The 72,089-nt window shown below is 40.4% G+C and overlaps 3 protein-coding genes and 1 non-coding gene across 4 annotated transcripts in view; all 4 read right to left on the reverse strand.

Annotated features, from left to right (window-relative positions):
• LOC149282019 (bifunctional coenzyme A synthase-like) overlaps positions 1–1,785 on the reverse strand; it is a 9,185-nt gene extending 7,400 nt beyond the window's left edge. The window contains exons 1-2 of the mRNA XM_089498729.1: positions 1,128–1,785; positions 18–232 (exon numbers count right to left, since the gene is read on the reverse strand). Of these exons, the coding sequence (XP_089354855.1) occupies positions 18–232; positions 1,128–1,785 (873 nt within the window). The remainder of the gene's footprint in view (positions 1–17; positions 233–1,127) is intronic.
• A 19,156-nt stretch (positions 1,786–20,941) lies between these two features.
• TRNAC-GCA (transfer RNA cysteine (anticodon GCA)) lies at positions 20,942–21,013 on the reverse strand. The gene has a single exon. It is a non-coding gene; the product is annotated as a tRNA-Cys (tRNA).
• Positions 21,014–34,832: 13,819 nt separating this feature from the next.
• HSD17B1 (hydroxysteroid 17-beta dehydrogenase 1) lies at positions 34,833–41,228 on the reverse strand. Its single transcript, XM_089498688.1, has 6 exons — positions 41,132–41,228; positions 39,374–39,535; positions 38,145–38,324; positions 37,121–37,214; positions 36,154–36,337; positions 34,833–35,000 (listed from the first exon to the last, which is right to left on the reverse strand). The coding sequence occupies exons 1-6, from the start codon at positions 41,226–41,228 to the stop codon at positions 34,833–34,835; spliced, it is 885 nt and encodes a 294-aa protein (XP_089354814.1).
• A 3,675-nt stretch (positions 41,229–44,903) lies between these two features.
• Positions 44,904–59,359, reverse strand: LOC149282022 (alpha-N-acetylglucosaminidase-like). Its single transcript, XM_089498689.1, has 6 exons — positions 58,950–59,359; positions 52,256–52,403; positions 48,351–48,497; positions 47,577–47,662; positions 47,108–47,364; positions 44,904–46,138 (listed from the first exon to the last, which is right to left on the reverse strand). The coding sequence occupies exons 1-6, from the start codon at positions 59,357–59,359 to the stop codon at positions 44,904–44,906; spliced, it is 2,283 nt and encodes a 760-aa protein (XP_089354815.1).
• Positions 59,360–72,089: the final 12,730 nt, after the last annotated feature.

Consider the following 72,089-nt stretch of genomic DNA (forward strand, 5'->3'; position numbering starts at 1 on the left):
GAATGCATGATAATTACATTTTCCAGGCGCCTGTTGTTTACAGACACTGCTCCACGTCGTGTTTCTTCACTGACCACAATGCATTTCAGCTCTGGGTCTGTGACTGAAGGCCCAAAAGGGTCAGATATAGGCACAATGTCATACTGCAGAGATGGTTTCACATCTACTAGGAATTGAGACATAATCTCCACTCGCTGCTTATAAGGCTGAATCAGCTCCTTTAGAACTTTGCCTAAAAGAAAATGATATGGATCAAATTCAAATATATATACAAAAAAAAATTGATTAAAACTTAACAATAATATGATGTCAGTCTTTAAAGTGGTGAGCCATTTTAAGTCTTTCCTTACCACGGCTTTTTAGTACCCTACACACCTAAATGCTTTTCTCCGCATTTTTACCATATGTTGGTTTACACAAGATTCCCCTTTTAGGTGTTTGATGTACAAATTATACATCCTTGAATCCCTGTGAGTGCTAGTATATAAAAAACATACACGTGGTGCTAGGGCAATGGGATGTAAGCATTTATTTTTATATCTACCTTTGCGTAAAAAAAGAAAGTACACTCTCTTTAAATTCTATGGTTTTACATATCAGGACATAACAATCATCTGTTCCTAAGCAGGTCTAAAATTAGGTAACTATAAACTCAACAACAACACATGAAAAATGACACAGTGTTGTGATTTATTCAATAAAAATAAAGCCAAAATGGAGAACCCATGTGTAAAAAAACTAAGCACACCGTATGATTCAATAGCTTGCAAAACCACCTTTAGCAGCAATAACGTGAAGTAATCCACAACATTGTGAGAGACTTTATATGTGTATTATAGTTTATTATTTAGGATAATCTGATATGACCTAGTCATGGTAGATCAGTGTTGTTTCTGCACTGATCTGACCTGCAGCGTACCATTTTCATCCTTTTATTGTTTTTCTATACTACAATATTTGTGTGCAATTTATATTTAAAATATGTTTCACACAAAACTATAGGTCAAACATAAATATAATAACTGAAAGAAAAACAGATAACATAATATATTATAATCATTGTTTAACAAGCAAAATATCCAATTTGACTATATTAATGATATTCTGCTAGCATACATCTCACTTACCATCTAAAAGCTCTTTGTCGGCAACACCAATGAGAAGTCTCCTTTCAGCCAATAAACTACATACACTAAGCAAGATCTTGTGAGCATTGTGTAGTCGATCAAAAGTTCCACCAACTACTACATCACTATAAGTTTCTAGAATTTTACTATTGTCAATCATCTCCTCTGCAACAATTTCTTCATCTGATTGCACATAGTCAGGATAAAGCAGCACGGATATTAAATTAGGTTGGCAACTGTAGCAGTTTGTTGCGTAACGCTCTAGTTGCTGCTTAGCTGGGTTATACTGACCACCGTCGCTGGTCTGAAAGTCTGTGAGAACCACTTCTGGGGGATGGGAAAGGTTCTGCACAGAGGACAGTATTTGCTGACTGTTACTTTGGTTTTTAATATTAGTTAAGAGAACACGCACATCAAGGTTCCTGTGGGCATCCGCATTTGAGTAGAGTTTTGTAATGAGGTTGCAGACTTCTGGTGTGGCTGGAATGTACGTAGAATTAGGTTGAGATGAACCTGTTAACAGAAGCCCAGGCTGCAGATGTACATACAGGGTGTCTTGCACAACTTTGGCTGCAGAGGCTAGGATAGGTGCCAACCTTACGGACAAGGCAGAGAGAGGTGATGTCAAGACCAGAACACCGGATCGGAAAACTGACATTGTGGGCTTCACCTTGAAGGGGAATAACAGAAACATGATTATTTTAACCCAAAAACTGAGATTTTGATTTGGTTTTAAAGACACAGCACATCTGCTTATCACTATATTTGTGTGTATGAGGGTTTGGTTGTCATAAGTTACGTAAGGTTACTTACCATTTACCTTTTATCACATAAATATGAAGTATTAGTGATGGGAAGTTCGGATCATTAAAGTGAATCGGATCATTTCGATTCGTTCACTGAAATGATCCGATTCATGATCCGGATCTTCGGATCACTCAGTGTGTCTGCACGGAGTTACTGTTTTCCAGTAACTCCGTGCAGGCACACTAACGATTGGCCCCGCCCCTTTCATTATGAATCCTCCCCCCTGCCTCCAGTGATGTCAATGAAGGCAGAGAGTCGTTCAAAGATTCGGATCTTACAGGGATCCGAATCTTACAGTGATCCGGATCACTGTAAGATCCGGATCATTGTAAGATCCGGATCATTGTAAGATCCGGATCATTGTAAGATCCGGATCTTTGAACGACTCTCTGCCTTCACTGGCATTGTAATCATTCAGAGAATGTCACCATACTGTTATAAATAATACATTCATAATCACTGCCCCCAGGATTTACATTCCCCTTTACCTGCAACTGCACCTTAAGCTAACTTTATTAAATTAATTAAATTAACCCTCACCATTAAATTAACCCTAAACACCCCATCAACCATGACTGCCCTAAAATTAACCCTTAACACCCCATCAACCATGACTGCCCCTAAAATTAACCCTTAACACCCTATTAACCATAACTGCCCCCAAATTAACCCTAAACACCCCATTAAGCATAACTGCCCCCAAATTAACACTAAAGACCCCTTTAAGCATAACTGCCCCCAAATTAACACTAAAGACCCCATTAAGCATAACTGCCCCCAAATTAACCCTAAACACCCCATTAAGCATAACTGCCCCCAAATTAACCCTAAACACCTCATTAAGCATAAATGCCCCTAAATTAACACTAAAAACCCCATTAAGCATAACTGCCCCCAAATTAACCCTAAACACCTCATTAAGCATAACTGCCCCTAAATTAACACTAAAGACCCATTAAGCATAACTGCCCCCAAATTAACCCTAAACACCTCATTAAGCATAACTGCCCCTAAATTAACACTAAAGACCCCATTAAGCATAACTGCCCCTAAATTATCCTTAAACACCCCATTAAGCATAACTGCCCCTAAATTAACACTAAAGACCCCATTAAGCATAACTGCCCCTAAATTATCCTTAAACACCCCATTAAGCATAACTGCCCCCAAATTAACACTAAAGACCCCATCAACCATACCAATTTATTAGGTAATTTATCTGGAGTACATGCAATTAATTTAGGGGCAGTTATGGTTAATGGAGTATTTAGGGTTAATTTCAGGGGCCGTTGTGGTTAACGGGGTCTTTAGGGTTAATTTCAGGGGCCGTTATGGTTAATGGGATCTTTACGGTTAATTTCAGGGGCAGTTATGGTTGATGGGGTATAAGGGTTAATTTTATGCTGATGATTGAGGGTTAATTTAATTAATTTAATAAAGTTAACTGTAGGTGCAGTTATAGGTAAAGGGGGGCAAACTCAGGGGAATCTAAATCCTGGGGGCAGTGTGAACATTATTAATGTATTAAGTATGGTATCAGTGATTTTCTCTGAATGATTCGAATCTCTGTAAGATTCGGATCCTTGTAAGATCCGGATCCCTGTAAGATTCGAATCATTCGACTCTTCGGTTCATTCGACTCTTCGGTTCATTCGACTCTTCGGTTCATTCGACTCTTCGGTTCATTCGACTCTTCGGTTCATTCGACTCTTCGGTTCATTCGACTCTTCGGTTCATTCGACTCTTCGGTTCATTCGACTCTTCGGTTCATTCGACTCTTCGGATCATTCGACTCTTTGAATGAATCTCTGACTCTATGAGTCATCGTTCCTGTGAGAATTAATGAGCTGTAACCTGACCCCAGAGTGCTCTGCAGATGACTCACAGCTCTAGGATCAGGTTACAGCTGCATGATGATTCACAGACTGAACCGCTACAAACGAATCGTTCAGTCTAGTGAACCGACTCATCCGGATCACTAAAAAGAACCGGATCAAATGAACGATTCGTTCATGATCCGGACATCACTATGAAGTATAGCTTGGAGGAAGGAAGAGAGAGGGGAGGTGTGATATAAACGTTTAAATGCTTAAAGGGATTTAACAAAGTGCAAGAGGTAAGGTTTTTCAAAGAAGACATTTAAGATTGATAGGTTATAGTCTAAAACCAGAGGGTCAGAGGTTTTCATGTAATGTATGGACATTTTATTTTACTGAGAGGGTGGCAGATCAATGGAACAGACTCCCATCAGAAGTGGTAGTCTAATTCAGTGAGGGCATTTAAACTTGTATGGAAAAAGGATAAAGCTATGCTGAATCTAAGACAAAACCAAGGAGTTATTAAGGTCTGAGTGTTTACATCAGTAAAAATTGGCAGGTTCTTTCTTGCTGACAACGTCTATGTTTTTATGGCTCCAGCAAAAAGTAAAAAATCATTAATATTCAACTAAGCAAACCATAATCTGCTAATCAATTTACATACTCATATATGAAATACAGTTTTGCTGATTGTGATATAAGGTTGGGCAGACTAGATGGAACGAATGTTTTTATAACACCAAATATGAACTATAGAAAATACAGCTGCAGCAACGAAAAGCCAGCATCATTTAATACAAAATTATCCCCAATTCGTGTGACTGCACTTGTGAAGATGCCACTCAGTCTGACACAATGCCACGAACAATGGCCGCTATCACAGAAAATATTCGGTACAATTTACATTACGAATTTACATTCCTTAAAATTCTCATTATATCATGTGGGTAATGATTGATGTGATAGAAATACTGCAGACTATTATGCACTTACAGTACACGTACATAATATTACTGCAGCCTATAAACACTGGGCGCATCAATGCCAACAAATGCCACTCTGAAATTTCGTTCTGCAAACTGCCCCTTTCGTTTTGCAAACTGCCCCACTCGTTCTTTGCCTACCCCTTCATTTTCACCCTCTTCCCTCTACTCACCTCTCCCCGGATTCTTGTCCAAGCTCCACCTTCTCCCCTCTGACAGTTCTCTTTGCTCGTTTTTTGCTTTCAATAAACTTTATGTGTAACAAGCAAAAAGCACAACCACAGCTATGTTACGTTTTAAAATTGTTCGAATTAGAGATTATTTATCTGCACATATTCTCAAAAGATATCTCTTAACCCCTTTCAGTCCCAGAGGTTTTTGGTACCTCAAAGCCCAGACCAATTTTTGCGGTATGTCGGTTCAGCGATTATTCTCCTTTCCCGTTAATAATGTTAACTATATATTGGTTTTTTTAAAAACAAATTTTTTATTTAAAGGGGGGCGGACATTCCAACAGCAACAGCCTTCGTGATTTTTAAATGAGGTAAGAAAATTGAACTTGCGCGCTGCTATTTATTTAAAATTAAAACGCCTCAGCTGCGCAACTTTTCCCGCCGAAAAATCGCTCACTCAAACGCTTGCGCTAAAGCACGGATGATCACCCATGACACCTGCCTTAACATTCTGACAACATTAAAACTGGTTTTAGCTGCAAAAGCCCGCTAAAACCAAAGTGTCCTGACCTCTGATTGACCCGTTTAACCCACTAATGTCCAGCAATGGACAATTATGGTGCCATTTAGTCATCCTGCGCGTTGCAAGGAGAGATGGAGCTTTCTTTTGATACCATAGTTAGATAATTAGCTGAAAATTTAGGATGAGAAATTTTGTAAAAACTAGCGAACATTAAAAAAATATATATATTTTATATATTTTCCCTCTGAATTCTCACAAAAAAAGATTTTCCATACTTTCCCAGCACTTATAGGGAACATACTATAAGGTGTAAATTTTTTGTAGAATTTTTATGCTTATTGCTTAAAGGGTTTGGGGGTTGTGAACGGGGGCTGGAGGGTTATAATTTTTAGATGTTTTGTCAGGGCAATGGGATGTAAGGGTTTTTTCTTTTTTTCATTTGACCAGGCTGTCAAGTCCCGCTACGTCCACAGGGGATTCTTGAGATGCGTTTTTTGACGTACCGGTACATCCATGGGGGACTGAAGGGGTTAAACAGGGTCAGTCGTTTACTTGGGACATCTAGAGCCACGCCTTTACTTTGAGTCTAAGGTTGGTGGGAACTGGGGAATATGTAGACATTACTGAGCTGTAATGTACACCAATGGTTTTTTAAAATGCTGTATATATATATATATATATATATATATATATATATATATACTTTATATACACTATATGGCCAAAAGTATTGGGGCAACCCTTCTAATTATTAAACTTAGGTCTAATTATGAAATTTAGGTTTCAGCCACACATGTTGCTAACAAGTGTATAATACCAAGCACATAGACAGCCATCTCCATAGACATACCATAGTCTTATAATCAGACCTCAAACAGAGGTCTGACTATAAGATCCAGATCCCCCCCCACCAGCGCTGCAGGAGACCTGGATACTCATCTCTGGCAGCCAGTGAACGTCTGTGGAATCTCCCTTATGACGGAGCGCTGGCGTGACATGACCTTCCGGTGCTCTGCCATAGAAGCCCCAGTGGAAGTGCCGGCCAGCAGCAGCGAAGGTTGTGTGAGCGCATCGCACAGACGTTCACTGGCTCCCAGAGAGGGAGATGCACGCGATGTGCGTAGACAACGTCCGCTGCTACTGAACACTTCTGCCGGAGCAGAGCCGGCCTTAGGTGTTCTGGCGCCCTGTGCGGACTACTCCTCTGGCGCCCCCCCCATCCCCAAAAAAGCATTTACCTGGCCAAAACCAAATATGACCCCCCCACACCATAAAAAAATCTAACACTTTTATTTAAAGTAAGTAACACACCAAAATAGGACAAAACAATTAAATAACAATATTATATATATATATATATATATATGATTAACAGCAATCACATTCCTATCATGCCCAGGCATACCCAGATTCCAGGATGTACTCGCAGACTTGGCATGATAGGAGTATGATTGCCCTATCTACCCCTTCTCACTCTCTTCTGCCCTATCTACCCCTTCTCACTCCCTTCTCCCTATCTACCCCCTTTCCCCTGTCTCACTCCCTTCTCCCTATCTACCCCCTTCCTAACTATCTACCCTTTCCCTCTTTGAAGTTCACTTACCTTTCAGGAGTCCTGCGGTGGGGGTGCAAGGCCTCTGCCTCCCAGCTCTGCCACTGTATGGAACAGTATAGAGTGATGGGAGTTATGATGTACTTTTAGAGCATAATTAGATCATGAAAAAGACATTGGAAATGGTACAGCATAACACCCATCACTCTCACACACTTACCAATCCACACATATACTAATCCACACATATACCAATCCACACGCATACCAATCCACACGCATACCAATCCACACGCATACCAATCCACACGCATACACTAATCCACACATATATACCAATCCACACGTATACCAATCCACACGTATACCAACCCACACACATACCAATCCACACATACACCAATCCACACATACACTAATCCACACATACACCAATCCACACATATACCAATCCAATCTCACTGAATGCTTTCCTACCTTTCCTCTTTTCTCCTTACAGCTCCTTTTCCTCCTCTTCGTTCTTCTTCAGTCTTCTTCCGGGTCGGTGGGCGCGGCTTCAGTGTTGTGCGCCGGGATCTGACAACAAACCCCGGTGCACAGCAGCTGTTGCCGCGCGGATCACAAGGGAGCAGTATCGGAGGTCTTTAACCGGCTTAAAATCACTCAAGACCTCCGATACCGCTCCCTTACGAGCCTGCTCTTCCAGCGGCGGACATTACTGTCCGTCTCTGGAGGGGTGCCGGGTGCCCCCCTGATCAGCGGCACCCGGTGCGGAACGCCCCCCCCCCCCGCTAGGTACGCTGCTGGCGGCAGCGGTACGCTACGGTGGCGTCGGACCCGGCGGCGTCGGCGGACCCCGCGGCGGCGCCCCCTGGAGTGTGGCACCCTGTGCGGTCGCACAGGTCGCACACCCCAAAGTGCCGGCGTGACATGACTTTGGTGCTGAGTCATAGAAGCCCCAGTGGAAGTGTCAGGTAGTCCACTGGCTGCCCCCACTAGACACCAGGGAGTTTGAAGCACAGAGTCTGAGCCACTGAAGCTCAAATTGTTGAAAAAGTTAATGCTGGTTCTGATAGAAAGGTGTCAGAACACACAGTGCATCGCAGTTTGTTACGTATGGGGCTGCGTAGCCTCAGATCAGTCAGGATGCCCATGCTGACCCCTGTCCACTGCCGAAAGCACCTACAATGGGCACGTGAGCATAAGAACTGGACCATGGAGCAATGGAAAAAGGTAGCCTGGTCTAAAGAATCACGTTTTCTATTACATCATGTGGATGGTTGTGAGTGTGTTGCTTACCTGGAAAACACATGGCACCAATTTACTTAGGTGGAAGCCCCACCTCGCAACTTACAGGACTTAAAGCAAGCATGGGGAATGTCCGTCCAACCACAGTCGCAGGGGTCACAACCACTCTAGGGGGCCTGGGAAACCGCAGGGGCCCGCTGCTTACCTGTGACTTCTCTCCTTTCTTAGCTCTCCCACTTTTCTTTGATCCACCTTCTCATTATCTCTCCTTTCTATTGTTCTCATTATCTCTCCTTTCGATCTCTCCTTTCTATCTTTCTTTGTTCTCTATATCTCCTCACCCTTTCCCTTTATTTCTATTCTTCTTTCTCTCTCCAGTTTCTCCCTTTCTCTTTACCTCTCTACCTCACACTTTTTTCCGTCTCCTCCTCTTTCTTTTTTTCTTTTATTTCCCCCATTCTTTTACTCCCTCCCTTCCTCTTGTTCTGTATCCCATCTCTCCCATTTCACATTATCTATCCTCCTATTTAATTTTAACTTTTCCTTCTCTCTCTACCACTCCCCTTTTTTATCTCAACTCTCGAGTGGGGATGACCCTTTGATCTCCCCTAGCTGGCTTAGGAACCTGTTAAATTAACTGAGTTTTGTGCTGTTGCAGTTGTGTCAAAATTGGGCAACAGTAAGACGTGTCAGAGCCATCAGTCAGAAGTGTCACAGCCGAATCAGGAGGCAGGGACAAGGTCTCAGGAAATGCCATGTCAAAACTCGAGCCATGAGTACAGCCAGGATGATGCCCACCAGCATGCTGCAGCTTTCGACGCCCCGTGTCCCATTGTGGAAGCATTAGTGGTGCCTAGGTGAAGTTTTTCTTCAGCACCCACCAAATAATATAGCCACTCACCTATGGAGGCACCAAATATAATCCTGCACCCAGATCCTGTTAAACCTGGGCTCTGGTTAGGACCCGTGGAGTGCATGCAGCCCAACATTAGTATTTTTTGAAAATTGTTATTCTCAGAGTGGCGATGAGGGCGACAGCCTGGTCTACTCTCTGTTGGTAGAAGCCAGCATATTCAGATTCAGTGCGGTAGCAGTGTATGAATGTCAAATGTGAGTTTGAGTATTCCTTTCCTGCAGCATTAATAATCTGTTAGTGGTTAGTGTTGAGGTATGTGTGACAGCCCCATCTATTTGCCCCACATATTATTCTGGCCCTGTTCCTGTTTGTATGTATTGTACCCCATTCCTATGTCTTACCCGCCTCAGTCAAAGTACCGTATTTGCCCGATTATAAGACGACCCTGATTATAAGACGACCCCCCAAAATCTGAATATTAACTTAGGAAAAAAAGAAAAAGCCTGAATATAAGACGACCCTAAAGGAAAAACGTTTTACCAGTAAATGTTAATTCATGTAAACTATTTTTTTTAAATAAAAGCTATGATTGAGAAAAATATTTTTTTTGTTTTTATTTCCTTGTATTTTCCAACCTGTCCCCCAGTTACGCACATCTGCCCCCAGGCTTGCCACACCAATATGGCACTGTGGCCCATGATATGCCTTTTAACCCTCTATATGCCACTGTGCCCCATGGTATGCCTTTTGACCCCCTATATGCCACTCTGCCTCCAGAAATGCCTTATACCCCTATATCCCATTCTGGCATTTAGGGGGTTAAAATGCATATTATGGGGCAGAGTGGCATATAGGGAGGTATAAGGCATTCCAGGAGGCAGAGTGGCATTAAGGGAGTTAAAAGGCATTGCCTCCCTATATGCCACTCTGCCCCATAATATGCCTTTTAACCCCCTAAGTGCCAGAGTGGCATATAGGGGTATAAGGCATTCCAGAAATGCCCTATGCCCCCATTTAACACACACACACACACACACACACTTACCGGTGCTTTCAATTTGGCAGCGGGGGTTTGTCTGCGTCCGTCGCGGATACCTTCCCTGGCTGTCAGAGATCAGAGTTCCCCGCACCGGGGAACTCTGATCTCTGACAGTCGGGGAAGGTATCCGCGACGGACGCAGACAACCCCCGCTGCTAGCCACACCTCCTTCTGGCTGCAGCGGACGTTGTCTACGCGCATCGCGTAGACGTCAACTCGCTGCCCCGGCAATACAGCAGGAAGCACTGGTAAGTGTGTGTGTGTGTGTGGGGGGGAGACAGGAGGATCCAGGTCCCCTGCAGCGGTGCGGGGGATCTGGATCTTAGTCTCATAATCAGACCTCTATTTGAGGTCTGATTAGAAGACGACCCCGATTAGAAGACGAGGGGTATTTTTCAGAGCATTTGCTCTGAAAAAAACCTTGTCTTATAATCGAGCAAATACGGTAATTCACCGATTTACCAAGGATTATGAGCCCATAGACCCTGTGTTCCCCTTGTGCTTGTCGGATTTTCTTTCCTACCTGCCTGGCGCCTGACCTAGGAATTGTGGCGATGCCCGCTGACATTTGGAACTGAGTTGCTATAGTCCCACCACGTCGCTCTTTTGGGGTTTTGTGGTGGGTCCATCCTTAGAACTGAGGTTTACCCAGTGGTGGTCCCAATAAACCTAGACTTTTTCTCACTTTTATTTGAAACATCTTTTAGAGAGAATTCTGTGAACTCATTGATGTGTCAGTTGGCGCCGCCATCTTGTGAGTGGCAGCAATGCCATTCACTGATGGCACTTGTGGTTGATCTTCGTGTTGCTGAATGCCTCGAGATGGAGGCATGTCAACAACACCAATTACACTTAGGAAGCGATTGCTGATCGCTTCCTAAACTCTGTTTCCTCCCATGATCCATGGCTAGCCTTACTTGTGATGCGGCGATGCAAGTATTTGACAGCAACCCTGACATGTATGGTCTTTGTCGCAAATGCATTGCATCGTGAGCCCGTACATGCATGAGCTTTGTCGTGAAGGGGATATAATGACCATCTAGGAGCCAATCACATTGGTAAAGGAACCACTAACAAAAAAGCCTCAATGGAAAGAAAAGCCAAAGCCTGACGCATGATTCATCAGTTGCTATGGCTTTGGCAGCGGTAAAACGCACATTGTGCTTTCTTTTCTTCCCAGATAGGCTAAATGTGTCTTTTTCACAAGCTGCTGCTCTTAATAGCTGATTACTAATGTTTCATAATTTATTAATTTCAATTTAATTTCTCAGAGTTTGCAGACTGTTTTAGGGTTATATATATTGTATACTTTGTTTCGCCACACTCATTTTCATTTCCTGGTCGTTCATCTTGTAATCCGGGGGCATTTTTTGATTCAGAAACAACATTTGAGGAATGTTTCCAAAAGGGGAGGTCAGAGTGTGAACAGAGGCATAGGAATTGCTGGGAAAATTAGATAAAACTTATAATAGATCCTATCACTCTCAGTTTTAATTGGTTTGTCCCATGTCATTTTCTTTCCTGTGCCAGTGTATACGTCTTGGATGCACAAGTTTGTTTTATGTGTTGCCTATCTGCAAGTGTTCAAATGAAGGGAGTGAAGTCAGTAAAAAAAAACAAACAAACTGGGAAGGTGTTAACCACAAGAATTAAGACAACAAGTTATATGTGAAACTTTATTAAATGTACTTTATAGGACATTGACATCAGATTAAAATAATTTCAATATAAAAACCACATTGATTCATGATGGTGTCCTCTGCTGTTGTGTCTTTTGATCCCTAATCAGAATGTGTTTTCCTGCAATAAACAAGAAGTATTATACTATAGTCTGCTTGTAAATATTTAATGACTTGCTGTTATCCGTTTTAAAACCTAAGTAGAAATTGCATTTAAAAAAAGGAAACCTGCAGCCATAAATAGGCACTTTAATGTATATAATAGATGCATGATCCCTTTAACCCCTTCAGGACTGGGGGGTTTACCATGTTTGCACTAAATGACCAGAGCAGTTTTTGTGCTATGACTTTATTCAACACTGATTGCCCACTAACTCATTTCGTTCACTCACACACATTATATATTTTTTTTTAGCACAAGTAGCGCTTTGTTTTGAAATAATAATTTTATATATATATATAAACCATCATTTAGTTGAAAAATATCTAAAATGTGGGGAAAATTTGTTTCACCTATAAAATATATATATATATAACCAGAGCTAATGGGAAAAAAAAATCCAAAAGTGTATTTAGGTATTTGTCCTGTTTTTGGAAATACATACGTCCGGTATTTTCATTCATCTTGGCACTTACAAGGTTACATATGAATGACGTGCCTCGCTGTTTCTAAATAAAACATTTTAAAGATGTGGCATGCTGGGAGTTGCACCCCGATAGCGGCAAGAAAAAACTGCTAAACAAAAGTATATATTTTTTGAAAGTTGACACTCCAAAGTATTTTACTAGGGGCATTATAATACTTTAGATTTTTAACCATTTTAGTGCCAGTCTGTCCTAAACATTGCAGTAAAACCCATTCTATCCAAACGTAGTATTTCAGTACATTTCTTTCCCTGGGTACATGAAATTACTGAAACTCTCTTCGTGTTTGTTTTCATGTTTGTCCGAATACGAATGCACAAGTCTAGTATTTAGCTGGGGGTCGGGAAAGGAGCATTCATGTTAATACCTACACATACACACTCATGCTAACACACTCACTCTCTCCAGATGCAGGCTAGACTGTTTGGAGCTGAAGGAACAGGGCTGGTTAAAGAGATCATGGATCTCCCTCTAACTGGCCAAAAATGAAGGGAGCGTGGGGTCTGTTCCTACAAACCTCTGCTTCAGCTCTTCTTCGTGATGCTACGATTGATTGATCCTGAATGAGAGCATATGACATCATATTCCAGCACTCAGCACTGAAGCAGCAAATACTGCAAACACTGTAAAGGAGGTCTGTAGGAACAGACCTTGCGATCACTGTACAAGGTTACAATGGAGAAAAATGAGAAAGAGGAAGATGAGAGGTAGCAAGAAAGGGGAGAAATGTTGTGAGAAAAAGGAGCCATGGTGAGGAGGAGAAATAATGAGGAATGAGAAAGATAAAGAGAAATGGGGGCGAAAATGTGAAGGAAAGAAATGGTGAGAAAGAGAGGAGAAAGGGGAGATATAATGAAAAATGGATAGGTATTAGAAAGGGGAGAGAGAGCTAGACAAATGTGTCTAACGGCACATATGAGTGTGGCTGCAAGGACAATTGTAAGCCAGAATGTTTGTGAGTAAGGGCAAACATGAATGTGTGTATAGGTAGGCATTTAAAGACAGTGTATAAGTGTGTATATTGACAGTCTATCCATTACAATTACCGTTTTGGGCCTTAAGGGTATAGAATAATTTACTTTGACACATTTTTATCTAGGAGGACTATTCAATATTTTGTCTAATTGAAAATAAATGATGGTGTCCTTTTCAGAGTTCAGCAATTGTAAAAATGTCCACCATGAACCATGTCTGTGACTATCCATGGTTAAGAGTGTGTGTGTGCATTTGTCAGTGTACATGGAGGTAACAGTGTGTCAGTGTATGAGGTTTGTGTGTGTGATGGGATTGTCATTATACTGGGTTAGAGCATGTGTCAGTGTACAGTGCTACAATGAATGTATGTGTGCTAGTGTGCGATGCTTAACGGTGTAGGGTGCCAGTGATAGAATAAGTATGAATGTGGGGGAGGTGTCAGAGTACAATGGTAAACTGTGTGTGTGTGTCTGTACAGTTTTTGAGTGTGTGTTGTTTTGAGACTCTAATGTATAGTGAGTGAGTAGGTGAGTGAGTGGGTGTGAATGGGGTACCAGTATTAGTGCACAATGTGAGAATGTGTGGTGTGTCAATGTATGGTGTAAAAGTGTATGTGTTACATTATTTGAGTATCAGTGTATGATGAGTGAGTTTGCTTATAGCAAGGAAAGTGGTGTGCAGAGTGACATGCAGGGAGCAGAGCACTCAACAGTGAAGAAGCTGTACAGAATAAGGAGCAGTGCAATTATTTCCTGTGCCTGGTTGTGATGAACCCTATACTCATCTGTCCCTGCTAAATAAATAATTGCTCTGCACCCTACTCTGTACAGCATCTTTACTACTCGATAATGCTAGGCCTATATATAGAAATATATTAATATTCTTGCCTATTTTGCCACTTGGCCTAGGACTGACACTGCTAACACACACGTAAACATACACACTTATGCTAACATACATATTTACTATAGCATATATGCATGCATACATATTCACTCCCACTCTAACCTTCTTACCTCTCTTTTGCTCTGTCCCTTTCTTTCTCACCCTATCACTCCCTCACCCTCTCTCTCCCCCTCCCCTCACCCATGTAGCTTCCCAGAGCATGCCTCTGGCATGGGGAAACATTGCTCTGCCGGGAGAAAAGGAAAATGACCCGGCAAAACAACACTTCACCTGGAAACTCTGGGTGATGATACCTGTTTACACATAGATTCAGATCACATTAATTGAAGCATGCATAACATACTTTGGAAAAGCTTTCTCAAATGTCCTGGTTTGCTGCTGAATTCTGCAGCTACTAATCCAGAATTGTCATACCCCAGACCATGAGAGTCACAACCAGACCAAGATTTAGGTAAGTCCCTGCTTTGAACACAAGTCAATAAATCAGTTTAAACCATTTTGCTTAGATATCTAGAAATTCGGGCCCACGGGGGCTGGAGTTTTATACCCCTGTAACTAAGCCATGCACAATAACCATACCTGGGAACTCTCCGGGTTTGACCCGGAGATTGCCGGGTAAGCGCTGCTCCTCCGGTTCTCTGGGTCAAGACCCGAATCCTTGACACGCCCCACTCCCCGCCCATTTTTCATTAACATGGGGGCATTCCCCCCCGACGTCAGCAGGACCGCCCACTGACATCAGCAAGGGAAGGCTCCGGGTAGCCGAAAAGTTCCCAGGTACACAGAAATAGTGGTTGTTACTATTTCCCATGCCTAAGTTTCAGTATAAAAGATAAATACAACTCACCTATCCAGAATTTTTCTTGTAGCCATGGGCCCTTATTTTTGTCTGTAGAAATTCATCAATGTTTGGGTACGTTTCACGGTTACTTTGAGGTTTTGAAGATAATACAAAAAATGAAGGCGCTGTTCTGTCAATATTGATCCCTCTTCTGCTAAAATATGTCTGTAGGGCACTTAAAAACTGTAGAATATAGAAAAGGAAATAGTTTGTCATAGTTAAATATTATGTATTCAGAACAATATCATCAGTGGACCTGCTGTCAAAGTAATTAGTAATTGCAAGGAAAACAGCTGGGGGCCGGAGAATGGGAAAATGCATATGTTGGGATTCTGCTGTAGTGTCCCTTTCAGAAATTCATATGGAGACATAAAAGTGCAAGGGTTCCTCTTTTTTCTAACTTAATTTCAGGTCAGACACCCTGCGAGTACCACACTAATTATAATGTATCCTGTGTTACTCTCACTCTGATCAGCTGCAGTCAGAATCAAGGAGAAAAGAGGGTGTTCCTCTTCTAGAAGAACTTTAAAAAATGTAAATAAAGGTAAAATATTTTAATTTAATAAATAATCAAACGGACCCTAGTGATGTCACCATGACATCATAAGGGGTACAGTCTGATTCCAACAGAGATTCCTGAGGTCTTAAAAGACCACAAAGTGAACATTAAATAAAATTAAATTCCCACTTAAATATAAACAAAGAAAAATGATGCTCCAACCGAAAAGTTAAAAAAAAGTAATGTTGTATGTACGTGAGCATTCTTTATAGAATAAAAAAAAACAATTCAAGTAGGTAATATTCTACTTTTTTTTTCAACCAGTGGAAATCTGAAAATGGTTGTTTCGTCTTATTATAATTTAGATCAATATTTACCACCAGTTACAATGTTAATGCAATAAAAACATTTCTATAAATCAGTGGGGTAAAGTGGTAGGATTTTTTAAATAATGATCAACGTTGTCACAGACATTCTAAATTGCCATTGATTTTATAATGTAGATCCTTACGATCCATTGATGCTCACCTATCCAGTGCCTAATGAGACTACTCTAAACTAGTTAAAAGTAGACATCACAAGCATTGCTTCCAGAAAGAAGCACTTTACTAATGGGTCCTACTGGATACACCTCAGAGCTTTGATTTAATTTCCTTTAGAAACAAGAAAGACATTCTTCATCCCTTTGTCCCAGTCCATTAGAGACTCTGGCTCAGTTAGCAAGTTTGACCCTTTTGTGTTGGTGATGGGTTATGAAATGCTTTCAATGTCCCTTATGGTTGAGTCACCAAAGATTAAAGTTTCACAGGTGAGCTTCAGCAAGGGCTTGAGACAATCGTTGATGGAAGATGATTAATAATCATGCATTTAAGTTTTTGCTGTAACCTGCACCAGTTTATCATGGTTAACTTAAAAGCATATGTAATATGCATTTCTGTTTTTATTGTTGAGGACCTCAATCCCTTGGAATATAATCAATTATAGTTGTTCTAATCATGGCAGGGGTTAGTCTAGGGTTGCTGGACAATTAATATAGGATTTATTTGGTTCCCCCCTGGCAAGTAGAACACTAGTAGAATATAGTTACATCATACGCTAAGATACACTCGCACGCTAACACCTTGTGTTACCTCTGGTAAATGCCTAGTAGGCTGCTGGTGGCCAAAAGTACCAAAAATGAATCCAATCTGTTGCTCCACAGATGTGTAGACCATATCTACCCTATCCTCTATTTTTTATTTCCTGTTTCTTTCCTGTTTACCTAGTCAAATGCTCCAACTTCCATTTTTACTAAATAACCAATACCAGCCTCTATATTATCTCTCTTCCACTTGATCACATTACAGTTACTCATGGGCATAGGAGCCCCTAAAAATCTGTGGGGATAGCATTTTGCCCCATCAGATACCTCTTTCCTCACTATCCCCTACCCCACTTTCTCCCCATCTCTTTTTTTTTTTTTTTTGCGCCAACAAGTACAATAATATATAACTTGAAACACTGGTAAAAAATAATGTACGTTGTTTTACATTAAATGTAGGAAAAAAACTGCTAATCTTTGTAACAAACGCATTTTTTAAAATATTGAAATATTGGACCTTAGGCAAGCATTTCCTTGGGCCACGCTCCACGCTCCCTAGCAAGCAATCACTCCCTCTGCTCCCACACCCAAAAAAAAAATTTGCCACACTGACTGGAGGTTAGGAGAAGACTGTGAGAGTTAGTGCAGTCTACCCTCCTTCTGACCCTACCGTGACATTGAGACAGATACAGATCAACAGAATAACACATAAACCCAGCTTTGCAGGTATAAATCAACTGGAATTCACATAAAACCTCAGCATTACAGGTATAGATAACCCCCCTAAATTACAGGCATAGATCACAGATTGCACACCCCGAGGGCCAGCCCTGGCATGCACATTCCCCACATAGAACCTTACCAGCACCCAGATTACACAAACAGATTACAGTCCAGCGTGAGCCAACTTTGTCCCTAAACAGCCCAGCGTGAGCCATCTTTGTCCCCAAACAGCCAGTCCTGTGCTATCTTTGTCCCATAAACACCCTGTCTGTGCCATCTTGGTCCCCAAGGCTCAAAACATCTCTTTCACACAATTCATCCACATATTAACCCCTTAAGGACCGGGCTCATTTTTCGTTTTGTACCCTGTGGGACCGAGGCTGTTTTGACACTTTTGTGGTGCTTGTGTTCAGCTGTAATTTTCTCCTCACCCATTTAGTGTACCCACATAAGTTATATATTGTTTTTTTCAGGACAAGATGGGCTTTCTTCAGATACCATTATTTTGATCGTATCATCTTATTTACTATAAAAAAAATAAAAAAAACATGGTGAAAAATTGAAAAAAAAACACATTTTATGACTTTTATTTGAAAAATCTTTTACTCACCTAAAAAAGCAAGTAAAAAAACTAGCTAAATAGATTCTACTACTTGTCCTGAGTTTAGAAATACCCAATGTTTTTATGTTTTTTTGCTGTTTTTTGTAAGTTATAGGGCAATAAGTACAAGCAGCGTTTTATGATTTCCAAATCTTTTTTAACAAATCTGGTCAGTCTGCCTCCATCTCCTCTTTGGAACATCTTTGAAGCCAGTTAACTCAATTTAACCCATTCAAACCATATATTTTTGAAAACTAGACACCCCAGGGTATTCCAAATGCTGTCATTTTAACCCTTTCCATGCACCAATTATACAACTACACTTTGTCAAACTTTGTAATAGTAATTTTTTTTATTTTTTTTTCCACACAAATTGTACTTTAGTTATAGATATACAGGTGCTGGTATATGCCACTGTCAAACAACACCCCAATGTGTGTTCAGCAACATCTCCTGAGTACAGCGATACCCCACATGCATGGGTTTGTCAGATTGTTTGGCTGGTAAAAGGCTACTTTTGGGGCATGCGTAATTCAGGTGGTCATTTGGTCATTGTGCCTCCCTCTCCTCTTTGGAATATCTTTGAAGCCGGTTAACTCAATTTAACCCATTCAAACCATATATTTTTGAAAACTAGACACCCCAGGGTATTCCAAATGCTGTTATTTTAACCCTTTCCATGCACCAATTATAGAACTACACTTTGTCAAACTTTGTAATAGTAATTTTTTATTTTATTTTTTCACACAAATTGTACTTTAGTTATAGATATACAGGTCCTGGTATATGCCACTGTCAAACAACACGCCAATGTGTGTTCAGGAACATCTCCTGAGTGCAGTGATACCCGACATGCATGGGTTTGTCGGGTTGTTTCAGATTTAAAATGCCACATTTGGGAAGTGCGCTTTTTTTCTCCATTTTGGTCAGTCTGTACCTATGCCCTATATTTGAGCTAGGCCACTCCAATTTACCCCATCAGCCATTTTTTTTATATATTAGACACCCCTTGGGTATTTGAAGTGCTTTTATTTTAACTCTTTGTTGAGATTTTTGAGAATTTTTAGCACTTGCTCAAAATAATAAACTTTATTTTTTAATTTAATTTTATTTTTTTAATACTTTTTTATATTTTTTTTTACACATTTTGCTGGTACTGGATGGTTCATCTAGTGACATCACTGCATAATTATTTTTAAATGTTAGCACATTTTTTTTTAATTTTTTTTTCCATTTTTTATTTATTTTTATTTTTTTTGAATATTTTACTAATCACATAGTGATTAGAAAGCTGGGCTCCATTGACTTGCATGGTTGAATGCAGTACCTGTATTCAACCAGCAAGTGGAGCCAGTTCTCTAGAGGGTCTGGAGACCCTCTAGCGAACTTTTTCGTCTTTATTGTTTTATTTCCCGGGCCGCCGCCATCTTGCTTGATGGCGAAGATCACCGGCAGCGGTCACAGCCCACCCAGAGGTAAGTGTTTGGTGTCGCTGGATGCCTCCTGATCGAGGCATTCCAGCGACACCATTTAAGTTTAGGAGGCGATCGTTGATCGCCTCCTAAACGCTTTTAAAACGGGCGTCCGCCGCCATACAATGTATGGCGGCTGTTGACGCCCCGGGGAGGGGCCAGACATGGCCCCCGATGCCGATCTCGGCCTTGCTGAATGCCTCGACATCGAGGCATTGCAGCAAGGCCGTTTAAGCGAAGAAAGTGATCCTTGATCCTTGATCACTTTCTAAGCTTATTTAATTTTTTGACGGTTCAGGACCGTCAAAGGTCATTTAGTGACCTTCTTGTTATGACGGTCCTGAACCGGCAAAGGTCGCGAAGGGGTTAATACATTAATTCTCCCTAATTCTCACTCTAATTTCAATATTCTTACTACCCCCCTCACTCCTTCTATCTACCCTACCCCCACTTTGTCAGAGCGTGTGGCTTCACTGCTGAGCGCCGGCATATGACATCATATTCCAGCACTCAGCGCCGGCACCATGACAGAGGCCCACCACTGCGGTCAGTGAAGTGCTGAGGCGGGTGGCGGCAGGGAGCAGAGGAGACAGGGGCGCTGAGCGGTTGCTGAAAACTCTTTCATGAGCGACCGCTCGGCACCCCTTTCTCTTCTCCGCCTGGGTGCTGTATGGTACGTTTCGATTGGGGGGGATTTCTTCATTATCAGTCCCACCGCATGATTTACTGGGGGGGGGATCTGCCCCCTCTGGTTCATACTCCTGCGCAATTAGCCCATGAGTCCCTGACTTGTCTCAATTAGGCACTGTATTGTCCTCATCAGCCCCTCTCATGTTCCTCCTGCCATGTTACCATTAACCCCTGTTTTGTCGCCACCAGCATCCGCACTCTCCCCATCCCCAACTTGCCTACAAGGTAGCCACTTCATAAAATAAGATAACTACTGAGTTTGTGTTATAATGTAATGTCTTATCTAAAAAGAGAGGGACCACTTTGGATCATTCTGTGAGCTGCCGTAGATCATGTAACTGCAAAATTTGACACAAATACATTTTAGGCTTTAAGGTATGACAGCAATTTCATTTTTTTCAGAGGCATTTATGGATGATAACAGCCCCATGTTAAACATAGCCAGTATATTTTTGATCCTGAAAGTGACTTGAGGGCCACTGCAGTAGATTATTCAACCGTCTGCATTTTATCAATGTTGTATTTTTTTTTAACTACACATTGATGTTTGGAAATTAACCCCTTAAGGACAATGGTTGTCCTTAAACCCATTAAAAACAATGCATTGTGAGCCTGTACATGTACATGCTTTGTCATTAAGGGATTAAGTGTATGCTTGGATGTTACTGAAGTGTATTGATTTTCCTCTTTGTGGCGCAAAATTCAGGGGGCACCCGGATTTGAACCAGGGACCTCTCAATCTGCAGTCGAATGCTCTACCACTGAGCTATACCGCCTTTCACAGTAGCTTACTTAGTGGAACAGGAACAGGTTCAGGTTGCAATGCATATGTTTACATTGTGAGTTTACAGAAGTTTGGTTATATTTTTTTTCCCATGGGAAAAAGGGCAACCTTGATTAAACTTACAAAGCTTAAATACAGCAGAGTTTATTCAGTAACTATGGAGTTTGCAAGATTGCTGACTGTTTCAACTCATGACCATGCAATCTAGAATCCAAAGGACAGGAAGCTTCTGCAAGAATGGCAAGAGTTAGCCCTGTCTAATGGATTTATTAACTATACCTCATATAGGCTCATAGTCCTTGCCACTTAGAATGCTGTGCAAAGCTGACATATTCAATTTTCTGCAAATTCCAAGGTTATTAGATAAACTATGCTGTATTTTTCAGTATATTATGTTCAATCAAGGCTATCATTTTTTCCACTTGGTAAAGAAACATTGAAAACATTTGCATAACAAATACAAAGCACGCCGATTGTGGTACCTGCCAACAATATTCACTGTACCTGTAGAAGTCTGGGTACCCCCTTCTTATGCTTAGCTCTCTGCTAACCCCCCCCAAAAAACCCAAAACACATTGGTTTCTTTAATGTTATGCCCTTTTTCCCCAATTATTTTTTACACTTTTATCTCAAGGTTACAAAAAAGAAAATATGCAGATCTTATATAAACATAAATATTTTATTGAAGGGCTATTATAATACCTGCATCCAAGCCCTTTGCACCACATTATGGAATCATCAATGAAGCTGTGAAAGCCCCATCTGCCCCCCCCCTTCGTTCTACTTTGCCCTGGACGGTATGGGAGGGCATCCTGGCACTGTGCAGCTAGGAACTGCGGAGGTGCCCGCCGAACTTACTACACCCTACCAGGCTCGGAACGCTTCTTAGCCACGCTCAGATGGGAACCAGGTAAACTCGATGCCTGGGAGAGTCTTCCCTTACTGGGAATGCCTGGGGGAGGCAGGGATGGCAGGAGTTAAGATTTGTGAGGAGCTTGACCTGCACAAAGCAAGTGCTTTGTGAGTGCCAGGCCATGTTCTCTTCTTTTCCTTGCTATATGTCCTTAGCGGTCCATCGGGTTGATACGCATGGACAAGCCCCCTTGAGGCAGTTGGGGAGGGAATCCATAAGGAGAGCTAGGAGATATTGGATCTCAGGATGATAGAACCATCTGTCAGCCTTTGGGCTTCTCCTGTGGTTCTTGTACCTAAGAAATATGGCACTACCAGGCTCTGTGTAGACTATAGACAATTTAATGACAGGACTGTGACTGATGCCTACCTTATGCCCAGGGTGGATGAACCATCAATCTGTGTAAGGGCTTTTGGCAGATTCCCCCTGATGTTGAGGCTGTGCCAAAGTCGGCCCTTCATCACCCCATTTGGCCTGTTCACGTTTCCGGGCATGCCATTTGGGATGAAGAATGGCCTGGCCACCTTCCAGCGTATTATATATAGGCTTCTGGATAGGTTGCAGAACTATGCTTGTCCATTTCTAGATGACATATCTATCTAAAGTGGGAGGAGCACCTGCACCAGTTAGGGGTTGTCTTAGACAGAATCAAGGAGGCAGGACTGAATGTGAAGCTGGACAAGTGCCATATTGGAATGTTCGAGGTGCAGTATCTGGGGCACCGAGTGTGTTGTGGGAGACCCGAGTCAGTTTAAGTAGAAGCGGTAGCAGATAGCCTGCACTAGCACTCAGGTAATAGCATTCTTAGGTACTGCAGGTCACTACAGGAAGTGTGTCCCCAAGAATGTCAGTAAAAGATCTCTTATTGGGTTTCATCTGAGGTCTGTTCCTGGTTCAGTGTAGTCTTTTGTGAATTGTAGCCCTGGTATCTATATAGCTCCGGTTACCATAGATAAAGACTTCCAGGGCAGAATGTGAACACTGGAGCACTGGGCAGGACTTTGAGCCAAAAGGAAGTGATGCCCTTCCCCCAAACTGCTTAGTGGGAGTTGGAAGAAAGACTGAAGTGTGGCTGCAGCTGGGGGAATGAAGGGGTGACTTTGTCTCTGCAGAAAGGCACCCCAAGAGATCTCTGTACCTTCCCTGCTGCTGAGTATCCTATCCTATGATTGATTCCAGTGCTAGGCTGCCATGTGTCTGAAGGCAGATGTGTTGCAGTGAGCTTGCCATGTGGTTCCAGTGGATTACTGAAATACAGTGTACAGCAGAAGGCAGTAAGAAGCTAAAGCTGCCAGACTGCACCAGAGACAGATATCAGAGGAAGGTACACAGGATTAGGCACTGATACCACCACTATCCATTTCAGGGGAAGTATTACCTCCCCCTATTACCATCAAGGGTCCCAACATCTATGTTCACCAAGTTACCCCAGGGGACTGAAAAAATATACAAGGGTGGGTTTCTAATTATTTGGGGAGGCAGATGATTTGGACTGGGGTTGATTTAGCTTTATTTTTTTTGCTGTCTATCTTTGGATGTCATTGAAATGCTTAAGGTTGCTGATCTAAACTAATACATGAGAGTACATTTTTTGATAACTTTACATTATAGTGGCTGTTTCCTTGTGTTTGAGTTATATATGTGTCCTAGCACACTACACTAGAGCCCTGCACAGGACTGCTTTTTTAATCCCTCTCCCACTGATTGTTTGTCCAATCCCACCCGCTCCCGCAATGTGCTTGTTCCACTCCTGCCCGCTCCCGCAACATGTGTGCCCAATCCCGCCACTCCCACCACAACTGTGGCCAATCACGCCCACCTCCGTACCTGAACTGCAGATTTCCTGCGCAGTCCCGCAAGGCTGCCTTCGAGTTGCTCCCTCACAACATCTCTTCTCTTGCTCCGCCCAGGAACACAGCGGAGTCACGGGAAGTGACGTCACATCACGTGACTCCGCTTTGTTCCTGGGCCGAGCAAGAGAAGAGACACTGTAAGGGTGCAGCGAGAAGGCAGCCTTGCGGGACTGCGCAGGATAACCGGGACCCGCAGGTACAGTGTCTGACCGCCCGCTCCCGCCCGCAGCACCAGTAAGCCCGCTGCGCCCGCAAGTTTTTTGGCGGGTTCCCGCGGGTCCTGCCTTCCAATGCAGTCCTCTACACTACACTCCCTGGACTAATTACTAGGTGGAGGCACTGCTAAACGGTCATATTAATCCCTAACTCTCTGCTATGCAGAGACCAGGATCTCCTGTAGGTGCCATTCAGGATGTTCACACCATGAGGGAGGTCAGGCCAAAAGTAAAAACTGTTACAGTACTGTATAATTTTATGTTATTTAACTCTTTGGGAAAAGCAGGTTGCTTCAGACATCTTTGAAAACACAAGCAGGAATAGGTATGGATATTATTTAAAATTTGTAACTCACCAGATCCCTGTTCTCTGACAAATCCAAAGCATTCAGCCTTTCATTTCGTACTGATCTACTGTGTACACATATCAGCAGACAGAAAACTCCTAGGATAGCTGGATTCATATCGTGAAATTGTAGACTTTTCACCTATGGATTGAGTAATCAAATGTTTTAGTCTTTATTCAGTTTATTTAAAAAAACACTTTAATAATTTCTAAAACTTTTAGAAATAAAACTCTGCGTCATTTACATTTCCAATTTTTGCAGACCACATGAGTGTATGTTTGTGAATAATTTGCTATGTGTTGTCTGTAAACAACCTTAACACTCTTTGTTAGATTATCAAGTAATGTATTATAGAGGGATTACATCAACAGATGAGGATGTGACAATCTGTTTATGGACAACACCATCTCCTATACTGTGGATGACCAGCTCTGTCCACCTCAACAGAGACAATGCACACTACAGAATGTGAGCATCCAAGGTAAGTTAAACAAAGATAATTAAACAAGAACAGAATGTTTCATCTTTACAAAGTGATTAATCATGTGATTCCACATAACTATATGCTATAGGTTTTAGAACAAAAACTGTAAAGTTCTATATTGGACTACAGCAGTGCTTTCAAACATTGTTGATGCAGAGGACTGGATTTTGTTAGACCAACTAGCTAGACAGGACTGACCCATGAACATTAGTACAAATACACGTGCACACTCATACCTGCACACTTACACTAGAACACACATGCACATAAGCCTATTCACACACTCACATGAAAAATCCTCACTCAATCATCACACCTCCACAGCTCACACTTATACATGCACAGTTGAGCAGCCACAATATTACCGTGGGGTCAAATAATATTGTGTTACGTAACCCTACTGTGCTCCCACCTTCACAAGTGCTGCAGTCCAACTGGGAATAGCATGGTTTGATGAAATTTTGGACCCCAGGCTCAGCTGTCTCTGTCGTTCACAAACAAGTGTATGACGAGCCAAAAATTGGACAGCCCAACTACTGTAATGGGGTTTGACAGAAAGCAATTTCAAGTAGCTGCATAAATAATATCTGAATCACAAGAATGGCATTTATATAAAAATGTCAAAAGCTTTATCAACAAATGCATAACTATATTTCCCAAATGACTGGCAGCAGAACACATTCCAAACATATTTTTCAATAATCCTTTTGTGCAAACTGAAATATTAAAGCAAATGTATAATCTGGAAATATCAGTCTGGCAATATAAAAATTTGAATAAATCTCTTAAAACATTATGATGATAATAAATAACAGGTATTCACATACTACGTTACTTCCCTAGACACGTGTATAACTTTCATTTATTTAAGTGAATCAGTGGAACTGATAAAATAGTTATGATTGGATAACCCACCTGCAGATTTCCTCTTCTGTGTGTTTCTCTTTTCTAAGACATTGTCTCCTTATATATTCCTGAGCCTTTATTCCAGGGGATGGCTAAACTGACAAAGAAGGAGGGATAGAAAGGATGAGTGGGGGTTGGATACACCTGTGAAATCAACCATTGAGTTGATTGTAACTTGTATTATATAAACATTATTTTAGCCGGTTCTCCTGGTATTGTCTGTCCCACACCTGTTAAGGTATATAATCCAAAATCATCTTAAAATTATATTATATAAATAATAATAGTGAAATAAAATAACCATAAACTCAGAATTCAATAAACAAATTATAGTCCAGCTCTTCCAGAATGTTTAAAAAAAATGTACCAACATTTGTACAAAAAGAATAATCATGATAGCAACTGGAACTATGTAAGTGCTCAAGGCAAAAGCAGAAAATGTAAAAAAATATTAATTAATAAATAGTAAAGGAGCCATCATATTTTCCTCCCACAATTCTCCCTATCATGCTCCCTACCTAGCATCCTATAATGCTCCCTATTTTGCAACATGAAACATATGTTTATGGTTTATTGTTTTTCGTCATTATTATTTAACACATCTAGGGTTTGAATTTAAGGTCAAATATATTTAAAAACATGTTTAATCGTATTTGTGCATATTGTAATTGTGGCACATATGAACACTGGGTGTTAAAATGTAAAATGCACCTGCTCCTATTATTATTATGATTTAGCAGTTTAGATTCCTGTCTTTCTTTACATTTTATTTTATTTATTCCACGGATACTGTTCCAGTTACAACATATACAATATTTAAAGGTGTATTCTACACATTTGTGCCTGAGTATGATTTTATGTGTATGATTTGCACTGTTTGATGTAATGAGGCTTCTTTTACTTGTATTTTGAAATTGCAGCAAAAAAACCATGAAAAATATGTAAAGAGCATTGGACAAATTAAGATGATGTAATTCTTCATTCTTCATGTGAAGCACTCTACACATTCAAAAGCTGTAAAATATTGCATGCAGTACATGGTTTCCAGAGTAATCTTTCAAACTGGGCAAAAAGGCCAGGTTTGTAAAGCCCAAGTTCATCTCCTGCCTTCTGGCCAAATATTACTCACAGATATATGCAGAAAAAAGGGAAATGGTGGTCTTTCCAAGACATTATTAGAATTAATAAAGGCACACATGAGTAAAATAAATGTAGAATATAAAACACAAACTATTCTATTTTTTTGACTTTTCAGAATATGTATATGTGAGGGACTCAAACAGAGCTTTGACTGTTCTTATTCTTATGCAGATATAAATATGTAGAGACCTATTCCCTTTATTCACTAACATTACTAGAAACAATTTCTATATTAATTACTACCATAATCTTCAAGTCCTGCCCAGATATAATTCCTCAATTAAGGAAAATGTTATGCAGATCATTAAAGGAATAAATGTCAGTATTAATTGGATCCTCATACTGGAGTGGAAGGATGTAGCACAGTGTGTGCTGCACTCATATTTTTATGGCATCTTCTAAGTGCTAGTCCAAGGACATTCATGATGGATCTGCCTGAATAGAAGGGGAACTTGCTGAATAGGAGAAATGGTAAATTGTGGAACAGGCATCAAAATATACCTGGCTGAACAGGAGGGGAAAATAATGTATATTTGCTGTGGCTAAATCAGCGGTGTATAATGTGTTTGAGGGTACAGTATAAGTGGAAGGGGTAAAGATTGGCCTGCCCGAAAAGAGGTTGACAGGGTATATATCTTACCGAATTGGGAGATGAACATAGCAGGTAGAGGAGAATGTTTTAAGCATGTGAGCACTTGTGCATCCATGTGTAATGCCTGAATAGCATCAGCCATTTTGTACTGGTATTTTTTCTTTTATTGAAACACTGGTTGTACTTCACTGAAAAAAGGGAACAGTGAAACAAACTCTTTCTTTAAAAAATGGTCATGCTGCCCTTTTAAACAAGCCCACTCATGATATCTATTAATAATTTTGCTTTAAAAACAGCTCAATAGCAACTAGAATTCTCACCTTCTCAAATCTCATCATCTTATGTCTGAAGCACATTAGTGAGTTTTCTAATTATTTGTTTTTATGGAGAAGAAGACTCTTAGTGGTTTGTGTGAAAAAGGTGATGCTATCAATGGAACTAATTAACAGCTCCTGTCTTAGATCAATATTAGCCATTCTTCTTCAAAGAAAAGGCATATACTGTACTGCATGGAGTGATAGCCTCATAATTATTTGATCTGCTTGCTTGGCTATATTAAGTATAGTTCTATCTAGCCATTCCTCTCATACTGCTGTCTCCTTCTCTTCAGCCTTTTCCCCCTGATTTTGTTCATTGTTGTCTCCCATAATTAATCCCCTTCTAACACTTTTTATCCATTTCACTGATGCTGTATATATGTAAATCAAGTTTTATTTCCCTTTTACAGTAAAAGCATACAACCAGAGTGACATTACAAATTAGGAACTTAGAAAACTAGTGTGACAATTTTGCCTAAACTTATCAGTTCTTCTAAGATCTATATGTTCTAAGGAGATGCTATTTTGTATCACCTCAGAAACCTTAGTTGGTTGGGCCAGCTAGAATAAATAAAATGTCTGGGTTACCTGCACATCTGCAAAACCAGGGTTATTTGGCAATGGTAGAATGGGAAGGGAAATATGGTTAAGAGCCTTCATCCTCTTGATGTTTCAGACCTTCAGACAGACAAATAAACAAACACAAGATCATGATTGTATTAACTATATTAAAAAGTACATTTAAGACACTTCAAAGGATATAATGGAACAATAATTTAAGAATAATAATGATCAAACAAAATAAAAGATCCACATAACAAATTACAAAAATGCATAAAACCAGTCTTTGGAATGATTAGTCATCTTCAAGTAAACTGTTCCACCTATTAAGGCACCAAGGTCTATTTGCTTTCATTGGGCTTATGACTTTACAGTTATTTAAGAAGTATCTATACATGTTCCTTAAAGCCAGTTTAAGACAAATAGAAGTGTCTATTATTTCTTAAACAATAAAATTATTTCTTGGCTTCCAAATTGCTTCATTAATAGAGTTCATCATAATCCATGACACATGACTGGTCAACTGTGGGACAACTAAAAACGCCATATAAAATGACATTTGAAATGAAAACTCATTTTAAAATGTCTTGTCTTGTACACACTGAGCGCTGTATTTACCTTTGGGGATGCCCTAGGCCAGACCTAAAGCAGCGCTTCCAGCCGCCTCCCGCTCTCCAGCATCTCCGGTATAATGAAAGGCGTTGGATGCCTTTAAGATACAGAGTACCAGGATATGAGCTAGTCTTGGCCAAAATATGTCACTGGGCACTTGGCTGTGGTAGCAAGACCTCTCCTGCATTGCAACCGTCTAATAGGCAGTCATTTATGCACTCTTTCTGAGAGTTGGCTAGAAAGGAGCAACATACTTTATGGCAAACTCTTCTAGACTCAAGGAGAAAGTATTCTGCCACCTATTCAGTTTAGCAGCAGTAAATGATACAAGAAAAGGAAATATACTATATCCAGGGCCACACTGAGGCGGGTGCACAGCACCCAGTCGGCATGGAGCAATGGAGAGAGGGGTGCTGAGAGGTTGCTGAAAGCTTTCTCTCAAACTAGAGGCTGGCTGTTTTTAAAAAAAAGTTTTTAGCAACCGCTCAGCACCCCTATCTCTCTTCTGTTCCCTGCCGCCGCCCGCCTTGGAGCACTGCCCTGACTGTGGTGGTGGGTGTGTAAGGCCTCCTTCTCAGTCGCGATGCCATCACTTCATGCTGAACACTGGAATATGATGTCGTATGCCGGTATTCAGCATTGTAGACATGACAGAGCAGCAAGACAGAGGCCTCGCTCTACCAGCACAGGACTTCAGCATGGTAAGTGAATTAGAAAAGTAGGAGGGTGGGGTAGATAGTTAGAAAGAGGGAAAGATAGTGCTAAAGGGGGAGGGATAGTGAGAAAGTGCAACCTGGGTGCTGGGGCAAGTCCTTTGAGTGGACTTGGGTGCTGAGGAAATCCTGTGGATGCAATCTGGTTGTTGAGGAAGTCCTGTGGATGCAATCTGGGTGCTGGGGCAAATCCTATGTGTGCAACCCAGGTGCTGATTAAGTCCCTTGGATGCAATATGGATGCTGGGGCAGGTCCTATGTGCAATCTGGGTGTTGAGGCAAGTCCCATATGTGTATCCTGGGTGCTGGGCAAGTCTTGTGAGTTCAATCTGGGTACTGGGCAAATGCTGGGAGTGTGATCGGGGTCCTGTACAAGTCTTGTGGATGCAACTTGGGTGCTGAGCAAGTCCTGTGAATGCAGTCTGTGTGCCAGGGCTGGCCTTTGGTGTGCGACCTTTGATCTAAGCCTGCTATGTGGCTCAATGAATAACAATGTGTTTTTTTCAATTGATCACACTTTCGCAGTTTTCTGTTTTTTAATTCTAACTTTAACACCATAAAAATTTAATTTGTTGATCTGTGATGAATCAATGTTCATATTCTTAATTGTACATTCTGATGTGTCAACCTTTCATTGTTTCTTCTAGCTGGTCCTTTTTTATATCTAAACTGGCCCTTAATAATCTACCATTATTGGACACTGTTTTACCTACAACTACTTGATAAAAAAACTTGGAAACCTGCAACATTGGTCCAGTACATATAATTTAAAAGTGATATTGATATACTGATGTTATATTGGGAGTTGTACTGTAATACTGTCTGTGTCTGGCTCAGTATATAGTGATGGGAGTATTACTGTCAATGTCTAGTACACTTTCTGTGTCTATCTTGCTATAACGATAAGAGATACACTCAGTGTCTGGATAACTATATAATGATAGGCATTATACTGTTGTGGTGATGGAAGTTGTAGTATACCACCATCAGGCTCAGTATATATATTGATGGGTGTTATGCTGTACCATCCTCTGTGTCAAAATGTGAATAAATCACTGGGTTTGGGAAATTTGTTTTACTACTATTATTATTATAATAATATCATGAATGTCCTTGTAGCTTATCTACTTTTCTCAAAATAACCTCTGTAAATATATAGTGGGGAGCACAATCTTCTGTTCTTGCCTCCGGCGCAAAAAGAGCTAACTATGGCAGCCCCTCTTTCTCAGTCAGAGCACCAGATGTCACTGAAATGTTTAGTATATTGGTGTATATTTATGTAATTATTTTCCCTTCTAAAAGTGTTGCCACCTGACCTTGATCTTTACCTGTCTTTTGGAATCATTAAGAAGACCGATGTCATGTCAGGCCTAATTGTCCAACATCAGTACTTTTTGCTGAATGAGCACAAATTACCACAGACACACTCCAAAATCTTGTGGAAATCCTTCCCCGAAGAGTGAAGGCTGTTATAGCTGCAAAGGGGTGGGATGGCCAGGAAGCTCAAAAAAATGTGAAGGTCAGGTGTGCACTTACTTTCGGTCATATTATGTCATTCAAAGTCTGACAATGTAAACTTGCACTTAAGGGCAGCTCTTCAGGGCTATATGGATCTGGTGTTGTTCCAAAGCCACTCAGAACCAGTGTGGCGGATGAATAACTTCAAGGCTCTTAAACAGGTGTTTGGCCTGATATTCATTAGAATGTCAGGAGGTGACAACAGCAATGGGAGGTCGAACTCTAAAATCATTGACCTATAGGAATCTGGGCAGAACAATTGTTTTTTTATTACATTAATCATACCCTGCCACATCACGGAAAAACATACAGTGAAAGACCAATCATGCGCATGTCATGGGGTTGACAGCTTTCTTGGCTCAAACAGTTTTGCTGCAATGCCTCCATTCAGCAACAAAAAAAACCAGGGGCCTTGTGTGATCGCTCCTGATGGCCTCTTATATGGTGGCGCCACATAGAGAAACCTATGTATGAGTGGTATTACTGTACTCAGGAGACGTTGATAAACACATATTGAAGTGTTCTTTGGCAGTGACATATACCATGAGCTGTGAATTTATGCATGAAGTACAATATGTGTGAAAAACACATTGCAGTAGTCTTTCTTGCTGTTGCTGGTCAACCTGGACTTCTGGACAGATAACAGCAGCACTTTACTACATCATTGGTCTGCGCGGAACATTTTCCGATGACGTACCTGGTACACTTTTTTTTGTGAAGGAGATATATACAAACACACATACATATACACACATATAGACATATACATGTACGCATCCTCCTCTTCCCTCCAGTATGTTTCTTGTGGCCTGTGGTTCCCTTGCTGAGCGGTGATCCAATTGGGTCCTGCAACCTGCGACAGTAATCCTGCCTCGCTGACACAACGTGCCTGAAAATTACGTCACTTTTGGGGGCACAGTTTCACTGGGGGAAGATGATTTTGCTATCTGACGTTGTTTGAATATGTGATTTCCTGCAAGTTTACTTGTTTCAGTTTGCAAGATAAAAATTCATAGACCATCCACAAAACTTTCTTATATTTAAATATGGCCCTTTATGACTAGATTAGTCTAATGAATTGAGGCCAATTTTTTTATTGAGAATTAAAGTTAACAGGGCGATGGAAAACACAAACAAGGTGCGGGATTGTATAAGTAGAGGCAATAGTAACTGAAAGGGGGAGGTGGCTTTACAGGTCTATGGGCAAACCTTGCCTAGAGTATTGCGTACAGTTCTGGAGACCCCATCTCCAGAAGGATATCGTTGTGTTGTGTGCAGGATGTAAAATACCCATAAAGATTAAGGGATCTCAATATGTACAGCTTCGTGAAAGGAGATAAGAGAGAGGGTATGTGAAATATGAATGTAAATACTTTAACAAAGTGGGCATTTAATAAAAATATAATACAGAACTGAACTATATTTCAAATGAAGATAAATGTTAAAACAAGTGGTCATAATCGTATGTGGGAACTTGTGGGCTCTGGCTACCTGGAGCCTACCCTTGGGGCACGCAGCCAGGACTGTACATGGACATCAGCCCCCCATTCAAAGGGAAGGGGCACTTTTTCAGGAATCTCCTGGTGAAACCTGGACAGTTCCCAGGTATAGTCATAATCTAAAATTAGAGTATCAAAGGCTTAGTGAGGTAGATAAGTGGAACAGTCTTCCAGCAAAAATGGTAGAGGTTAACACAGTAAGGAAATTTAATGTGGCTATCTAATATACGATGACTAATGACTTATTAATGTTTCAGTCTTTAAAGCAAGAAAACATGGACAGACTAGATGGGTCAAATGGATATTATCTGTGTTTATGTTTATATTTGTGTACATATAATTCTCTACAAATAGATACATGTTTTTTCAGCCTCCTAAAAAAGTTTGAAGGGGCAGAGGGGGCTAGTTTGAAGGGGCAGGAGGGCAGGGCCGGCCCTACAATGGAGCCGACTGGGGCAATTGCCCCAGGCGGCACTTCAGAAGGGGCGGCACTTTGCCGCCCCAAGCATTTTTTTTATTTTTTTTTTGAAGCGGAGGAGAGAGAGAGGGGCACCGAGTGGTTTTCGCTTACCCGCTCGGCGCCCCTCTCTCTCTCCTCTGCGGCGAGTTTCCCTGTTCGGTCTCGGTGCCGGCTTGTAATGCAGAGCGCCGGAAGTGACGTGAATTTCCGGCGCTCAGCATTACAAGCCGGCACCGTGGCAGCACAGGGAGACTCGCCGCAGGACTGTTTAAGGGTAAGTACCGGTGTGGGGGGGTAGATAATGCCCCCCCCCCGGCGTTGGCGGGGGGCGGCATTTTAAACTTCGCACCAGGCGGTGTTAAGTCTTCGGCCGGCCCTGCAGGAGGGGCTAGTTTGAAGGGGCAGAGGGGGGGTAGTTTGAAGGGGCAGAGGGGGGGTAGTGAGGGGGGGCGCCAGAGGAGTAGTTCGCACAGGGCGCCAGAACACCTAAGGCCGGCTCTGTCTCTACATACATGTCCACATATACTTTAGCTTTTCCCACAAAGTTGGAAGCATAGTATTGTCCAAAATGTCTTGGTATGCTGAAGAGGACAATTTTGACAGTACCATGCTTCCGACTTTGTAGGAACAGTTTGGTGAAGGCCCTTTTATATTCCAGCATGACTGTGCCCCAGACATGGTTGGACGAGTTTGGTGCAGAAGAACTTGACTGGCTCTCACAGAGCCCTGATCTCGACCCCATTGAACACATTTGGGATGGACAGGAACGAAGAATAAGAGCCAGGAATTCTTAAATGCTCTACTGGATGAATGATTAAAAATTCCAGCAGAAACACTTCAAAATCTTGTGAAAAGCCTTACCAAGGGAGTGGAAGCTGTTATAGATATGTCTATGTATTCATAATGTGATGCCATAAAGGTCCCTGTTGGTGTATTTACTTATTTACTTTTTATTAGTTCCAATGTAAGAGTATTGTAAGTTAAAGAAAGTGGCAATTTGAATAACATACAAGTTACAATGTCTGCATATTTCTTTTACAGTGTATATGTTACTATTTGTTATATGAAACTAGAAGGGTCTTACTGTACCGCATTTAGGAAAAAATAGAATGCCTGCCTAATCTAAGAGAAAAGTTAAGGTACTTGGTGGGCTTGCTGATTGGCTTCATAGGGCTCTATAAAACAAAATGGTTTGTTCCTACAAGATATCTAATAATGAGAATGTTTAGTGTAATAAAATAGAAACAAAAGCACATTCCAATACTATGTCCCAGTGCTGTAAACTGCAGTATACTGAATGCACAAAGTCATGTTTATCTGTTCATGTTCTTCTATAGCTCAGAATGGTTTCATACCGTATATTATTAAAGAGTCTAACTCTGTTAATGAGATTAACTTTATTAGATTTCCAGTACTTTATATAGCTGTTTCACCTTTAATTGTTGGGTTTACAATGATTAGTCATAATACAGTGAATGATGAGTGTAATATCATAATTATATCATAATAATAAATGCCAGAAACATCACATCGGATTATGATAAATAAACAGAAATAAAAACAGGATTAAATAGATAATTAGCACAGATGGCAGATGTATCTTTATACACAAACATAACAAAAGTAAAACAAGCAATGAGTTGGTTAAACATACAGTTCAGTTAATTTCTCTGAGATTATTTTACTGATGCTCTTCTGTCTTTGTCCCGGAGAACACAAATTTGTGCATGGCTTGGACATACTCAGATCCACCTGCACAGGATAACTTTAGCTTTGTCAGAGGCATGAAGAACTGAGTAGTGAAGTACCTGAGTGATGGGAGAGGAGCCTCGATGGCTTCCAAGTACATCTGCAATAAACATAGATATCCATTGTTATAGGCAACTAAGGAAATAATGTCTCCTTCTTAATAGACCCAACAATACTCTGACCCATAGATCTTCAGATATGTGGACAATAGCAAAGGTTAAATTGTACCTGTCATTTAAAAAATGCCACTTTGTAGGGGTACCTTTACCCATACATTGTACAAGCGATTTGTCTAGGCAATACATTATGCATTATTCTTATGGCTCTGGGTGGGCTGCACCATCACCCACAAACTTCTCCGTTAGGTCACAGAATGGTGTGCGACCAGTTATGTGTACAGCATTCTGGGATTGAGCAGATGGCAGTCTGGATAAATGCGCATATGCTCACAATGCCCACAAAGACGTATTGGATTGCCTCAACAACCAGAACAATTGCCTAGCACAATAGATGTATAATCATATTTAATTGTACTGCTCTATAGGGTTAATTGATTCTTTGAGTGGTTAGTTTTGAGTGCAAGCATCACTAGGGGTGGGTTTAGGGGGCTGAAACCCTAAGTATTGATCTGAGACCTGTTGCTTCTTTACTTCAGCCCCATTTTGGTCCCGTGTTTCCACCTGTCCTGCTTCCAGCTAGTAATCCCAGGTGCCCTGAGAGCTAGAGGGTGTATATATTTATGTGCTGTTGTATGGAGGTTAGAATAAGTGTGTGTTAGCGTATGGTATTAGAGTGAGAGGATTCTAGAGTGCATAAACTGAAACCACCCAGGGCTGCTACTACCATATAGAACTAAAGACACCAATCTGTAAGAATCATTAAGGCAGGGCTTACCAAACATCTCATCACATTTCTTTGAACTCAAATGCAAGTTATTAAGTTTTAACCTAATGCTTAACCCCATCATGCACTGGTCAGGATATGCAGAGCATAACTATATGGATGCATAGCAGTTTGTTAGTATGTATTAAGTATATTGTTATATATGATTACCCTTGAAAAGGACTTTGTAGTCAAAACATTGGTGTCTCATAGGCTGTTTCCGCTCTTCTGCCACATGTTTATTGTAAGTCTCTCTTTTGTGTTGTTTTGTGATGTTTTATCCATTGGATGTGAATAAAGTGCTACTATTTTTAATAACATAGTTAAAATTATTCACTATATTGTTACTGCATATTCCCAAGTAGTCCAACCTGCAGTATCTCATCTGTGTCTTGTGCCACGTCTTGGAAGATTGTTTTACAGTGTTGCAAATACTGAGCGTAGAGAGATCTGGTGTCACTGTCCACACACTGCAGGCAGCCATCACTGGGGTCCCAGGTGTGGAGGTTGTTCATAAAGTTGGTGCTTACTGGGCCACATTCAATAAGACTCACACTTTATGGAGAAGAGAAAAGACACAAAAACATTTGATATTTCCTAAATGGTCTTACTAACTTTTGCTAACATAAAACTGATTTATCAGGTTAAATCCCAATAATGCAGCTTCATGCTATGTATCCCCGCAATGTAAGAATACAAAGGAAGCAAATACAAGTTTAAAAAAGTTGTATTATTTATAGTTCAAATAGAATAGCTAGAAACACACCTTAAAAAGCTGTGCTATTTGGCTATTGCTAATATGCTTACAAACAAGCATATCCAAGACAAGAGTCGCATTACAGGATGCAAGTGAACTATATGACGTATTCTTTATCTAGGAATCCTAGAATTTGAAGCCTACAAAGGTGCGACTGCTGTCTGACAAAAGTTACAGGTTGAAAGTAGCTGGAGTGAGCAACATACATATTACATGATTTACTTAAGAACAGTCCCCACCCCTGTGCTATGGTTCAGCTTCTCCTTGGTATCAGGTCTAAGCGCACCCTCTCCTCGCTTTGAGAAACAGAGGAGAGACTATCCCCATGGGGGGGGGCACCGTGGCTCTGCCGTTTTGCGGGGGCCAGAACATTGCAGACACATTTTGCGGAGAAAGAGAAGCATTCCTGCAGTTCATTCCTGATGAAGGCAATGTGCTTTTTTGAGACAATTTTTTCTGTCTTATAATGAAGTAAATATGGTATAATCTCTATGGAGGAACTCATAGACAGTAGAAATTCCTTTAATTTCATTAAGAGGTTTAAAATCTGTACGGTATTCATATACTTCTGTATTACTTACTGTATATTGAAATGCTGTAGGACAATTGCCAGGCTCTCACATAATCCTTCCACAGCAAACTTGCTGGCACAATACACATCATTGAATGGAATACCTGCCATCGTGAAAATCATTACATTTTTTATGAGTTCTAAAATATTAATATTAATTCATTTACCTCCAGGCATGAATAATATTTTATCTTAATTATTCACACAATATTTATTGTGGATTTTTTAAAAAAGTTTGTAACCTACTTTAAGCAAATAAAGACTTAATCAATTCAATAACCCCAACGTAGCTAAAATGTTGGTTCTAAAACAATATTTTGTAGTCAAGAAGTTTGTGTTCCACACCACTTTAAGCTTACAATGTTAGCAAAACTAGGAGGTATAAGTAGTAGTATTTTTATGATCCCTTAATTATATTGATTCTATTCTAGGCAACTACTTTAAAGGAAAAGTCATGGAAAAATATTAAACGTGAGCATAATATACAGTGCTATATACAGCAAAACACTTGTTTTATCTAGTTTTGTTCAATGACCTGCGTTGTCAGTCGTGAGATATTGTGGGTGACGTTCCCTGCATAAACTTCACACTGAGCCCATTCTTTATGGTAATGCAAATGAAGTCTGTTCCTACTTTTATTAGTCAGAATATATAGCTAAGAGAAGGAGTCAGGGAGTTTGTCCAGTGGATGTGGCTAAGATAACTGAGTTAGGATACATACAAATGGCTAATATACAGCTGTCTGAAATGATTATATTATGCAAAACTAGAACTTTAAAAAAAATTAAAGTTTTTTGAGTATTTTAATCTGATACAGGTTGTAAAATATGGTAGGAGTTCCTGTTTAATCGTTTACCTATAGTTGGCGCAATCATATATTCATATTAACAAGCTACCTAAGGTCTCCTTTGGGACCTCTGTGAGAGAGTCAGTGAGGATATAAAGATAAACAATTAGCGCATTTGCTATAATTGCCAAACTTACTTAGGAAGGAATATCAGACTATAATATATATAATGTTTAGTGGTTTTTACCTTGAAGGCCACCAACACTACTGGAGATGATGATCCTGCCTGTCTTCCTTTGTTTCATTCCAGGGAGGAAGGCTTGAATGGTGCTTATGGTGCCAAAAAGGTTGACATCAAATATGTTCTTCATGGTTTCATATGTGTGACATTCCAAAGGACCCATCAAACCAACACCAGCATTGCATACTAAAACAGGAGAGTTAAACAGTGGCGACAAGGATTTTCCAGCGGCACAAAGTAAAATTAACAAAATAAGTAAAAAGACACCATGTAGCTGCACATATATATCCAGTGTCTGCCCTACTGGTCATCTGTTTAGTGTACCAGATGGCCAGACTGGGCCTGGCTAGGGTAACTGAGATTGTAAGAAGAAGGGAAGGATTCGCTAAATTGTAGATTTCACTTGCAGTACCTATTGAGCTAGTGCAGCATAATGGGTATTGGATAATCAAATTGGTGAGATAGTGACTGAATTAACTATGCATTAAACTGAGGCAAAATGACCTCTCGCACAGAGGTTGGAATTCTGTGTAATGAAATGCTTCAACTCCCTTTAATTAACCTACATCCCTCAGTAAGTAAACCTCCAGCATTCACATAGAGGTAAACACCATGAATGTTTTACTCTTTGTGTAACCTTATAGTGTTATTACATGTTTACATGCTATATTCAGCCAATGCTAGGAACTGTTATATTTTACTTTACAAACAAACCACGCAAGCGATTTAACAGAGTAGATCAGGGAAGCATAACAGGAAGTCCATAGGTATTAAGAAGAACTGATCTCAAGAGTCAATATTTTGCAAGGAATTTAAATTTTTTTGCACGTTGTTACTATTGCAATTTTCTGCAGTGTTTTTAGCCTATACAAAATACTTTTACTACTCATTCTCATTTTATTCAAAACACCAATGTATCCTAGTCCTCTGAAATTACACTTGCTGCTGAATAAACTGTTAAATTAATCCAAGTGGATATATTATCTGCTCTACTTTACTATCATTGAATGTTCTTATTAAAGTTAAAAAATAACTACTTGTGCTCATCTTGAAAATATCTCCATTATCCTTAGCTGCGTACTTTGTGTATGCTTAGGAGATGGCTCCGATGTGAAAATGTATAATGAAACAGGCTATAGGCAAACTTACACAAAACCAAGTTAAGCAAACATACTAGAAAATGACATATTTTGTCAGAACGGAACAGCACCTTTAAGCCACCAAGTTCATCTCACCTAGAACGTCTACTCGCTGTTCCTTAATCTTCTCAATAGTTGCCAATACTGAATGCTGGTCAGTGACATCCATCTGTAGGATCTCAAAGGTGTCAACATGACAGTTCCGAACACACTCCAGAAGACGCTCTTTCTTAGACAAATCACGCATGGTGGCATAGACTAAGGCGGTCAATAGGAAGGTAGTCAGTTTTCTATATTTAGCATCGTAATGGTGGTGGATCAACATTTTATAAAATAGTATAGAACTTAACATATTATGACAAATATGACCTAAAATTTACTAAATCTGTTGGGCTCCAAAACATGATGAAATGTACTCAATATGGCTCTATATTTCACCTGTCATATTAATTCCGTTCATCCAAGCAATCAATTAGTTGCAACGGTTTGTTGGACCAGAGGAGGAAAAGAACTGCAGAGTAAAGTATGCTTCTTTATTGCTGTTAGGGCCTGTAAACTGTCTTTTTAACTGCATGTTTTGGACATATCCATATTGGCATACGTGTACTTTAATTTACAAAAGATGTGAACATTTTTTTTATTAAACTTTTGTAGATTGAAACTTGTTATCATATAAGTTTGAAGTGTCCCATCTAGTCTGGTTAATATTTATCCGCCCAAAAAGCAAGGAATTTTTGGTCCTAGTACTTATTAGGAATTTTTGAAATATCCATATTTTTCTTTCACCTTTATAGGACTTTGTTTTAGTTTGTTATTTACCAACCATGCTTAACTTTGCTTTTCTAGAGATGTAGTTCCTGGTACTGGAAGCAATACAATAATACGGTCATAAATAATACACATTGACTACAATAAATGTAACTACAAAATGAAAAGCTGCTGCTTTCACCAATAACCCCTGCTAAGCCTGATTAATATTACATTATAAAGCAATGGAAACATTGTCCTTCCTTGATGCGTTTGTCAAAATTATCACAATCAACTGACGTGTTCTTAGATTAAAACAAGACTTTTAGGCTAAAATAGACATTGGATTCATTGGTAATATATTAGGGCTGTGATAGCAGAGTCCCCAGCAAGCAATATAACCACTACCACTGTAAATATAATTGATACATTTATTTGGAGAGTTTAAAGATGCCCTTCAGGGAGTACTTTCCTTTCGAATCTGCCTCACTGTGGCTTCTTTTCATACTGTTTAACGTCCCTCCCGTCACCCCATGTATAGTGTTTGATGTTTCTCCCTTCTTTTTGGCACAACTTCATATAATATTGAACATCATAGGACATTGAAAATTCATTTTTGAGTTTAAAGGCTTATGAAACATAATTCTTGTCATAGTCAAAAAAATGTAATAAGACAATTCAATGACCCAACAAATATCTGTATTTTGCTTCATTGTGGAAAATTGAACTATATACTTTTGTACAGCTCATGGCACTGGTAGTGAAGAATTCTTCAACTATATCTAATATCCAGGAATGGCTACTGTCTTTAAAAGTTGCCAAATCCAGGCTATAATAAGATCTTATAGTGCATCTAGAATTAGCCAGACTGCTGAGATCTGTAGGTTTTGGGATGAAGGGAATGCAGAAAGGTTTTGCTCACCTTAGCAGGCTTTGTATATGGTTCATGAGACCAATTTATATGAATGTCTTTAAATCTTACAAAAGTATGTCCCAATAGCAATTAATAACCCCTCCATTAGTCAGAAGGGCTGACCAATTCTGGGAACATTAAGTGCTAGGATTAATAGCACCTGAAAATTGATTGCTCAAAATAAAATGGGTTACCTTTAAACCTTTGGCAGGTGTCAGAGGCTAGAAGTACTGCCAAGCCAAGCCCAATTCCAGAAGAACATCCTGTTATTAGAACCACTTTCTTCTCCATCAGAAATATATGTGCGTACCTCAGATACATGCAGAAAATTGACTGTGAGAACACAGACCTTTCGTGCAAATAACACAATTCTTGCAACGCCCCCTGGTATCTCTGATATTTTGTCTAAGTTTGGTCCTTCAAGGATACCAGCTGGCATCTCATATTGTGTGTAAGTTGAATATTTATTCAGCTGCAATAGTGTGTTAGGGCACTCATTTTATAACTGTGTCTAATCAAATACCATTTATTGGGGGGGGGGTTCACATATATTCACAATAAAGCAGATCTTAACTGCTATTCATGCTTTATGTTGCTCAGCCTAAAGATAGGAAAACATATGAAACATGTTCCCCTAACCAACTTTTTAAGCTTTGGCTGTACTTGTAACCACTGGTTGTTAATATAGTTGGGGGGGGGGGTTAAAAATAAAATATGACCTATTTCTTTAAATAAAACACTGCTTTATCATGTATCTGAAAACTATAGTGATAAACTGTATGTAGCTGTAACTATGCTACTCCAAACATACAAGCAAATAAACAACTTTAAGAAATGGCTTATGGCATAGCACTGACTTTACAACTTGCTGCAAATTTGTATGGGAAAACGAAAACCTGTCTGTGGATTTGGGCAAAACTAGTTAACGTGCATGGAGTGTGTTGTCTGTTTTTAGGCCTCTGTATTCCTGGGCTATTTGGCTTGGCTTGGCTTGGCGTGACCCACTGGGCCGAAAGTTGCTAACCCTCCCCTAGCTACACAAATTAATATATATATATATATATATATATATATATATATATATATAAACAGCAAGTTGGCAAGAGCATAATGCTATTGTATGGGGATGGAGTATTCATGGAATAATTCATGGATCTTGGAAACAATTGTTTTAATTGGTTTCACTGCAATTCATGTTTGTGAGAACACAGCTAAACAATTATTTTTTTGTTTAGTCTGAAATAATCCAGAGTCTCTTGTTCATTAAATATTATGATTATGACTGGCAACAAGGAGATCTGGCCTTGATTTTAGTCCTACATATCCTAGATTATGCCTTCATACTGACTGAATGTGATAAAGCACCATTTCGTAAAAAAAAAAGCCCATCGACCTCATGCACTTCTGTTGCGGCCAAGTGTTTATTTGAGATTGAAAGCACTCTAACATCTGTGGCTAACATGACTTCAAAGACTCTTGAAGCTTTGAAAAAGTAGATGTTTCACGCTTCAAGGCAAACCAGTATCATCATCATCATCATCATCAGAGTGCAAGAGCTAAATTGCACCGGGTATAGAAATATAAAAAAACAAACAAAAAAAACTTTACAGTGTTATATTTAGCAAAAGTGAAGCACTGTTTGTTTCTCCAGTGCAAAAACACAGCTGGGTGTTTCAAAGAAGATACCTTTTCAATGGTGTTTTCCTGTGCAGCAAACAAAAGACAGCACATGAAGAGATACCTTGTCCATTAAATCATAACGATTTAAAAAAAAAAAGCATTTTTATAGATAAGCATGACTTTGTTTTATTAAATTCATTTTTTTCCATTGTTCATGAACAATGGACTTGTATAAAAATAAAGCTAATCAATAAGAAAAGAGAAATGTACCATTTTAAAGTACTTATTATTTTAAGGCATTCTTCATTGGTAGAGCTCTTTGGGAAGATTCTTTTTTTAATACATTGATAGTTTAGGAATGTTAAAATGTATTGTTAGTAATACAAGCCTTTCCATTCTTTCAAATATTGCCTTTTTAAGAAATGTTGAGTGAACATGTTTAATATATTTACATTTGGTTGTTGATATACAAAGTATTTGATTCTATTTTTTTAACTTGTATTTCTCTTTTTAACCAAATCACATATTTCATTAATTTAGATCAATGGATTTTGTGTTTTTTGTGCAGTTAATAGGGAGTATATTTATTATGGGAGTAATAGATTGTAATGAATAGACTGGAAGCTTGCAAGAGAAGTGCCCTCATCTCATTTTGTATCAATATGCCTGAATGTGTGTTAATGTTATGGTAAGTTTTTACATTGTCTTTGTTTTGTATTTTCACTGACCCTATTATAACATTGCTACCCAATCTATATTGGTGCTATATAAATAAATCTAATACCTAGGCCTGGACATCAATCAAACTCAATACCATAGCCATTATGGTATATGAGATGTTGCCATTTGGATTGGTCTGTAATTCAGTATTCAACAACCTGAAAACGACAGCAGGATCTGAATGCAAAGCTAGAATTTCAGACTAGATGCATGGAATGCACATCAGTTTCTCTCCGCCGGATAGAAGACGTAAAAGTGTATTCATCCAAGGTTGCCTTTGAGTACTGATCCAACACTATCATCCAATGCATCCAACTCTAACATAAAGGTCTAGAAAGGGTTTGGGTGATGTAAGGCAGGAGAAGAGGTGAAGCCTTTTTTTTGGAACAGTTCAAAATTGGAGATTCACTGTTACGACAAACGAGGACTGCTTGTATCTACAACTTTTAAGACTGGGAGTGCTGGAGCTGAACATGGTTTAGGAAAAATGAGCGTAGGCATGTTATACAAAGCAGCATTTGGCTGGAAAAGCAACATAAGCATACTTTGTAAGACCTGGCAGTGAGTGTTCGTTTTCTTAATTATAGCTAACAAATGTAGTTTACAAACACATCCATTCAGGGAAAGAAAATGAATTTTAATAAGCTCTTTGTGCAATATGAACATAATTCTGATTTGTCAAGTTAACTATTTCCAGTTCATAGAAATGATCATAAAGTTGAAAATCTCATGTACGCATGATCATACTTTCATTGTAAATGGTTAAAGTTTCTGTTTAATAAAGTTTGCAGAATAATGCTCAGCATCACCTTCAACATGAGTGAGCGATTTACTGTAAATATAGACTCACAAGTCAATGTAATCAATCAGCAACTGTATGGTCCTTAAATTATAATTCCTTCCGTGCATGTATCAGTTGAGGGTTTTTATAAAACTCTATAACTAAAGTGAAGCTCTGTGGGGCCCCTACCATTCCACATGGGTGTTCCTCCTTACTTTGAATACTAATGCACTATTTTCAAGGTAGGTAGCTGCTGTACATCAACCCGCTGATATCCTTATGGACCTACTAATATGTCAACAGAAAAAAGCGTCTGGATGACTCTCAGCATGTATTAGCTTACCCATGCTTGTTTGCAGTGGCAGGGAGATCTCCCTGCATGTGAGACTGGGCTGTCTAAAATCATTCTTGACTTCTGTAAGCAGCAACCACCATCAGTGACTTTCTACTAAGAGATGAAGTGTAATGGCACTTGGTGCATGCTTCAGTAAACCCTTATCTGCTAAATACCCACTTGTGTATTTCCTTCCCACACGTGCCAATGAAAAAGAGGATTAATTGACATGATAGGTTGTTTACAAGGTGGCTGTCTACAACCTAATTTGCATGAACATTTCTGATGGCGGCGCTGGAAGGCTTTGTGTGGGAGGGAACACATTTAAAAATTACCTTCCAAAACAGAGATAAAAAAAATCTGTTATATTTAATACATTGAAATGTACAAAAATATAGAGTATACAAGTAGATTAGCCTTTTTTCTTTTTTTCGGTTTTTAATAGACTTGAGGATTATTTGACACAAAACCATGCCTTTCCATGTACTCACCCCCCCCCCGGGTTATATTTTTACTGCAGTGTAATTCTATGTTTCCGTCTACTATGACCAACCTTAACAATATGTGGATAATACTTCAGGAAAATATTTCTGACAATCTCTATAGTGTCTCCTGTTGGGTGGGAACTATAGACCTTTCCATTGTAGATAAAGCCCTTTTCAACTCTAAAGACAGCTTTGTTAAACTCTGTATGACTGAAGGGCACTTGCATGCTAAGACTCTCTACCAAGCACCACACAAAGAGACTCCACCGCTCCTGATAATAGTCTTGCACTAGTCCACCCAGTTGTTTATTGGCATAGTCCAATATATTACCATCAGGACCCCATAAAGTGAGCTGATTACGCGCATTCATGTCATACAAAGCAGCTTCATCTTTGGTGGATGCCATTAAACTAGCTGCTTCCAGCCAACGTCCAAGCAAGAACTGCGGCTGGCTGGAAAGGAGGGCATCAAGTTCGGGCAGGAGATCATAAACCAGAACACCACCTGCAGTCATTAGTTTCTGTAAATCCTGATGTTCATATGCAGACTTAATCTCCACATAGTATGCGGTTACTAGCTGCTGTACAGATTCCCTGGTAACATCTACCAGATCATACAAGAAGGTTTTACTGTTGGCCATTGTAGATGAAGCAGCATGCATGAGCCTCCAAGCCTCAAAGAGATCATTTTGCTCATAGCAAATTTCTGTGTTCATTTTTAAAGATGGTCGTCTGACTAGAGGGCTGTGGTTGTGGTCCTTCCAATTCTGTGTACAATTGTAGACACTACTCAGTAGCATCTGCCATGCTGCCCTGGCATTAGAATTTTTCTGACCATAACGCCTGTCTGCATAGCTGGAGATCCACTGAGTCAAATTGAGGGGTTCAGAACGCCAACCAATTTCATTCATCAACTCGTATATCATATCATTTTGCTCTATGCCTTCTGGAGTAAGCCCTGTGCCGACCATAGTGGAGTTTTGAAAAGAAATGGCATCAAATGGTCCTTTGTTGATACTTTCAACTTTCCCAAATAACCCATGGTTTCCTCCAAAGTTATGGAGCATGCACCAGATAAATGGTTGACCAAAAAATGATTGTGTGGTTCGGTAAGCTGGTGTAGTCTCTGCAAACAGATCCAGTACAATAATTCTTCCAATAGGTGCTCCATGTAGGAGGGCACGAACCTGTGCAGGCTTCCAAAATGATGGACTGTTAACAAATAGCCAGCCTTGCATCAGCCAAATGGCATCCGGATCCACTAATTTAAAAAAGACAAAAAAAAAAAAAAGTTAGTTACAACTTAATTCAATAGGCCCAAAAAAAAATAAAAAAAAAAATCTGCTATTGTATTGTGACATATGATTCTGCTGTCTGTCAATAAAAACCTTTAAATATGCTCCCTGCATGTGAATGTTAGTGTTCTTATTGTCTTTACAGATGTAAACCCGCATCTCCCTGATCTCCAATAGTCCATACTGGGAGTGCAAAGCTTCAGGTACCAACTAGAAAATAGCAAGTTCAATACAACAATTTTCTTACAAATGACAATGATGAAAATAACATTTGTGTGGTCTCTTGCTCTGAACATAAACTAATAACAATAATACAATCGCATGGTAGCAATTCATGGCCTCTGCAACACAATTTTACTTGATGGCAAAGAACATATTTTCTCTTGAGTTGCCTTTAAATGGAAACCCTATAGGAAAAAAGTATCCCAAAGTACTAAATATAGCGCTGTTTACAGTAATGTAGTTTAGCATTGAAAAAAAAACTTGGTTTTATCTCAGTTTGTTCCAACAAACTTTATATGCAGACTGCCATTTGCGATATTTTGAGTGACTTTTCCTGCTCATTCACCACACTGAGCTTATTCTTTACGGCAATACTAAAAAAGTCATCCACAGACTTTTGCTGGTCAAGGGGTCCTGCTGGGTCATTAACATTGAGCATTTACCACAGGCAGTATAATAATGGGCCAAGGTGTTTGGTTAGTAGACTGGGTTAAGTTAGCAGAACTAGAACGCATTTAAATAGCTAATATGCAGCTGCCCAAAAATATTATGCAAAAAAGCACAATTTTTTTTTTAACTAATCTGATACTAGTAATATATAATATTAACAACTATGCAGTTGCTATTTGTGGAGCTGTTCTAGTTGCAATAGAACACAGTGCTTTGTATGATCATCTCATTAAGGAACGATTTCCACCTGTATGCAGTCTTACCATCTGCCATGGATTTAAATATGGCACTGCTGATTGTTGACAAGTACGCTGGATCAGAAGAGGTGGGATTCATCTCATTAAAAGTGTCAGAGTTGTAAATGTGGTCAGTCCCAAACTCGCGGATCATCTCCCTCATAAAAAGGCCTCCTATCTTCAGGAAAAGAGGATCTTCAGGGTCCAGAAGGTAGCTGCAGGAATAGGTGCAGTTGAAACTGCTCCACCCACCAAGCCTGGTTACATTTACCGTAGGAAACACCCTGGAGAGAAAAGAATAGAAAACATTAGTCCTTAGACCTCCAGGCGGTGTCTTAAATGTAGATTTTATGTATAAAATAACCAAACATTTGTAAATGTTGCACTATACACCCTTAGCAGTTTATCATTCTAGTAAGCGTTAACTTTTTTAAGTCGAGCAGAGTGAAGCTCATCTGTAGCTTGCGGAATAACCAAGTCACATTGGTATTTATACCTTACAATGCTTTGTGGGATGTGTCCAGAAAATGCTGGTAATACTGTGATCATTCCTAGAGACCTCATTCTTTCCAGAATTTTATACTGCAATTAAAAAGAATCAAAATGAACATTAAGTTAATATTGCCATTATTTCAGCAGACTGCACAGAAACTCCAATAATTGAGATTCCTTCTCCTCTCATGATTTAGTCTTAATACTGTTGTCATAGCTATTTGAATTCAGATCACATACAGCGCATTCAAAAATAAAGATATTTTTACTGACAAGTGGAAAAAAATCCTGGTGTGTGTGTACGTAGGTGTAAAAATTTTGATTGAGGGTAATCCGAAAGGTGACAATTCCTTGTTAAGCAACGCATCGGCGTTTACAAAGACTAAGGTTTTATCAACAGAAGAAGAAAAAGAAATCAGATCCCAAAACAACGGTTCAGAATTCCTTTGCACATTGCTTTAGAGCCTCAGTTATGAACATATCACACAAATATCTTTACACATGTACATAAATACTGGGCTTTATGCAAGCCTAGGTCATTTGGACATCAGAAAATGAGCGATGACACTTGATTTAAGACTTTTACATCCTCAGGGTAATAAGCAAAAATCAATGCAAAACTCCATGTTTGTTTTACATAAAAAATCGTAAAGTACAATTAATACAATTTGTGAGTCATCTCTAATTTTTCTAAAACAGTATTGCGGTATGTTTTTCTAGGCTATTTATACAAATAATATTTTATACACTGATTCATAGTAGTATTTTAGCTCATTACCTGCAAGGACAACTGATTTTCCATCCATGAAGAAGACAGAGGGCCAGCCCAAGTGTGAATATTTCCCATTCGCCCCCAGGCCAAAAAAGCTGGTCCAGTGAAGAAGTTATCAATTTCTGATTGGTTCAGGCCCAAAGACAAATAAACCTAAGTTTACAAGAATAAAAAGAAAAGCAAGAATGAAGAACATGGGTTAAAGGGACAGTTTTGTTATTCCTTTAACTTAGGTCCAGTGGCACCCATAGTAGTGTTTTTACCTTGATGAGGCATTGAACTGTTCACAAGGTTCGCATGCTATTGTGTTAGATGCAATTTTAGTCTGATGTTTGGGGGGGAAATCTGTCCCTTTAATATTTACAAATCATAGTGTTGTAAAGCACCAAATAGTTTCTATGACCCCTATTTATGAAGAATTTAATCATATAACAGTTGCAAAGTCCTATAATAAATGATCTATTGAATGCTATCCTATACCACACTCTAGTGGTACACTTGGGAAAATACATTGAAGCTACTTAAAAATAATACTGGTCCCCAAACTCAGTTCTAATATGTGTGAGCAGGACTACCTGAACAAGGGCACCACTAATCCACTCCCATTTCACATATTAACATTTTATCATCCTTTTGGTCCCTTGTATATATATATATATATATATATATATATATATATATATATATATATATATATATATATATATATATATATATATACACACACACACACACACACACACACACACACAAGGACCACCATTGTATCTTCTATGAAAACTGTGTTCAACAAAACACATACATTTTATAACAACACACACTTGGAAAGACAGTCTTTGCTTAACGAGAACTGTTCCTGCAGGTGAGTTCTGTGTCTTTGTCCTGATGTTTGTTTAAGGTTTTAAAACCAGGCCATTATAATATCAAGAATATGCTTGTGTTGCCAAGGGTGTGAACGTTCTAATAATGCTGTATTTATATATATGCGTATCAAAATACCTGCTTGGTATCCAATCTGAAAAACATTGTGTTCCTGGAGAGCTGTCAGGAGGAGAAATGCAAAAATAAACAGACTGCTGGAGTAGCATTTGCTCATAAAACAAGTCTAGTCTAATCTATTTTCCCCTCCTGACAGCTCTCCAGCAACACAATGTTTGTTTGTTTTTTTAGCTTGGCCATCAACGGGGCCGCCCTCCGTAGTTTTGAGGCCGCTTAAAGAATAAATGCACTGGGTCTCCCAGATGACCCCTTTTCTCAGCAAAGATGGTGCAGACAAGCTGTTTGGGGGCGCTGGCAAGTCACTTGGGCACAAAGATGGTGCAGACAAGCCATTTGGGGACAAAAACATAATCGAAGTGTTGCAGGAGACACCTCTTAGCGACACCTCTACCAATTATATAAATTATAAGGAAGCCTTAGGAACATGCAGATTTCAGATTTAACAATATATTTATATCGTGATATACATACAGCCATTACCAAACATGAGCAGTCTCAGACAATTAACTCCCTCCAGATGGACCATTGTCTTAACTGACAAGAGTCCGTCTATAAAAACTTTTACAATAGAATGACTGGATACAAGCTCTCTTCTTCTTTTCTGTATAGAGAAATGGAGACTGGCAAAGAGTGAGATGGAGTAAGAGTATTAAAAAGCTTAGATAAAGGACACACGAAAGACAATGCATGTGCATACTTGCCAAAATTGAATTCTACATACAGCTCGACCTATATTATAACACATCATGCCCATGTTGCCAGGGGTGTGTGTGTGTGTGTGTGTGTGTGTGTAACAGGACAGGGTTCTGCTAATTTGTCATAATTTTAGTCATATCTCAGAGTATATTTTTTCTTTTTCGTCCAGTTGTTAATACATGTATAATTTACTGTGTTTTCCTATAATAATGTTGCCCATACCCTTGTTCCCATATGTCCCAGGTCACCTCTGCCCAGGTTTGAATCGATTGGTCAGTTAGAAGAGACATGCTCCCGTCACCTTCAAAGCCCTATTAGCAATTGATAGTGATAACCTAACCTATTTGTCCCCAAATACAAGTTGGTCTATTTTGTGCCTGAGCTCATGTTATGGTTTGGACCTTGTTTAGCCAGAGTATTACTTTGTTCCGAGGACTGGAGCGGCTACCCGTCTTATAGCTAGACAGAATGTGAGGAAGGCAGCCAGGGTGGTCCTACTACACCCATTGGTACCAGTTACAGTGTTGTGTCACATTCTGGCCAGATAACATCCCTTTCCCTCCCTATAGTTGCTGTTGTGCCATGCTTGATATTGGTTAGTTATGTGGAAAATTGTCAATGGACTCCTAAATAATGCACTGGTCAGGACTGTAAACAACCATGCATGACCTTAACATATCATACATGGTACTAAGATAACCACTGACAAGCAATTGGAAGCATGCTGTGGGTCGGCATGCCTTATATTATTGATCAAACGTCTTCAATTCAATCGAATGCAGCTTAGTAATCAAATTGATTTTGTAACAAAGAGAGAGGGACATCCAAATGTGCTATAAAAGAAGATACAACATTTTAATAATGCTTTGAAACATTGCATCTTTACCTCTAGGACTTGTTAATATTTAAGATGATGAAAAAAGGTACCGTATTTGCTCGATTATAAGACGAGGTTTTTTTCAGAGCAAATGCTCTGAAAAATACCCCTCGTCTTCTAATCGGGGTCGTCTTCTAATCAGACCTCAAATAGAGTCTGATTAGGAGACTAAGATCCAGATCCCCCGCACCGCTGCAGGGGACCTGGATCCTCCTGTCCCACCCCCCCCCCCATCATACACACTTACCGGTGCTTCCTGCTGTATTGCCGGGGCAGCGGGTTGACGTCTACGCGATCCGCGTAGACAACGTCCGCTGCAGCCGGAAGGAGGTGTGGCTAGCAGCGGGGGTTGTCTGCGTCCGTCGCGTAGACCTTCCCCGACTGTCAGAGATCTCTGATCTCTGACAGCCGGGGAAAGTATACGCGACGGACGCATACAAACCCCCGCTGCCAACTCCACCTCCTTCCGGCTGCAGCAGAAGGCGACGTCAACCCGCTGCCCCGGCTGGAAGCACCGGTAAGAGAGGGGAGAGAGGGGAGAGAGGAGAGAGGAGAGGAGAGGGGAGGGGAGGGGGGGGAGAGAGTGTGTGTGTGTGTGTTAGTTAAATGGGGGCATAGGGCATTTCTGGAGTGGCGTTAAGGGGGCATTTAATAGAGCACTCTGCCTCCTGAAATGCCTTATACCTCCCTATATGCCACTCTGCCCCATAATATGCCTTTTAACCCCCTAAATGCCAGAGTGGCATATAGGGGTATAAGGCATTTCTGGAGGCAGAGTGCTCTATACAATGCCTTTTAACTCCCTTAATGCCACTCTGCCTCCTGAAATGCCTTATACCTCCCTATATGCCACTCTGCCCCATAATATGCATTTTAACCCCCTAAATGCCAGAATGGGATATAGGGGTATAAGGCATTTCTGGAGGCAGAGTGGCATATAGGGGGTCAAAAGGCATACCATGGGGCACAGTGGCATATAGAGGGTTAAAAGGCATATCATGGGCCACAGTGCCATATTGGTGTGGCAAGCCTGGGGGCAGATGTGCGTAACTGGGGGACAGGCTGGAAAATACAAGAAATAAAAACAAAAAAAATATTTTTCTCAATCATAGCTTTTATTAAAAAAAATAGTTTACATGAATTAACATTTACTGGTAAAACTTTTTTCCTTTAGGGTCGTCTTATATTCAGGCTTTTTCTTTTTTCCTAAGTTAATATTCAGATTTTGGGGGGTCGTCTTATAATCAGGGTCGTCTTATAATCGAGCAAATACGGTAAATTAATCCTATATAAAATAACTTTGTACACAAATTTGCTGTGTCATTGAAAAAAAACCTACCCGTTGCCAAATAGCTTCTTGACCTGTGAAAGCCAGTGGCATATTAATGCCATTGAGGGCCATCCAGTCTATTTCCTTTTCCCAGCGAGTCCAATCCCACCAGACGAATGAGTAACTGGAGGTGCAGACATTTTGATAGTAACGGAACCTGAAAGCAAAGGAACCCATGAGAACTACAAAACTGCTGCCACTTATACAAAACTTCTGGAAAGGACACAACCTTAGCCTTCATCTGAGGATAAACATAAAAAGGAATTATACTAGACATTTTAGATGTTTGTTAACCGATTACATAAACTATTATAGGAATCTAATGTTGCAGTTAATGATATCTCAATAAAAATATACATTTGTATGTAGTTTTTATTTTCTTAATGAACTGCCTGATGGAATATGATGGTGCTTATATATATATATATATATATATATATATAAAAAAAATCAATAAATCCTAATAAGATATGGTACTGCAACATATATTTTGAGAACAACATGGACAGTTGTCCATTTATTTACATAATTAAAAAAAAAAAGAAGAAAATCTATGTTTAGCACACAACTCGTCGTTAGTGACTTTCATGTGTATACAACCCTCTACATCAGGGGCGTCCAACATGCGGCTCGAGGTGCGGCCCGCGTGAGATCGGCAGCCAGGATTACAAGAGCCCTGCTGCTTACTTGTGGGAGGGTCTATTCTCTGCTTCAGTCCTGCTTCCTCTGTGGGGAGAACGAGAGAGGCCGCGCCCCCTGCTGAAGTCTGTGTGCGGCATCGAGAGCTGTAGAGCAGGTAAGGGGGTGGGGGAGGGTGTGTGAATGAGTATGTCTGATTGAGGGAATGATTCTGTGAATGAATGAATGTGTGTGTGTGATAGCATGGATGTGTAAGTGCTGGAACCTAGGCATGATGGGACTGTGATTGCTGTTAGCAATCACACTCCTATCATGCCAAGTCAGCCAGGACATGCTGAAACCTGGCTAGTTGCCCCCTTGTGTATTGATGCTGCCAGCAGTAAGGGGTCTGCACTTACAGCCACCCTGTACCAGCATATACTGGCTGATTTGGGATGATAGGAGTGTGATTGCTAACAGCTAACAGCAATCTGCTAACAGCAATCACAGTCCCATCATGCCTAGGTTCCAGCATTCACTGGTTGCCTGAGTATAAAAAGAGTGTGTTTGCTGTTAGCAATCACACTCCTATCATGCCAAGTCATATTGTTGATTTTTTTGTCCAATTGTGGTGTATTACTTTTAATAAAAGTGTGGTTACACACTAAAATTGGACAAAAAATACAATGCCCAGCCAACCAGTACATGCTGGAATCTGGGTATGCCTGAGATTGCTGTTAACAATCATAATATATAATTTTTTTGTACAATTTTGGTGTGTAACTTACTTTTATTAAAAGTGTGTGAGGGGGTCACTTTCAGTTTCGGCTAAGTGAACCCTGAATTTTCGGTTTTGGTCCAGAATTTTCATTTTAGTGCATCCCTAAAATAAATAGAACTATTTTATTTTTACTTATCGAGAATCCTGAATTTGTAGGCCCAGAAATCCCAGAAATCAGTGAGAGGAAAAGTAAAGGTTTTGTGTCATTTACTTTATTTTAATCTGCATATTTTATTAAAGGCCATATTTTCTCTCAGTGAAAAATGAGTGCGGCCCTCGCACGTATACAATTCTGATGAAGTTGCCCACTGCAGAAAAAACTTGGACACCCCTGCTCTACATAAAGCGTATACCTTAACTTTACCAAGTAGAACTATTTGGCTTGTGTTATTCCAATGTATTACTTTATGTAACAAATGTATCAAGAAACAACCACCAAATTGCTCTCATAATGATCATTGGCTCTCCAGCAGTTTGAACTACAACAGAGCCTTAACTGACAGACCTGGAAGCACCCTTGACTTAAATTTCAGGGATGGATTTTTACGGGAGTACATTGTTGACTGTGATACAAACAGAAACAAACATTAACCCATAAAAGGACATGGTTGGATCATCGAGAGGGGTTAACACTGCACAATCGCACTCATGGAGTTAAGCCTCAATGATTGCTCCTGTAGGAGCGATGAGAGGCTAATGCAGGGCTCTTCCTGTTAGTGGTCAGCAGCAGCACCTCAGTGGTCACCACAATTTTGGCGAACTGGGAGTGAATGTCTTTTGTTGCGAAGGGATTCATTATAACTCACCACCAGTCATGTCCATCGCTAGCTCTGGAAATGCTCTAAGCAGGTCTGTTTAGACACCCGTGTTAACGTGTGGAAAACATTCTCATTGATTTTACATTCATGCCACTGATTGGCTGCTTCAAGTCACTAATTAGCTCCAAGAAATGTCAAACTATGGTGGAGGAGGGCAGCTGCTGCAGAATGACTGTCTCTTCTGTGTCAATTAAGTGCTTTATTTTTATTCCTTTTTAGAAGAAAATATACTGAAGTACTTTAATATATATACTTCTATTGTGCGGTTGTAAGGAACACTAAACAGTCCCTTTAAACTTAATGGAAACCCTACCCTTGCCAATAGCATGGAAGCTTGTTTGAAATGGTAACGAGATGTCAGAAAAATAGTAGGGAATGAGCAAAGATTATTATTGATTATTTATAAAGTGTACAGCAGCAACAGTGAAAAACATTCTAAACATCAAGGCTTACTAATCTTCAAGAGATACCCTCTGCTCCCTGCTATGATTTACAAGACCATGAATTACACTTTGAAATGATTCCAGATGTCAATTAAATGGGAAGAATGTCCACAAAAATGTTCAAAGCTCTGTTATTTATCGTTTGAATGTAGGCAAGTGATCTCTCTATCAGGACCCTAGACAAGGATTTGACTTAAAACAAATGTTTTACTTGAAACCACACTTATTTAGAACAGATCTTTTACTGAAGGCAGGAAATACAGTGCCTTGCAAGAGTATTCACCCCCTTGGCATTTTTCCTATTTTGTTGGGGGGTGTATAATTTGATTTATACAACATGCCTACCACTTTGAAGATGCTAAATATTTTAATTGTGAAACAAACAAGAAATAAGACAAAAAAACAAAACCAGAAAAAATACTCAATAGAGCATAACTATTCAACCCCTACTGCAGATAACACGTGGGGAGAGAAGTTAGCATCTGTTGTATGGTAAACATGGTAGAATAAAACTGAGCTTTATGCAACAACAACAACTGTCAGGCCCCATCCTTGATTCCAGTCTTGCTCTTTGTTTCAGCTCTGTTTCCTTTATAAGGTGTGCCCCACCCATGTGTTCTGTTTGTCTCAGTCAGCAGTCTAAAGGTATGTCCTTCTTGGTTTTGTGTATAGATTCAATGTTCAGTTTATTAGTACTTCCCTAGGCAGGGTTTAGCGTTAGGACCCACCGAATATTGGAGTACTTTGACGTAGTGGTGGGCTAAGCATACTATGGCCATAAGATGTGACGGAATCTCCAATTGTTATCTTGTAGTCCTAGGCTAGTTCCTGTATTAAGGTGTGTCAGTTTGTGATGCAACCTCTATCTCCGGTAGAGGGGTGTCCTCTATCTCCGGTAGAGGGGTGTCCTCTATCTCCGGTAGAGGGGTGTCCTCTATCTCCGGTAGAGGGGTGTCCTGTCCTTTTCATGTCAGATCTTGAGTATTCCTTGTCTTGTTCCCTGTTATACCCTGTATTATGTATGTCTTGTCCGGTTTTGTTTATTGCTTGGTCTCCCTTGCTCGCTATGTTTCTCCTGTACTCTGCTTAACTTCCATACTCCTAGTCTGCAGCATCCTGCACATGATTCTAGTGCTATGTTTCATGCCTGCTCCAGGGTGCCTGCAGGATATCTCCAAGTTCTGGTTGACATCAGCTGCTGGATCTGCTGTCAGGGCACTGGTATGTGGTTGCACAACCCTACATACCCACCCGGCAGAGTGCAGTCGCCCTGCACCACGCCCTGTCTGTTACTGCACAATAACTCCTGAACACCATCTTTAGGTGCTCTGGGTCATTACAGTCGTCAACGAATATGATCCAAGCTGCAGATGCAAGATTGTGAATGCTACAATATGCAAGGCCAAACCTTGAGAGTTAATACGCATACTATTTTTTTTCTTCAACATTGTTTTCAAAGTTCTACAAGGAAATGCCCAAGGGAAAAAAGAAATGTAACGTTCTTTGGAGAAAGAAAAACGGAGATGAGACTTTGCAAGTCACGTGCCAGGTCTCAGAACTGGAAAAGGAACTGAAACCAAAGTACAACACCCCACATAACTGTTCAGTGCCTTGTACATAGCATCCAGCGAGCTGAAAAATTGCAAAGGGACATCACATCTATGTGCACATTGGACAAAGAATATACAACTATAAACATTGTATAAATGTTTTCAGTCTTTTTTTTCCCTGCAGCTCCACTTCTTCTCTGGCCTCTTCTTCTGTCTTCTTTCTTTGTCCGATTCTCTCCAGCATCAGCTCCACTAACCAGGACTTGCGGAGCGCTTACTCAAAAGGGCGCAGCCTCCATGGACACATCCTCTCCCCTGATTGGAGGAACATGGAGAGACTGACCACGTGTCACGTGCCGTGGCTCTGCTGCTTTTGTGGTAGTACTCCAAGAGGCCTGGACAACAGAGCTGATCCTGGGGAGAAGCAGACAAAGAAAGAAGAGGGGCACCTGCAGGAAAGGAGACAGAGACAGGGAGGCAGTCTGCAGAGAAAGGAGGGAGACATTGAGAGGGGGAATTTCCAGGAGACTTTGCCGCTCCAAGCGCCTTTTTTTTTTTTTTTTTGCGGGAGGAGAGAGAGGGCGCCAAGTGGTTTTCGCTTATCAAGTTTTCAGTACCCGCTCGGTGCCCCTCTCTCTCCTCTGCGAGCCCTCTAGCTCGGTGCCAGCTTATAATGCTGAGCACCACAATATGACGTCATTTCCGGCGCTCAACAGTAAAGCAGCGCACACCGTGGCAGAGCAGGGAGACTCGCCGCAGGACTGCTGAAAGGTAAGTGAAATACAAAGGGGGGGGGGGGATAGGGTAGATAATAGGGAGAGGAAGGGTAAATAATGACCCCTGGCGTTGGCAGGGGGTGGCGGCAGCGGCATTTTAAACTTCGCCCCAGGCGGCATTATGTCTTGGGCCGGCCCTGACTGTACACCACCAGTTCAACAGTTTTTGTTAACAGACTAAGACTTTTCTGTTACAAGAGCCTGTACAGCTTGCAACTGCTGCAAATGCAATAAGTGTTTCCTTTATTGCTACAGATGAACGTGTTTATGATACTTAGTACACTGTATGTTAGGACCACTAGACTCCACTTAATCATAATACACTACACTTATTTTGTCTTCTGTCCCAAGAACCTAACCAACTTGTGATATACTACGGCAGAGATGCGAGGATGGCCCCACAGAAGGAAGTTGGTGTATAGGAGAATGTGGCTTTTATTGGCTATTGTTTTGTCTTTTTTTCAGCCAAAATTACTGTTACCTTGGCTCACCCTTCTGTAGAACATAATTATTTTTAAAAGATGCAATCATTCTGAATTACCATAACCAATATGAACACATGCCTTCTTGAAGACAAACACTTGCGATTATCTATTGTAATTTCTATTGGCCAAAGAGAACAGCTTGTTTTAATGGGTGTGAATTAGCAGACATGGATTTGGAGTCTATTCAATGAAATGAGAGTTAGCAGGAAAGTAGTGGTTTCGACTTATCAACTGCAATGTGCATTATGAAGGGTTAACCCCATGAGCCATATTTGCTGGTCATGTATAAATGAAAAATTACATCAGATTTCTTGAACATCACATCATGAAGTGAAATAAGCATTACGGCAAAGGATTTCGCCTTTTCTGTAACCTTGGGACCTATGGGTAACTAGTTATGTAATTTAGACAAATAATCCATAAACTATATTATTTTCTTCATATAAATATTACCAGAGCCATTGAATGCTCATATTCACCCATATTTAAACATTCTGAGTTCCTAGAAATAAAGATATTGGGAAAAAAAATATCTTTGGTTTATGATTCACCTAGTCATTTATCACATACCGATACACTTATTCTACATATGTTGTAGAAATAAAGGACAGAAGAATTTGGGTTCCCAAGAGGGACACTTGGTTGCTATAGTTATTTCCACATAGGCAGAAGATGTACAATTAAGAGACCTACAGCAAATATATTAAGCAGGGAAATTCCCACAGCCTGTCCTATTGAGATAACCTCACAGAGGGGGGAATAAGTGGACATAGAGCCAAAAATCAAGTTCAATATGATATCCATATATACAAAAAAAGAGGGGTAAAATCTTATTCTCAGGTGAACTCCCATTAAATAGGTTAATACTCGAAACGACAATTCTACTAATAAAATGTCTGTTGCTGAAGATTTCTCTTTAAATACTATCGCAACCAAAGAGTTTTAAGTTTACATTCAGTTAATGTTCATATTCTTAGAATTTAAAGATGAAAACATGAAATTCTACACAAACAGAACGATACATAGCTTGCGCTATAACTCCGTATAACAAGTCTCTCCGCGAAAGCAATTGTCTGCTGGAAATCTTGTCCTAGAAATAACAGGATTTTTGTTGTATTTTGGGAAACGAAGGTAGATATTCTTGCACTTTTCTAACGCTAGATCCCTGCAGCCTTTACTGTCAGATACACAGCGCTCCACTCACAGCGATCCAAATAGTGAATAGTCATTACCTGTTTGGTGTTTTAACCGTAACTGTTGAAGCCACCGATGGAAGAGTAGAAGGAAGCTGCAGCTGAACTCCAGACCATGAGATGTGGCATCCACAGTAGTATTTCAAGTAATAGTAACATCCCGTGGCAGCTGCCACACCGCTGCTCCCGGCAACAGACACCTTTCCGGCGCCCAGCGAGCTCAGCTGATAAGTGTCCAGACCATCCTTGCCAGCTAAAGAGGCATTTACAGTTACTAGAAACTCTTTCGCTCGGTCGCCGATCAACCTTTGTAGCAAATCTCGTACCGCGCCGGTCTGCACATCATCGCTTTTCTGTGGTTTTAAGTGGGAGAGGGTTTGGAATACACGTCCTGGGAAGACTTCTCCAAAGGAAGCATGGAGAATGAAAAACAGCAAAAGTGTCTGCATTCTAGAACAAGATCCAGCTCAGGTCTCTTCTCTAGAATGTAGAGCGGAGCTCAATATCTGATCTCTCTAGTCTTAGGACTTGGCTCTTTGCCTATCTTCATAATATTCCATAGAGGTATGAAGTCCCAACAGAGCGATATGACGTGCGATATACCACCTCATTGCCTCTTACCCAACATTTCCTGATCGTTGTTGAATGAAATGCCACGCCTGATTGGTCTGCTGAGCTGCCATTTTATTGGTTGAATGGAACACCCCGTTTACAGCGAGGATCCGATTGGCCTGCAGACCTCATGTATAGAGCAGGCGTGGATTTTTGAAAGGTTGGTTTAATGTTATATCCACTTTCTTCAATAATAGCGCATTTCCTCATGACACAAGAAATCATCTTTATCGCGTCCCTCTTACAAGTCGCAACAATTAATGCAAAAACTGAAAATAAAATGTATCAGCGCCAGCAGGCGGTTGAAAGAGACTCTAGAAAGACATGATGTTTCTTACAAGTAGTTTCTTATGCAAATTACTAGTTTTTCAATTCCACATTCCTTTGATGTTTTATGACGAATCTGCAAACGATTATGTGATGACATTTTGCAGGCAAAAGAGATATCTTTAGTTGGGAAATGGTTAACTGTCTCAGAGTTAAAACGTGACTGAAGCAGTTGAAATGTATTATCCACCTTTATCTTAACTCGTGCTTAAACAGTTAAATCATAAAAGTTTAGAGCCCCCCTCCCCACACTGATCTATTGAATTAAATCTGCTTCTTGTTAGGAGACTCTCACTTCTTACTTCCCATATATTATTATTTATTATAATTATCTTTTATTTATATAGCGCCAACAGTTTACACAGCACTTAATACAAAACATAAAAGGGGTATGACAAGACAAGAATTGACAGACTAACACAAACCGATACATTGGAGAGAGCCCTGCTCGCAAGCTTACAGTCTAGAGGGAATGGGGTGACAAACATAAGGCACAGAGAAAGGGTGAGAGGTAGTGTGGTGGTTGTATCAATGACAAGGAAGTTCTGGGAGCTAAGATGGGATGCTTCTCTGAAGAAGATATAAACATCATGATATATATATATATAAACATGATGATAGCCTGTACTTATTTATTGTTTCTTTTCCTAATCAAGCATTATTTAGCATCACATATATTCCACAGCTCTGCACAAATAAGACTTAACAGTCATATTGTTGCATTGCACATTACCATGGATTTAAAGAAACAAAATCCATAAGTCTTATTTATTGTTTTATATAGCGCCATTATATACCACAGTGCTATACAATGGGATGTACCATCAGATGGTATTTTAGGGGTTAAAGTGGACTTGTCATCTGGAAACAAACACATTAATTAAGATATCATTAACCCCTTAAGGACAGGCTGTTTTTTTATTTACTTATTTTTGTACCCTTCATGACCTAGGCTGTTTTAACATTTTTGTGGTGCTCGTGTTTAGTTATATATTGTTATTTTCAGAACAAGAAGGACTTTCTTCAGGTGCCATTTTGGGATCATATCATCTATTTTCCTATAAAAAATTTTTTTTCTCATTTTGACTTCAAAAACTGTTTTTACTCATCTACAAAAGTTAATAAAACAAACAAACTGCTAAATAGATTCTACTATTTGTCCTGAGTTTAGAAATACCCTTTATCAAATTTTGGATAGTATTTTTTTGTCTCACAAATTGTAATTCAGGTATGAATTTACAGCTCCTGGTATATGTTACTGCCAAACACCCCAATATATGTTCAGTAACATCTCCTGAGTACAGTGATATCACCCATGAATAGGTTTGTCACACTGTTTGGGGGCTAAAAGGCCACATTTAGGACATGCATAATTCAGTTTTTCAAATTTTCATCCTGCCCCCATGTCCTATTTGGGGCATCTTTGAAGCTGGACAATTCAATTTACCCCATCAAACCATATATTTTTTTATGTGATTTTTCCCCACACACGTGTTACATCTGTAAACCTGGCCAGTTCAATTTACCCTATAAAACCATATATTTTCGAAAACTAGACACCCCAGTGTATTTCTAATGGTATATTTAAAAAATTTCCATGCACTGATTCTACTTTCAGCCTACTTTCAGTCAAAATTTGTGGTAGTAACTTAATTAGACTAATAATTACTACCACAATCTTTGGCTGGCGGTTGTATTAGTACATGTAAAGTGTTGAAATACCAATATTTTTTTGCCTAGAAAATAAGTGACTGCAGAAAAAAACATTATTTTATGTTCAGAAATATCTCCCAAGTTTGTTTAGCTGCCCCAATTGACAATGACAATAAACACATCTCCTTTTGTGTGTGTGAGAAGTATCTTATTTAGTTTTGGTTGTTATCTACCTACATATTAAGACCAGTTTAGATGGTACTTAGTTAGATGTTTTACTCCCAGGACAGTAGATAGTGCAGGTACTTTCAGTATGGTAACGTAGAGACTTGGCTAGAGTTTAGCATAAGAAACTGCCAATATAAAATGGAACCCTAACTGTGTGCTGTTTCCTTTTATTTTAGTTGGAGATCTCCCCTAGGCTTGTGGTCAATAACAATTTGGGGGCTCACCCGGGATCTACACTATTTGGTGAAGGGACACGAGTAATCACAGGAACAGTAGATCCTGAAGTCCAGCTTCGTGATTGGTGTGCTAACTGTATAACATCATGTATCTAGTCATGTTTACACCCCAAGCTTTACTCAAATACATTCAGAAAAACCTTCTGCCGCTGCTCAGATCTTCTTATTCTAGTGTGCAGAGTCCTATCAGGATGTGGTGGATGAGGATGTGTGGAGCCAACAGAAGTGAAACTCTTTGATTTCATCCAAAGCCAGGAGCTAAAAGAGCTGGAGAACCAAGCGATGTCACGCATGCTTGTCTTTCGCAACCTCTCCGAGGGAAGCTGGTAAAACCCAACTTACAACTTACATTTAGAGATATGCTCACCTCCAAAGGCAGTCTCACAGCAGCAGGATTTAAATGTTTTCTTAGAGCACACTTAAACAGATAAAAGCAGTATCGAACTCTTTCAGGAACACAATAACACTAAACAAAATCATAATGAGACTCCCCATCAGTATGATTGATGGGGTTAAAGCAGCGAATACCCCTTGCTTCAAGTGGGGCAGAGTTCCAGTATGATAACCAATTAGTTCAGGGAGTTTTTTCTTCATTCACTCTATCGGGGTATGAATAAAAAATATGTACATGTAAGAAAGGAAATCAGGCAACACATCTCACATAAAGGTATTACCGATGATTTCATCCTGGAATTAATAACCTGATCAGTAAGTGTGGAACTTGAGGGGATAAACCTAAAGTAGCTTCCGTCAGTGAAATAATGATGGACAGAGTAGTGTTCAAACTGAAGCTGAAGTCTAAGCCAATGGGATAGCCATTCAGTAGATAACTGCCCAGGTTTCTACTTTAACTAAACACATAAAAACATGACCACACCTCTAGAATGTAGACTGATTGTCCCAGAACAAAGTGTTACCACCCCAAGTCCAAGGCAGCCTTCAAAAGAAAACAGAAAAAAAGAAAGAAGCGATTATGTACACTACAGATAAATTAAAGTTTTGCTTACTGTTTTCAATGTAGTCAAGCAGGTCATCGTGCATTGGCTGTCTCCTGAAGTGTAACCAGTTGTGAAACGGGCAGAGGTCATTGCAAGGGAACCAGCAGTGATGGCAGAGTATCAGGTGTCCCATGTAAATTTAAGCATTGTCCAAGAACCAGCATTATCAAAAACAAAATTACACCAATCGCCATTGATAGCTAAGGAGAAACGTGTTGCCAAGTTAATTGGTAGGAGATTAATGGAGTAAAACATCAAATGCTTCTAGACAGCGGAGTTCAAGTGATGCTGACTTGAGCTCCGCTGTCTAGAAGCATTTGATTGTTGGATTGAGCAGATTTACCAAGGATCCAAATACAACCCGTTGAAAGCTTAATAACTGATCACAAACTTCTTGTTACAGTAGCCAATGGAACTGTTGTACCATTTGAGGGGTGGATTGAAACCCTACTAGAGATAAGAAGTGATAACTATAGGAAAATCACAATACAAGTGCTTATAGGCCAAAATTGTGTGTACTGTCCACTGCTGGGATTTAACATAATTGAAGAATTTATTGAAAAAGTGAACTATTCAGTGAAGCCATAGGTATATATATATCAGTGCTGTATCTAAGGGGGGGGGCAGTGAGGCTGCCCCGGGTGCAGAAAGCAAGGGGGCTCGGAGCGGAGGAGGGGGAGGTGTCCCGAGCGGTCGCTCATGAAAAAAGTTTTCAGCAACCGCTCGGCACCCTTTTGTTTCCTCCGCTCCCTGCTACCATCAGCCTCAGTGCTGCCTGAGCACCAGGCCTCTTTCTTGGTCGTGGTGCCGGCATTTGATAGGAATATTGTAACGGGTTCACCAAGAGAGCTGTAGTAACTCCCAGAGATCACCCACATGTATCCTCCTGTTGTCCCCGGAATCACTTCCAGCACCAGCCAGCATGCGCACCTTGGAACCCTGCTATGTGTACCCAATAAGTAGACACACAACTACCTTGAATTGAGTACAGCAGGAATGAACTGTTTATTGTAGTAAAACATAGACTCATATAGCCACAGAACTTCATTAACATAAATTAACAGATACATGTATTCAACCCAACCTTTAATCCCCAGTCAGCAATCCTATTGATGGAATTAATTAAACAATGGAGTTCCTGCCTGTTTGGCAGCCAGGCTGGAGCCATCTCTGACTACCTTGGGGTCATTCTGTCACAAATATGAATATGAGAGAATTAATGTGTGAATGAATGAGAGAATGAATTAATGTGTGGATGAATTGCTTGAATGGTTTCTGAAAATGCATTAATGAATGTGTAAATGATTTCCGTGAATGCGTGAGAGAATTCATGGTTGTGCGAATGAATGAGAGAATTAATTAATGTGTGGATGAATTGTGTGAATGAGTGAGAGAATGAGTGAATTCATGAGTGGATGAATTGTGTGTATGAGTGGGAGAATGAGTGAAATAATGTGTGGATGAATTGCTTGAATGGTTTTTGAAAATACATTAACCCCTTCGAGACCGGGACATACCTGGCACGCCATGGTTACATGGTAGCTGCAGACTGGGGGGTCAGTGCAGCGTCAGTGTCAGTGCAGCGTTAACCCCTTGAATGCCGCAACATTTTTAGGGGTTAATACCCCGTTTTGTACAGGACTCTGCTGCTGTGGTAGACCAGGCAGACCAGCAACAGCAAAAACGAGCCCCCACAAGGGCTCCTCCCTGCAATTGCCAGTGTATCAAAGTGGGGTAATGATGATCAGATCACTCCTGGCCAATAGGAGTGATCTGATCATTATGGCAGCCCCCTGGATGACCCTGCCTTACAAAGAGAGAGCGGTGAGCCAGGGTAATTATGGAAAAAACACAAATTATTAATTAAAAAAATCTATATATATATTACCTGATCGCTTGTCAGTGACATTTTAAGTCACTGATTTTTGTAATCGGTACTCTGATTAAAAAATATTTTCAAAAAAGTTTAAAAATTGAAAAGCGCACGTTCCAGTTTTGACTCCACAATGTCTGGGAAACATGACTTATCTATGCATGTGAGGTATCGCTGTACTCGGGGGGCGTTACTGAACACAAATCAAGACCTATTTTGTTTTTTCACACACCCACTCAGAAAAATAAACATGAAACTGCAAAGTGGATGTGAAAAATGTTTTCTTTTTTTAAACTAAATTTGGAAGGCGCCGGTGTGGAATCAGCTGCATGGGACAGCCCAATATGCCCCTAACTAGATTCCCTGAGCTGTCTAGTTTTAGGAAATATATAGTTTTAGGGGGTTAAAATGAAATATGGGACCGCTACGTGTCTCAGATGAGACCTGGACTGATCTGTCCAAATTCCATGTTTGAAAACTGAAATGCACATGTTCCAATTTTGACCGCGCCGTGCCAAAGAGACATGCCCTACCCATGTATATGGGGTATTCATGTACTCGGGGGGTGTTTCTAAATATAAATCACAAGTGGTTTCAGTCATTTTATGTACCCAGGAAAAATAAATACTGAAATACTGTGTTCGAATATAAAAATGAAAAAAAATAAAATTTTACCTAATGTTTAAGACAGACTGGCACTAAAATGGTTAAATCAAAAGTGTTAAAATGCCCCAAGTTAAATACTTTGGGATGTCATCTTTCAAAAAAAATAAATACTTTTGTTGAGCAGTTTTTCTTTTTCTGGGCGCTATTGGGGCACAACTCCCAGGATACCACATTGTAAAAAAACTTGTTTCGAAACAGCAATGCACGTCATACATATTTAACCCTGTAAGTGTCAAATAAATGAAAATACCAGGCATATGAGGTGTTTCTAAAAACAGGACAAATACCTAAATACACTTTTGGAGTGCAGATGCAGACACACTGTCAAGACATCCATTGAAGTTACAGGATTAAATGGGTGAATACACAGAGACAGTGTCACCAGAAATTGTGCCTTCAATGTGGCAAGACATCAACGCAGCAAGAGACAATGATGTTCCATGGCTGTCTGTGTTGCAGTTTAATCTCAATAACTCAATCAAGGGAGCGGGAAGTCTGTTAATTCAGACCTCTGATCCTGCTCCCTTGCGATGCGCGCAGCAACTGACGCTGTGCATCGGGATTTTCTGTTATATCCCGGCGCAAAACACTAAAACCACATCCACCGCCTTCCCCGTTCACTTCCCTGGAAGGAGACTTAATAAGAGGAGCCTGGAGGAAGAACGAAGAAGAGGAGGAGGAAAAAGAGCTTTAGAGGGAAAAGTGACGGTGACAGAGGAAAGGTAGCAAAACATTCAGTGAGAGTGGATTAGTAAATGTGGATTAGTAAGTGTGTGAGAGTGATGGTGTTATGCTGTAGCCTGATAACTCCCATCACTATATACCGTATTTACTCGATTATAAGACAAAGAGTCTGTAATAGTCTGATTACAAGACTAAGATCCAGATCCCCGCAGCGCTGCAGAGGTCCTGGATCATCCTCTCTGGCAGCTTCTGCCCCACTAGACACCAGGGAGTCTGAACACAGGTCACAAGTGAAGGGATGCACTGGTAAGTCGGGGGCAGGGTTTAAGAGTGGCATGGGGGGTTAAAAGTAGCATGGGGGCGGGGTTAAATGGTTTTCTGGCAGAGTGGCATATATGGGGTTAAAAGGCATATCAGAGAGGCAGAGGGGCATATAGGGGGTATAAGGCATACCTGGGGAAGGGTGGCAAATAGGGGATTAAAAGGCATATCTGGGGACAGAGTGGCTTATTAGGCAGACAGAGTGGCATATAGGGGGTATAAGGCATTTCTGGGGGGTAGAGTGGCATGTAAGGCATATTTGGGGGTCAGATGTGAATAACTGGGGCAGAGTGGCAAATAAAAGGAAACATAAACCAAAAAATATATTTTTTCAATGATAGTTTTTATTAAATATGAAAAACTAGTTTACATGTGATTTAATATTTATTAGTAAAACTTTTTTCCTATACAGTAGTCTTATATTCAGGCCTTTTCTTTTTTTCCTAAATTAATATTAAAATTTTGGGTGGTCGTCTTATAATTGAGCAAATACGGTACTATGCCAGGCATTACATGAATATTAGTATGAGGATATGAATGAGTGAATTAATGTTTGTGAATGAATGTTTGTGAATGAGTGCGTATTTGATAGCATGGATGTATAGTGTGGGGGGGATTGGATTGCTGTTAACAATTGTATATATATATATATATTAATATTGTGTCCAATTTTGGTGTGTTACTTACTTTTAATAAAAGTTTTTTTGCTTTTGATTTTTGTTTAAAGGGGGAGGGTCATTTTCGGTTTCGGCCAAGTGAATGCTGAATTTTCCTTTTCGGTCCAGAATTTTCATTTCGGTACTTAGCCAGACACTGAAGTGGTAGGCCTACGCCACATCAATGTTTGGCTTAGTATATAGTGATAGGGGTTATGCTGCATTATTGTCAATGTCTGGCTCAATGTATAGTGATAGAGATTACGTTGTACCATTGTCAATGTTTGCCTCAGTATATAATGATAACAGTTACGCTGTACCATCGTCAATGTTTGCCTCAGTATATAATGATAACAGTTATGCTGTACCATCGTCAATGTTTGCCTCAGTATATAATGATAACAGTTATGCTGTACCCCCGTCAATGTCTGCCTCAGTATATAATAACAGGTATGCTGTACCACCGTCAATGTTCGCCTCAGTATATAATGATAGCAGTTATCCTGTTCCGCCGTCAATGTCTGCGCCGGTATATAAAGATAGAAGATATGCAGTTTTAAAGTGTGTGGGGGGGTGCCACATACAGGATCTGCCCCAGGTGCTCTAGATACGCCCCTGGAATTATCTAATGTAGTGTTGGCTGTCTATATATTAAGACCAGTTTAGCTGCTGTTTTACTCCCAAGACAGTAGATGGCGCAGGTACTTTCAAAAGGGTAGTGTACAGATTTGGCCAGGGTTAAAGAAACTGGCAATTTAAAATGGAACCCTGTGTGCTGTCTCCTGTTTTTCTTGTACTGTACCCAAGTTCTTCTAGGCTTAAGGCCGGTAACATCAGAAAATTTTTATGCTGTAGGGAGTGTGAAGGGTATTTTCAGTGATGACGTTGCCGGATGGAAATGCTCCAACTGAAGTTCGGGCATTCAAATCCTTATTGAATGTAATGAATAATCGATCTGACAGCTCAATATTAGCTCCTGCTGCCAATATATATAAATATAAGCCCCTGCTGTATTTGTCAAATCTTCCCACAGGTTTATTTTCACCACCCTGTCTTGTTCCTTATTCCCTGCTCCCTGCAACTGCCACTCCACCTGCTGGCAACGTCGGGAATCACGAGACGACGCAACTTATAACTAACAGGAGGACAGCAGAATTCACTTGGAACGCTCAGGCAGACTGCTAATCTGCTGCAGTTCGCTAAAACTTTGAGTGGATGTCACTGCTTCATAAATCGTCTGTTCGATAAGATATTTTTTGGGACGAGGGAGGAAATTGTGAGAGATGTCCAGGTATTTACGGGGATTTGCATGGGCGTAGGAACCTATAAAAATCTGGGGGGGACAGCATTTTCCCCCCATCAGATCCCCACTTTCTCCCCAATCTCTCACACTATCTACCCCCTCTCACACTTTCTCACTATCTACCCCCTCCCTACCCTCCCTTCTCACACTATCTACCCCCTCCCTACCCTCCCTTCTCACACTATCTACCCTCTCCCTACCCCCTTCTCACTAGCTACCCTCTCCCTATCGCCCCCTTCTCACTAGCTACCCTCTCCCTACCGCCCCCTTCTCACTAGCTACCCTCTCCCTACCCCCCCTTCTTACCAGCTACCCTCTCCCTACCCCCCTTCTTACTAGCTACCCTCTCCCTACCCCCTTCTCACTAGCTACCCTCTCCCTACCCCCCCTTCTCACAAGCTACCCTCTCCCTACCCCCCTTCTCACTAGCTACCCTCTCCCTACCCCCCCCCCTTATCACTGTCTACCCCAGGGGTGTCATTTTTCACTGTGAGAAAATATGGCCTTTAATAAAATATGCAGATTAAAATAAAGTAAATGACACAAAACTTTACTTTTCCTCTCACTGATTTCTGGGCCTAGAAAGTTTTGTGACTACAAATTCAGGACTCAGGATAATAAAAAATGAAATAGTTCTATTTATTCTAGGGATGCACCAAAATGAAAATTCTGGACCAAAACATTCACGGTTCACTTAGCCAAAACCGAAAATAACCCCCCACCTTTAAAAATAATAATAAAAACTCACATTTTTTATAAAAGTAGGTAACACACCACAACTGGACAAAAAAAATTAGCAATATGACTTGGCATGATAGGAGTGTGATTGCTAACAGCAACCACACTCCTATCATACCCAGGCAGCCAGTACATGCTGGTACAGGGTGGCTGTAAGTGAAGTGCAGACCCCATATTGCTGGCAGCATCAATACACAAGGGGGGCAGCAAGCTAGGTTTCAGCATGTACTGGCTGACTTGGCATGATAGGAGTGCCTAGGTTCCAGCACTTACACATCCATGCTATCACACACACACACTCATTCATTCATATACTCATTCATTCACAGATTCATTCCCTCAATCACGCATACTGATTCAAAGACCCTCCCCACCCCCTTACCTGCACTGCAGCTCCTCGATGCCGCTCACAGACTTCAGCAGGGGGCGCGGCCTCCCTCTGCGTTCTCTGGTACTGCACAGAGGAAGCAGGATGTGATGCTGGTTTCCGCTTCCTCTGTGCAGTACAGAAGAACCTCCCACAGGTAAGTAGCAGGGCTCGAGGTGCGGACCGCGTAAGATCCGTTGCCCTGGCTGCCGATCTTACGCGGGCCGCACCTTGAGGTCTCGCGGGCCGCATTTGCGGTGTTTCTGCTGTTTGCATACCCATTACACTGACTTTTAAGCAGAGTCCATGTAAAGGCTTCTGGTAGATGGTCATTTAATATCTGTTAATATTTGACAGAGTCTATCAAATATGATGCTATGTATCCTAGCAAAATGCCCAGGTGCTCTGGCAGAAAAACATGCCTAAAACATTAAAAAGCCACCACCCTATTAACTGTGGGAATAAGGTACTTTTCCATATGGCTACCTCTCTGTGTGCTAAACCCACCTTTCGTGTTTATTAACAAAAAGCTCTATTTTGGTCTTATCTGACCATACAACCTGATCCCATTTGAAGTAGTGCCTGGCTTTTTTCTTGAAACCCGTCCAAATGGGGTGCTATAGGTGACAGAAGATTGTAGTTTTGGAGACTTTCTGACCACAAGACGCAACTGACTTCTGCAATTCTCCAGAGATTTTTTGGTCACTAGAGCTATCATCTTCACAGTGAGTTGAGACAATATAGACACACATAGACACAGATTGATTCATAGTGTTTCCAGTTGACTTGGAATTCATAATTACCGTATTTGACCCATTATCAGACTCGGGCAAATGCTCTGAAAAATACCCCTCGTCTTATAATCAGGGTCGTCTTATAATCAGACCTCAAATAGGTCTGATTATGAGACAAAGATCATCCAGAACCAGCGATGCAGGGGACCTGGATCCTCCTGTGTTATGCCCCCCCCCCAACTTACTGGTGCTTCTGAGTCCCCGGTGCTTAGTCCGGGCTGCGTGTAGAGCTCTACACGATACAATCGCGTAGAGCTCTACACGCTTCCCGGACTAAGCACTGGGGACCCAGATGCAGGGGACCTGGATCCTCCTGTGTTATGCCCCCCCCCTCCAACTTACCGGTGCTTCTGAGTCCTCGGTGCTTAGTCCGGGCAGCGTGTAGAGCGCTACACGATTCGGGTGGAGCTCTACATGCTGCCCGGACTAAGCACCGGGGGCTCAGATGCAGGGGACCTGGATCCTCCTGTGTTATGCGCCCCCCCCAACTCAGAAGCACCGGTAAGTTTGGAGGAGGGAGGGGGAGTGTTAACTAGGGGGGTGTAAGGCATTTCTGGATGCAGAGTGCTCTGTGAAATGCCTTTTAACCCCTTTAATGCCACTCTGCCTCCTGAAATGCCTTTTACCTCCCTATATGCCACTCTGCCCCATAATATGCCTTTTAACCCCCTAAGTGCCAGAGTGGCATATAGGGGTATAAGGCATTTCTGGAGGCAGAGTGGCACATAGGGGGTCAAAAGGCATATCAGCGGGAACAGTGGCATATAGAGGGTTAAAAGGCGGATCATGGGGCACAGTGGCATTTAGAGGGTTAAAAGGCATATCATGGGGCACAGTGGCATATATTAGGTATAAGGCATTTCTGGGGCAGAGTGGCAAGCCTGGGGGCAGATGTGCATAACTGGGGGGGCAGGTTGAAAAAAAAAAAGAAATAAAAACAAAATATTTTTCTCAATCATAGCTTTTATTAACAAACAATTGTTCACATAGTTTACATGAACTAACATTTACTGGTAAAACTTTTTTCCTATAGGGTCGTCTTATATTCAGGCTTTTTCTTTTTTTCATAAGTTAATATTCAGATTTTGGGGGGTCGTCTTATAATCAGGGTCGTCTTATAATCGAGCAAATACGGTATTGCCCTGTTGGTCGAAATGGGCATTTTCAATGCTTTTGTTATTTTTTTACCCATTGTGATTGATGACATAGGGAATTTGGCCTATATACCCCTGTGAAACAGGAAGTCATGGCTGAACAATTTCAGGTTCCTAGTCACGCAGGTGTACTAAAATGTAAAATATCAGTGAGAATCTACTTCAAATATATTTTTCTCATATGAAATCATAGGGGGCCAATAATTGTCCCGTTCACAGGGGTCGCCTAAGAACATCGGAAAACACATATTTCACAATATATAATTACATAATTTTATGGTTGGGGGTCACCACAACATAAGGAACTGTATTAACGGGTCACGGCATTAGGAAGGTTGAGAACAACTGTATTAGATTATGTAAGTGCATGGTAGTGTATAGTGTTAGCATGAGTGTTTATTTGTGTTGGCCTAAACCCCCTCCCCGATCCCTTTTTTACCCACATACTTTTCTTAAGGTATACAAAAAATATAAAAAAAATATTTTTTTTTATTGTTCTCTTTATAAGTTTTTAACAATCATCCACATCACAAAACATATCAACATGACGTCACATAAACAAAAAAATA

The sequence above is a fragment of the Sceloporus occidentalis genome, unplaced genomic scaffold (genome assembly GCF_023333645.1).
Source record: "Sceloporus occidentalis isolate IW3139 unplaced genomic scaffold, rSceOcc1.0.p SCAF_124, whole genome shotgun sequence".
NCBI lineage: Eukaryota > Metazoa > Chordata > Lepidosauria > Squamata > Phrynosomatidae > Sceloporus > Sceloporus occidentalis.

What these genes read in the sequence shown, in the direction of transcription:
- HSD17B1 (XM_089498688.1), bottom strand. Translation starts at nt 41,228, where the DNA reads ATGGAGAAGAAAGTGGTTCTAATAACAGGATGTTCTTCTGGAATTGGG. An exon ending in TAGTGTTGGTGGCCTTCAAG is followed by an intron (nt 37,215 to 38,144) that starts GTAAAAACCACT and finishes TCACGATGGCAG; the next exon opens with GTATTCCATTCAATGATGTG. An exon ending in ACACAGATGAGATACTGCAG is followed by an intron (nt 35,001 to 36,153) that starts GTTGGACTACTT and finishes TGTTTATTGCAG; the next exon opens with ATGTACTTGGAAGCCATCGA.
- LOC149282022 (XM_089498689.1), bottom strand. Translation starts at nt 59,359, where the DNA reads ATGCAGACACTTTTGCTGTTTTTCATTCTCCATGCTTCCTTTGGAGAA. An exon ending in ACGGTTAAAACACCAAACAG is followed by an intron (nt 52,404 to 58,949) that starts GTAATGACTATT and finishes CTTTGCTTTCAG; the next exon opens with GTTCCGTTACTATCAAAATG. An exon ending in AAAATCAGTTGTCCTTGCAG is followed by an intron (nt 47,663 to 48,350) that starts GTAATGAGCTAA and finishes TTTTAATTGCAG; the next exon opens with TATAAAATTCTGGAAAGAAT.